The sequence below is a fragment of the Hemitrygon akajei genome, chromosome 2 (assembly GCF_048418815.1).
Source record: "Hemitrygon akajei chromosome 2, sHemAka1.3, whole genome shotgun sequence".
In the NCBI taxonomy this organism is placed as follows: domain Eukaryota; kingdom Metazoa; phylum Chordata; class Chondrichthyes; order Myliobatiformes; family Dasyatidae; genus Hemitrygon; species Hemitrygon akajei.
In genome coordinates this window covers 124,008,359-124,080,447 of record NC_133125.1, presented here as the reverse complement: position 1 = coordinate 124,080,447, position 72,089 = coordinate 124,008,359, and the positions used below count along the sequence as shown (strand labels likewise).

At 41.3% G+C, this 72,089-nt stretch overlaps 1 long non-coding RNA gene across 1 annotated transcript; it reads right to left on the bottom strand.

Moving 5' to 3' along the window:
* Positions 1-14,448: 14,448 nt before the first annotated feature.
* LOC140737659 (uncharacterized) lies at positions 14,449-38,445 on the bottom strand. The gene is made up of 3 exons (XR_012101219.1): positions 38,335-38,445; positions 38,147-38,232; positions 14,449-15,463 (listed from the first exon to the last, which is right to left on the bottom strand). It is a non-coding gene; the product is annotated as an uncharacterized lncRNA (long non-coding RNA).
* Positions 38,446-72,089: the final 33,644 nt, after the last annotated feature.

Below are 72,089 nucleotides of genomic sequence, written 5' to 3'. Positions count from 1 at the left end.
ATCAGTGTTTTTGTAGCCGTTATATGTTCAGGATAGACAAGAGTATAATGTGAACAATGAGGGAATCCGGTAGAATGATCATTTGAGATTTAGTAAGATATGAATATCAAATACTTCAATTTATGCATCTGCGCTGTTTAGTTTCTAGTGACTATTATTTTTGCAGTGTTCCACATTGTCACTAAACCGTGGCCTCCTAGTTTTTGACTCCATTTTGCCAGGAAGCATACTGTGTGCGTTCACCGTTATTTATGTTCATCATGATTTTATGGACAGATTTTGGTTGTTAATGCAAAAGACTCACTTCAGTGAATTTAGGGACTGGGCTTGTTTTACTGTTCTAACTTTGTTGTTGTTGTTCCTTCTGTCGCTGCTTGTGTTGATGTGCTGAACATTGTGAGCATGCTACGTTGGCCAAAATGTGTGGTGACACTTGTGGGCTGCCCCAGGTTAACGCAAATGACACAATTCACTGTGTGTTTTGATGTACATGTGATATATAAGTGAATCTGAATCTGAAGTCTGAATGTCAAGCTGTGATTGCACCTAAACAAAGTCATAGATGTCATACAGCATGGTAACAGACCCTTAAGCAGAATTGTTCCATGCTGACCACAGTATCCTCCCACTAATACATAGTTACCAGCATATGGTCCACAACACTGAATCATGTGGCTTTCTATAATCATTGGCAATATTGATAAAAGAGAGAGCCTTTGTTCAAAGTTCAAAGTACATTTATCATCAAAGTATGTACATATTATACAAGCTGGAGATTTGTCTCCTTACAGACGGCCATGAAACAAAGAAACCCCAAAAGAACCCATGAGAAAAAAGACTGTCAAACGCCCAATGTGCAGACTGAAAAGAAATTGTGCAAACATTAAAATTAACAACAGCATTCAAAACCAAAGATTTACAACAGGCATGAAGCCTGGGATCACTGCAGCTGGAGCAGGCCACAGACTCAGTTCATCACCGAGCCGAGTAAATATGGTGGGACTACAGACATGAAGTCAGGCAACACTGCAGCTGTGGAGGGCCACTGCAGAGCTGTGCAGTTCATTGCAGAGCTCAGTAAATGTCGCATGACAGCGGGCAGAACCGAACAAAACCTGCCTGTTTTTTGCGTCCAGTCCCGACACCCTGACCTTCTCAAACTGTTATTACATTTGGATGGACATTTGCAAAGTTATGAGAAAAGGGCTTGAGGTTTCCTTCTCAAACAAGAGAAAATATCTAGATGCTGGAAGTCCAAGCAACACACACAAAGTGCTGGAGGAGCTCAGCAGGCCAGGCAGCATCTATGGAAAAGAGTACAGCCGATGTTTCGGGCTGAGATCCTTCAGCAGGACCCTTCTCCCTTTCTTCTTCCACCTTCTGTTTACTTGCAAGAATCATAGCAAGATGCAGAAAAAAAATCTATTAGCTGCAAATCTATTTGTAGTTAATGTTCCCTTTAAGTAGTGCTAGACAGCAGCTCCTTTTGCTGCTGTTTAAGCCTACTGGGTGCCTTCATCAATGTGTTACCATTGTGACTCATCCCACAGATGTGCCATTTACCACAGGCAAGTGTTAGAGCTCCAGGACAATCATCACACATCACTTAAAATGAAGCAAAATTTCCACGGAACCAGCAATTAAAACACAGATGCAATACACAAGTCATTTTTTGTGCTGAAACTTTATTTTAAATTAAAGGAAGCAACAGATTTTAGATTACTTTAAAGAAACTTCTGCACAAAATGCTATGCAATAATTAATAGGTCAGATCACTCTTTTTAAGCTCTGCATCTCAGGAGGGATACCTTGGGACTGATTGGGGTAGGTACAACGGGTGATTGATAAGTTTGGGGCCTAAGGTAGAAGGGGTCACGTTCAGAAAACCTAGCACACTTATTTTTCAACATAGTCCCCTCCTGCATGTACACACTTAGTCCAGCAGTCATGGAGCATACGGATCCCTTCTTTGTAGAAGTGGTCCACAGCAGGGGTGATTGATAAGTTTGTGGCCTAAGGTAGAAGGAGATGAGTTATACAGCTCTTGTTACATGCACATGCAGTTCAACTCTGAGTGAAAATGCAGAAAGATTGTTAATAACTCATCTCCCTCTACCTTAGGCCACAAACTTATCAATCACCCCTGCTGCGGACCACTTGTGGAGGTCAGTGTTGCCTTTATGGCATTTGTTTAGTTTATTATATTTTCGCTTTAGTAATTCGTTTGTTATCGTTTTCTAGTTAAAGTTAAGATTGTTTAAAGTAAATTCATTGTCTGTGATATATCACGGCATGCGATGATGTCACACCCGGTTTCGCCGCGTCTTGTGGGAAAATACCGGTTTAGAGAAACGGGAAGGAGGGGGCTCACATGTGCAGGATCAGCGCGAGAAAAGTTTTCTTTCTACGCACTAGAAACATCAGTGAAGCAACGCCTTTTCACCATACGTTAATGTGGAAGAGTGAACAGTAAATGGTTCATCTTACTGGGACCGCCTCATTGATTGGTTTAAGCTTGGTGTTTAGTTCAGAGTTCTTTTACACCTGTGCGAGAACACTACAGTAAAAAGGCGGCATTATCAGGTGTTTCAAGTGCTGCAATGACAACTCGATCCAGCATCAAGTCGTTGCCATCCAGCGACACGGGCAGTAGGGCATCAACAAGTAAGGCTGCCCATGCAAGAGCTAAGGCAGAAGCCGCCAAGGTGCGAGTGCGCTACGCCAAACAAGAAGCAAAATTGAAAAAGGAAGCGGCTGCCAGAGAAGCCGAAAACCAAAAGGAAGCAGCTGCCAGAGAAGCCGAAAACCAGTTGGAAAGGGTAAGGATAGAGTCAGAGTTAGAAGTGCTGATGCTACAACGAGAAGCAGAAGCTGCCAGGGTGGAAGCAGAGATAATAGAAAATGCTGAAGAAATGCATGATCTGGTTGACATAAAAGCTACCTCAGAAAAGATCAGATTGGAACGCACAAGCGACTATGTCCGATCTCAAATGGACTTGAAGATTCGTTCTTCCTCTCCATACTTATATGCTAACGTCCCATTTCATGAGGAGTCTCAGAGAGGCCCAATTGCATCACATCCATCCGAGGAAGACAACTTACCCTCGCAACTCTGCGATGTATTCAAGAACGAAAGGGCTGATGACAAATACTTCTCGACACCAAACTTACCAGATTTGGCGAGAAGAGAGGCAAAGGCTGAGTTCAGAACAGCAAATTCCATAACAGATGTACGCCCTCAGTCACATACCCGCCGACATATTCCCCCAGCCAGCATGCCACTTGCAGTTGAACCCATGGCACAGTATTTAGCACGACGAGATCTCGTCACTTCAGGACTATACCAGTTCGACGATAAACCTGAAAATTACCATGCATCGTACTCCACATTCGCCAATGCTATCCACGGAGTCCAGCTCGGAGCAACCGAAGAGTTGGATCTTATGGCGAAATGGCTGGGAAAAGAATCATGCGAACAGGTGAGACGCATACGTTCAGTGTACATTAACAACCCCAAGCTAACCTTACGCAAAGCATGGGAGAGACTTCGGGAGTGCTATGCGGCCCCTGAAATTATTGAATCGGCACTATTCCGACGTCTGGAAAATTTTCCTAAGGTGCAGCCAAGGACCACACTAAGTTAAGAGAGCTCGGAGATTTACTCATGGTGATTCAAGGCGCCAAAGAAGATGGCTATTTAACTGGACTATTATACCTAGATTCTTCATACGGGATTAGACAAATCATGGACAAACTTCCATTTGGGCTGCAGGAAAGGTGGGTGTATGTTGGCTCAGAGTACAAGGAAGAGAACGATGGTCGATTTCCTCCCTTTGAGTATTTCATTAGGTTTGTGTGCAAGGAGGCAAAGAAGCGAAACGACCCTAGCTTCATGAGTCCAAGTAGCAGTACAATTTACACCAAGCCAGTTAAATCCACTTTGAATAATTTCAACATTAATAAACCTGTCTCAGTGCTTAAGACTGAAGCCTTTACAACTAACAATGACCCTAGCAAGAATTGTCCATTGCATAACAAACCCCACCCCCTCAAAAAATGCAGAACGTTTAGGAAAAAACCCCTTGAAGAGAGGATGGCCCTTCTCAAGGAGAAAAAAATATGTTTTAAATGCTGTTCCTCTACCTCTCACCTTGCTAGAGAGTGTACGATCTCCGTGAAGTGCCCGGAATGTAATAGCACTAATCACGATGGGGCCATGCATCCCAGCCCGTTACCGCAAACCGACAAAGCTCCTTCACCCTCACAACAGGACGGCGGGGAGGGAGAGGCTCACTCCAGGACAACTGTTGTCAGCTTGAGCTGTACAGAAGTTTGCAGTCAAGCTCAGTCAAGCCGTTCTTGTTCAAAGATCTGCCTCACTAAGGTATACCCTAAGGGAGCCAAAGACAAGGCCATCAAAGCCTATGTTATTCTGGACGATCAGAGCAATCGCTCACTAGTCAGACCAGAGTTCTGTGACTTGTTCAACATTGAGAGTAATCAGTTCCCATACTACCTTAGAACTTGCTCAGGCAGCGTGGAAACATATGGAAGGAAAGCAGAAGGCTTCCAGCTCGAGTCCCTGGATGGTAAAGTTGTTATCTGTCTCCCTCCACTCTTAGAGTGCAATGAAAGTTTGAATAACCGCACTGAGATCCCGACGCCAAGTGCAGTGCTACACCAGCCACATCTCCACCACATTGCCAAGCACATCCCAGAACTGGATCCAAAAGCAGAAATACTCCTGCTATTAGGAAGAGATGTTCTCCAGGTGCACAAGGTTAGGCAGCAGGTCAATGGACCACACGACGCTCCCTTTGCCCAACGCCTGGATCTGGGCTGGGTGGTGATAGGAGAGGTGTGCCTTGGCAATGTACACAAACCGACAGTTAACACACTCAAGACCAATGTGCTAGAGAGTGGCCGCCATTCAATTTTTCAACCCTGCACAAGTTTCATGTGTATCAAGGAAGCACAACAAGGCTTTAAAAAATGTAAAGTAACCGACAAGACGTTGGGTCAGTCAGTCTTCGCTCAAACTGAGCATGATGATAAACTTGCTCCATCAGCTCAAGACGCCATTTTCTTAAAAATAATGGACACCAAGGTCTTCAGAGATGAAGCAAATAATTGGGTCACCCCACTACCTTTCAGAGAACTACGCCAGTGCTTGCCAAACAACAAAGAGCAGGCAGTCAAGTGGTTCACGTCCTTGCAAAAAACCCTGAAAAGGAAACCTGAGATGCAGCAACAATACGTAGAATTTATGGAGAAGATCTTCGCTAATGGACATACTGAAGTAGCATCGCCACTGAGGGAAGGCAAGGAGTGCTGGTACCTCCCAACATTTGGGGTTTACCACCCACAAAAGCCCAATCAGATCAGGGTGGTCTTTGACTCCAGTGCTCAGTGCGCAGGTATCTGCCTTAATGACGTGCTCCTTACAGGCCCCGACTTTAACAATACCCTTCTCAGGATCCTGCTGCGCTTCCGGAAGGAGAAGGTCGCAATCTTAGCGGACATCCAGCAGATGTTCCATTGCTTCTTAGTACAGGAGGACTATCGCAATTTCCTCCATTTCTTATGGTACAAGGACAATGACATTAACAAGGAAGTCATTGAGTACCGGATGAAAGTCCACGTTTTCGGCAATAGTCCATCACCTGCCGTGTCCATCTATGGGCTGCGAAGAGCCATCAGAGAGGGTGCACAGGAGCACGGCGATGACACTGTTAAGTTTGTAGAAAGGCACTTCTATGTCGATTATGGCTTGATATCGCTACAGAAAGAAGACGAAGCAATCGATCTGCTCCGACGTACACAAGCCTCACTCGCTGAGTCAAACCTCCGCTTGCATAAGTTCGCATCAAACTGTCAGGCAGTAATGGAGGCCTTTCCACATGATGACTGTGCTCCGGCAATCAAAGACCTAGATTTAGATGGAGAAACCATACCCACACAAAGGAGTTTGGGTCTCCTCTGGGAGATTACGACTGACACATTCACGTTCTCCGTGCCGACCGTGATCAAGCCATTTACCTGCCGTGGAGTTCTCTCCACTATCAACAGTGTTTTCGATCCCTTGGGTCTACTGGCACCAGTTACGATCCAGGGAAGAGTCCTTCTCAGAGAACTTACCTCTGAGCTCTCTGACTGGGATACTCCCCTACCAGAAGACAAGCTAAGCAAGTGGGAGGCTTGGAGAGATTCACTTCAAGATCTAAAACAGCTTCATATCCGACGTAGGTACACTGCGACCTCACCCACCGAGGCAGCGCACACAGAATTGTGTGTTTTTTCGGATGCATCTACCAAGGCCATCGGTGCTGTGGCTTACTTGAAAGTAGTCGGAAAGGATGGTCAAGTTGAAGTAGGATTTGTAACTGGTAAGGCACAGCTCACTCCTCAGTCCGAGCCGACAATTCCAAGGCTTGAACTGTGCGCAGCTGTCCTGGCTGTGGAAACGGCGGATCTTATCCAGGACGAGCTAGACCTAGAGCTGGACGATATCAAGTTCTACACAGATAGCAAAGTAGTGCTTGGTTATATTTATAACGAATCAAAACGCTTCTACGTGTATGTTCATAATAGAGTTCAACGTATCCGCCTGTCATCAAAGCCCGAACAATGGCATTATGTACGTACCGAGGATAACCCTGCAGACCACGCATCGAGATCCTTACCTGCATCCCGCCTGGCTCAGACATCCTGGTTCACCGGACCCCCCTTTCTGTATCAGCCACCAACGGAAAAAACTCAAATGAGCGAGACATTTGAGCTGATCGAACCCGAAAGAGACTCGGAAATTTGGCCACAAATACAAACAGGAGTCACCTACCTCGAAGAATCGATACGTACTAACAAACGCTTTCAACGGTTCTCCACTTTGCATTTTTTAGTAAGAGGACTTGCATTCCTCATTCACATGGCCAGATCACACAAACATTCATCCCGAAACAGTAAATGTAGGGGATGGCACAAATGTAACTTACCTCGCACTGCGGACTAATTGGCCCAGGCAAAGGACGTCGTCTTTAAAGCAACTCAAAGAGCGGCTTTTGCAAGGGAGTTTTCAGCTCTCCAAGCTAATAAACCAATACCAAAGGACAGCCCTTTGAGGAAATTCAACCCGATCCTGAAGAACGATATCATCTGCATTGGAGGCCGGTTAATACACTCCCAACTTCCAGCTGCAGAAAAGAGTCCAGTAATCCTGCCCAAAGACAGCCATGTGTCCTTACTGCTCACTCGCCATCACCATGAACAGGTAAAGCATCAGGGCCGTCACCTGACGGAAGGAGCAATAAGGGCAGCAGGACTGTGGATCTTGGGAGATAAAACACTGATCAATTCAGTACTTCATAAATGTGTAACCTGCAGGAAACTGCGAGGCAAGTTGGAAGCTCAACGTATGGCGGAACTCCCACCAGAACGCCTCGAAGCCTGCTCTCCTTTTACATATGTGGGGCTCGACGTATTTGGTCCCTGGACTATCACTACGAGACGCACCAGAGGAGGACAAGCAGAGAGCAAGCAGTGGGCCATCATGTTTAGCTGCATGAGTTCAAGAGCGGTACACATTGAGGTCATCGAATCTTTGGATACATCCAGCTGCATTAACACTCTCAGGCACTTCTTTGCGCTAAGAGGCCCTGCAAAACAGTTAAGGTCTGATTGCGGCACGAACTTTGTTGGAGCATCAAAGGAGCTGGGGATGGACAAAACGGTGCAAAAGTACCTCAGTCAGCAGGGATGCAACTGGGAGTTTAACACACCACATGCCTCTCACATGGGAGGTGCATGGGAGCAGAGGATTGGTATTTTTTCGAAGTTTTATGTTTTATTTTGTTATTGCTGCAGAGGTTCCCATAGCAACAGTTCATATTTACTAATGATGAGAGGCATTAGACAGCTATTTGATGCATTTTAAAAATGTTTGAGGCTCATGGTGTTTTAACCTTAGTTGGATTCTTACTTCTTTCAAATGTAATATGCAGAATATCTTATATGAACCCAGTCTGTAATTTTGCAAAATACTGATTTTAATTGTTTACTAAACATGTGGCTAAGAGACTGGGATAATGATGTTACCAATAGTAATTGCTATAAAAATTAACCGTAGTTTGAAACATTGACAATTCACTCTCTTTTCCGTGACCCCATGCTGCAAATGTGGCAGCTCCCTCAATAGTGCATTTTATGAGAGTTTTAAAATGTTTGAAAGAATTTAAAAATTTGCTTTCATTCAGCCAAAGAGAATCTATAAGGCATTATCAAAAGGTGTTTGGTAGAGAAGTCCAGGTACACTTTTATCATACAGGCAATACCAAAAATTCTTCCGCTCATATTGGCTGTGGACATTGGACTAATATGAGATTTCTTGGAATAGTGAATTTACTTATGGATGAGATTAATTCTCTATTCAATTTTGGGCTATGATAGTTGGAAACATTGAAGAACCCATATAAAGATCCCATTTTATACTGCTGCTTTTCCACCAATTGACTGATAAAGATAGGGTATAAACTCCGAAAATGTAGACGGTGATACATATATAACTGTTCTGCTTTACGTGCCATTGCTTTATTGTGGATCAGTCATGTTACATTAGTAAGATCTCTTTTATTATGGCAATGAGATTCCCATGGCTGCAGGTAGTGAGAGGCAGCAAACCTGCTGTTTGAAAGGTTTTTGACATTTTTCATGTTCATGGGATATAAATTGAATTGCTTCTTCTTTCCTCTAAATGCAAAGTGCAGCATTCAGAAGGTTTGATTTTTTACCTGCTGCTTGGGGTTTTGCAGCATAATGACTATAGGAAGTAAGATTATGTGTAAAATCAACTCGAGTTAATTAGGTCACATCGGAAACCATACATCTTGGTACAATTAAGCGGCAGCCCCAATTAGCTGAAGTTTCACTGAAGTAGTTTAAAAGGCATATAAAGGATATACTGAGTAACAAATTATGTATTTAAATGAAATAAAGATCAAATTAGAACACTATTAATAGTATACAGTATTAGTTACTAATATTACTATCAGTTGAATATTAGTTCCTAATAGTTATTGACAGAGGAATTCATCCAGTTTACACAAGGAACAAAATCAATGCAGAAACATAGAGCAGATAATGGACTGCTTTCATACAATGCTATTGATGATTGTATCCTCCAAATCTTCATTTTCATTGTAGCATTCAGAATAGTCATCAACACCTTCAAATTATTTGTAGTTCCTAAATTGCTGAGGTAGTCAAATCACTTGATTTTCACACCCAACCATTTCTGGCTTCTCCAAGCTTGCTCGCTTGAAACTACAGTGAGCAATACAGTATGGAATTGTCTTTTTGCTTATTTCTCAGCAACCATCAGTGACAAAGGTCACTGCTTTTTGAACACAAACACATTCAGATGATACTATTTAAAAACTGTTCACCCTAAATATGGTGTAGCACCTAACAGCCACACAAGTGTACTTAACCAGCACTTATTAGAAACTGTTCGGCAACAGGTCCTACCCAAATTCAGTGGCATTGTGCTTCAAATAAACAAAGGGAATTCCAGCAATTTTCTAGATTAGTTTTTGTTCTATAAGAGTTGTCCCAAATAAGTGGCCACCCCAATTAACTAATGGCCCAATTAACTGGAATCCACTGTAGTTGAATAATATACTATATATATATATATATATCAAAAGGTTTTGAGCAACATCTTTCAACCTACTAAAGAAACAATTTTGTTAGGAATAATGACATCAAAGGTTATTTCCCTTTTGTTCCAATTTCTCAAAATACCCATTTCCAATTCCTAATTTCAGTATACAGTAATCATCAATATCCCTAAATGCCAATTTCCATCTCGAATATGGGAATCTTATATCCAGAATAAAGACCCCCATATTTCTAACATTAATTCCTTATGGCCAGTTTGTAAACTGGGCTTTGTTCTCTTTCCTGTAACAATTCCAAAGGAAATAAAATATAATCTTAAAACAGTAATATGAAGAAACAAAATCCATGCATGTAATTTTCTTCCTTCAGAACCTTTGTAAATGGCTGAAAAACATGGAACAAATGGTTTGATTTCTACAGGGGAAACCTTTAACACATTTTCCAAAGGAATAAAGAAAAGAACGCATTCTAGCATTCTCAGCCACAACAACTTCAAACACTACTTCTGATCACTTTTGCAAATATGAGAATTGGATAAGCAGCAGAGAAGTTGCCATATGTTTGAATTGTGGGCAATGCTTCAATATTTCTTATGGAAGCATCAAGGCTAGCTGTTCATTTGCAAGTTTAAAGGACTTTGTTAGGTCACCTCTGCTATTGGCTCTGAGATTCTTGTTCTTCCTTCCAACAACTTCAAATCTGACTTGGAAAAAAATGCGTGTAGAAATGATTATCTAAAAAAAGATTTGAAAACATGGATTTGGTAAGAGTACATAAAGTGCAAGTGAAGTAAGTGTTGTCATGTACTATGTAATTCTCCAAGTTGTTCAATCCTGGAGTCATAGAAAAATACCACACAGAAGCAGGCCTTCAGCCCATCTAGTCCATGCTGAACCATTTAATTGCCTACTACTATTGACCTGCACTGGGTCCATAGGCCTCCATACCACTACTATCCATGAACCTATCCAAACTTCTCTTAAGCATTGAAATTTGGCTTGTGGGCACCACTTGTGCTGGTAGCTCATTCCACAATCTTACAACCCTCTGAGTGAAGAAGCTTCTACTAATGCTCCACTTAAACTTTTCACCTTTCTCCTGTCAATCATGACCTCTGGTTGTAGTGCCACCCAGCCTCAGTGCATGCCTATTTGCATTTACCCTATCCATAACCCTCATCATTCTGTATACCTCGATCAATTCTCCTCTCAATCTTCCACATTCTAAGGAATAGTAACCTAACCTATTCAATCTTTCCTTATAACTCAGACCCTCCAGACCTGGCAACGTCATTGTAAATTTTCTCTGTACTCTTTCAATGGTTCAATGGTTCTATTTGATATCAGAGAATGTATACATATACTATCTGAAATTCTTATTCTTCACAGACATCCATGAAAACAGAAGACAACCCCAAAGAATGAATAACAGAAAAATGCTGAACCTCCAATGCCCGCTCTTCCACTTCTCGTTCACAAACAGCAGCAAAGCATCAAATCTCCTCCCTCCCTTCCCTCATTTATTTCAGCAGGAAGCATCAGCACCCACCTCCTACCAAGTAAGCAATAATGAAGCCCCCAAAGAGAGACTGTAATCTGTACCCAACAAACCTATTGTTCACCTTCCACAGTGTCCCCCGCTCTCACTAACGAGGGACAAGGAGATGTCTCCACTACAAGAGAGGAGACCAACAAAAACAATCGCTGCTACGATGTTACACTCTGCCACGCCACTTTTGTTCAGAGTTTCTCTGACTCGAGAATCAGCAGCAAGCTCACCCCCACCATCGAGAGAGAGAGAGAGAAAGAGCAATGGCTTGAGTACACAGCTATCTGATAGTTGATCCCCTTTTGGCTAAGTTCCATTTTTCTCGAGAGGCCTCAAGTCCACAGGCACTATCCTGATAGAAACAGAGCTAAAGACTGAATCTTTAGAACTGTGAAATTAGTTATGGACTTTCATTGTGAAAGCATGTTTATTTGGGATATAGATTTATGAAAGGAAATTGAATGTTTTGTACATATACAGCTTTATGTTGCGTTAATCTAAAGGGGGAGGAAGTGTAATATATGGATCTATTTCTTTTAGAGCAATGCCCCCCTCCCCAGCACTACGTATTGACCTGTTGTCTACATGTGTGGATTAAACTGTGTCTACACATGCGTACTGATCTGTTGTCTATGTTCTCTCTCCCTCTCCCTCTCTGTCCCTCTCTCTCTGCAATGGGAATACACCAGTTAAAGCCATCTCTCACATGTGTTCATTTATTTAGTTGATATGTTGCTGTGCACAGACATAACTGTGTGCAGAAGAGCATCTCTGAACCTCGAACTGGATAGGTAACAGCACCTGAAGATCGCAGACATACAGTCAGTGCCTGCGTTATTAGGTACTGTGCAAGCATGAGTTTCCTGCTTCCTCCCATCTGCCTCCTAAAGCCTGAATCTAATCGTGGCCATTGTGTGTACATCATTCCTTAGGGGCGGAGATAGGACTTGCACATAACATTCACAACTTTGTCTCACCACAACTCCATTTTACTCATAGCAAGCTATTTCTACTCTTGTTTTCAAATCTTCTTGTAATAAAAACCAACAGAGAAACTGGCTTCCTAATTACTTTTTCACCAGCGTATTATGTTACAATAATTCCTGTACAGAGGCATTCGCATCCTTCTGGTCATTAGCACCTTCAGTCTCTTGCCATTTAAAACAAAATATCCTGCTTTGCTATTCATTTTCAGCTATAGATTACTTCAGACTTTTCCCATACATTATAATTCATCTTTTATGTCCTTGCCAATTTACTTTAAATATCTATGAAGCCCTTCTGAATATTCCTTAGAGTCCACTTCCTAGCTTCCTTTTATCTGCAAAAGAAAGAACATATTACACAGAGTCTCTCATGAAAATTATTGATATGGATTGTGATAGATGAGGCCCCCAATATCAATTCCTGCGGCATTAGGATCATTACCACCCAGGCTTAAAATGACACATTTATTCCTTCTTCCAATCTTCCAATAACTAGCTCATAATCCACAACTGTATGTTACCTCCACTTGCGTTAATTTCGTGTGGTATTCGCCCATGTGGCATTTTATCTGTCATTAGACTATAAGACTAGATAACACAGCAGTTAAATTTTGCACAATGCCTCCATCCCCTCCCTTCTGTAGCCACTGTATGATATGACTAAATCACAAGGTTAGGTGACAGGAATTTAATTCAAGGCGGGTGTTACTTAACTCTTGTCATCGGCAAGGAGCCACATAACACAGAAGCAGTCCTTTCAGACTCTTAAGTCTGCACCAACAAACAATTTGACTGCTTTCAAATAGAGCTTTCAATGATTGCATCCTCCAACTCTTCATTTTCATTGTAACATTCAAGGTGATTATCAATACCTCAAATTTTTCGTAGTACCTAACTTGGTGAAGTAGTGAAATTGTTTCATTTTCACTCAGCCATTTCTGGCATCTCCAAGCCTGAATGCTTGAAACCACAGTGAGCAAAACAGTTCTGAATGATCTTACTGTTTATTACTTGCCATTTATCAGTGACAAAAATCACTGCTCTTTGAACACAAACACGTAAGTGATGCTATTTAAGCGCAGTTTGCTCTAAACATAGTTATCTCTAACAGGCACACAGCATGCATGTGACTGATGCTAGTTAGAAAATGTTCCACAACAGTCTCCTGCCCCAATTAAGTGACACAGTATTCCAAACAGTTTTTGCTCTTTAAGAGTTGTCCCAAATAAGTGGCTGCCCCAATTAACTGATGGCCCAATTAACAGGAATCCATTGAATTTCATTATATTCACTCCACAAATTCTACTACTAACCTCTACATGAGGAATGATGTAAGATGCCTAATTAATCCACCAACCAGCATTTGTTTGGGATGTGGGAGGAAACTGGAGCACCTAGAAGAAAGCCGATTTGTCACACAGTGAGGATTTGCAAATTCCATACACGCAACACTAGAGGTGTGCTGAAAGAATGAAGTAACATCTTTGTCAGCTGTGCCACTGTAACATATAGTTGCTTCTCATGAAGGTTGTGAGCTCATATCTGAATCTTATTTCTATTTTACATCAGGCAGACATGAGGCAATTGCCTCAAAATTATGTTCACCACTTCCGATGTTGTGAGGGGAGAAAGGTCATTAAGTAAGGTAATCATTCTGTCCTATGTGCAATTCGTCAAGGCACCTTCAGCAGAACAACAAATGTTGAGCCTCCATAAGTGAGAAGTTCCAGTCTCTCTCTCTCTCTCTCTCTCTCTCTCTCTCTCTCTCTCTCTCTCTCTCTCTCTCTCTCTCTCTCTCTCTCTCTCACACACACACACACACACACACACACACACACACACACACACACACACACACACACACACACACACACACACACACACACACAGAGTTTTGCCACTGAACAGTCAAATCCCTGGGACTCTCTTTCAAACTGTGGAAGCATATTCACAAAATTGTGAAAAATAAGACCCTTTCCCTTTCTTCTTGAGAGTGGCTGGGGTTGTAAAATATACACAAATCTTCCCAGCACATCCTACATTCAATATAAAAATCTTTATTTCCTCTGATATTGAAAACCTACATGATTGTTACTTTTCGATTTCCAATTTATTCAAAGCTTAAGTCCTTCAAAATTAATCTATTTTTTGCATTTATTTTTCTAAGAAGTAAATGCAATAATTTAAAATTTTCTCTTTAAGTCTGAAAGTCTAAGGTTCAAAGATTAATTTTATTGTCAGTGTATGCATGTACAATACAACTCTTATATTCATCTTCTCCAGATTACATTGAAATACAGAAAGACCATAGGTGTGGTTGAAAGAAAAGGCATCAAATTCCAACCCCCACACATAAAAAGAAAAAGTAACAAAACTTGCAAACCCCAAAATCCCCCACCACCTCCGCCACAGAAAAAAACCCAGCAGCAATTGCATCAAATCCTCAACCCCCTTCCCTGCAGGAAAAAAAACAGTGTCAATAACAACAATTCCCAAACACCCTCCCCTGCAGAAAAAAATTCAACATTCACAATCCCCAACCCTGTTGCTTGAAGTAAAGAACAGTGACAATAGCATCCTAACCTCCCACCTCCCCACCACACACAAAAAAATTAACCCACCAGCTAATCAGCCACAAGAAAGAAAACTCCAAAATACTGAAGGAGAACAATATAAAGTTCAGTCCAATAATCACATAAATCTCAGAATATCAAGAAGTCCTTTCCATCAGTATAGTGATCACATGAACTCAGGCCTTCTGTGAAGAGTGACTGTCACGTTGGGTCCAAATGCTGGTGACCCAGCTGCTGACTGTCATTGCCCTAGTGGCTTCCATTGGGAGTGATTGCTGACCACTTCCACAGTCACCTCAAAGCTTCAATCTTCCTCGTTGCCTTGAGGTGGAGTCTTTCAAGACCCCTCAGCCCGTCTCTGGTCCTTTTCACAAGTCAGCTCATGCTCTCTGTCCTTTGTGGGTCCCCATCTCTGATTATCTCTGCCAGGCAGCTCACCAGATACAGTAGAGTGCTAAATCACTTCATAGAGTGCCACACTGCACATCACAGGCTCCAAAGGTTTCTGTAACGTATCAAGACAAAAAAAAACAAACAAACAAGCAGAAGGCAAAGAAAAAGTGAAATGATTGAAGAGATTGGGAATCTGGAAGATATCAACCGATGAATTGTTCTCTCGCGCCATCTTGACCAGAAGTCTTTTGTTGTTTCTTAGTAGAACCATTCCAATGCATAGCTATTTATCTGAAAGAAAAAATGTTTACAATACAGTACTCTCAAGTTAGCTGTACAAAAAAGATATGAATGATTAAAATAACGTTTGGTCTTATTCCTGTAGGAATCTATTAATTAGCACTGCTTGTTATAGGGTTGCATGCACTGGAAACATAATGAACAAAAATTTAGATATTATTATGGATAAGTGTTCAACATCTAACCCTAACAATGACTAACTATGTGCTATCTCATAATTCATATCGATTTTCATCTGCCCTGACTGTTAGTACTGTCTCATTTATAGACATTGCTTACATTTTGAATGTAGCCAACTTGACAAGCTGCAGTGGTTTTAGACTGAATTATCACTGTACTGGCAATACAAATACTGCTATAATGTGACATGTCTCTACATAGATATAGAAAATTTCTCATTCAGAACAGGACTACTTCATGGGTTGTAAATTTGTTTTTATTTTGGTACACCAGTGCATCATCAGGGGATCTAATAGTTGGTGACTCATTAGTCCTCTTTGCTGCTGCTGCTTGTAGGTTGTCATTATTATTGTTATTAGAAGTCTGCAAACCAAACAGCCAGAGAAATTAAAACAAATCACTGCAGAAGCTGGAAGTCAGAAGTAACGGCAGAAAATGCTGGAAACACTCAATAGGTAAAGTGGAGTCTGTGCAGAGGTAAGACAAGTTAATGCTTTGGAGCACGGATTCTTCAGCAGAACTTATTTATTTATTGATTGATTGATTTATTAAGCAATGCAGTACAGAGTCTAGAATGCAAGTCTAACTTGCTATTTACTTTCAGCGAAGTACACATGTATGACGTGGTGGCGTGGTGATACATGCCATTTATGCACTTTTCAATGTAACCCAAAAAGAATAATGTGTAATCAAACAATATATTTCCAATATTCTTCAAATATTTCTGAAATATTAAATAGACAACATCCACGGATGCTGTTTGACCTGCTGAGTACTTCCAATATTTTCCATTTTTATTCCAAATAGCCAGAGGCTTATACCACAACATTTGATTGACATACAAGAGTTGCTGTATTAATATCCACACCAATGTCATGCTTTTTATGATAGAAGCAATGTTATTGCTCATTTTGTTTGTGCAAATTTAATACAAAAGAATATATTATATTAACAAGCAAACACGAGGAAATCTGCAGATGCTGGAAATTCAAACAACAACACACACAAAATGCTGGTGGAACACAGCAGGCCAGGCAGTATCTATCGGGAGAAGCGCTGCCGACATTTCAGGCCGAGACCCTTCGCCAGGACTAACTGAAAGGAAAGATAGTAAGAGATTTGAAAGTAGTGGGGGGAGGGGAAAATGCAAAATGATAGGAGAAGACCGGAGGGGGTGGGATGAAGCTAAGAGCTGGAAAGGTGATTGGCGAAAGTGATACAGAGCTGGAGAAGGGAAAGGATCATGGGACGGGAGGCCTCAGGAGAAAGAAAGGAGGTGGGGGGAGCACCAGAGGGAGATGGAGAACAGGCAAACAACTAAATATGTCAGGGATGGGGTAAGAAGCGGAGGATTACTTACTATCTTTTCTTTCCTTGATGAAGGGTCTCGGCCCGAAATGTCAACAGCGCTTCTCCCTATAGATGCTGCCTGGCCTGCTGTGTTCTACCAGCATTTTGTGTGTATTATATTAACAATTTAATATTGCAGGAATGAGTAGCGATTTACAATGCATTTGAAGCAAGTATACTACTTGCTCATTAAACCCCTTCACCAGATGAAGAAGCACCTATAAAAAGACAAAAGAAAGTTCATACTTTAGGTCCTGGACCCTTCATCAGAACTTCTGGCCTGCTAAGATTCTCCAACAGTATTGTTTTATCTTATGCTACAAAGTGTAAACAAAAAAACATGCTTGGGCAGAAACTGTCACAACCATAAGCTGGTAAGGAAGGCGGGCTCTGTCGTGGGCAAAGTACTGGAGAGTTTAACATCGGTAGCTGAGCGAAGGGCGCTGAGTAGGCTACGGTCAATTATGGATAACTCTGAACATCCTCTACATAGCACCATCCAGAGACAGAGAAGCAGTTTCAGCGACAGGTTACTATCGATGCAATGCTCCTCAGACAGGATGAAGAGGTCAATACTCCCCAATGCCATTAGGCTTTACAATTCTACCGCCAGGACTTAAGAACTTTTTAAAAGCTATTATTAATGCTTTTTGAGATAGTGATTTAGATGTATATCATATTTTTTTACTGAGTTAAGTATTGTATGTAATTAGTTTTGCTACAACAAGTGTATGGGACATTGGAAAAAAAGTTGAATTTCCCCATGGGGATGAATAAAGTATCTGTCTATCTATCTATCTATCAGATTCAGCAGCGCATCAGATTTGGCAATTGCGCTCGTGAATATGCACACGTCAGCTAATTATTACTTCATAGTGATAGTATTTCACTCCATTCATTCTGTCATAGTATTTATTGAGACTTAGACATGGAAATAGCCACGCTTTGTTATCTCCATTCCACCTTGCCTGAGAAATTGGACTGTCGAGTCAACTGACGGTGAAGACTAGTGGTAATCATTTTATTCTTAGTTGTTCTTTTCAGCTGCAGTGTAGGCTTTGTTTTCCATTTAAGTGTTTTAGTCAATGGCCCTGTTTGGCCTAGTGTTTATTGTTTTTGTTTTCCCTTTAACATTGTTCGCATTAAAGTCTGTGAAATATCTACTGGCTTCAGGGTCTCTCACTTTGCTCCTGGGCCATATCGGAACTAAGGTGACAGAAACATAGGTTAAGGTATTTCAGCGGAAGATCAGATCTTTTTTTGTAGAATTTATTTTATTCTCCTTGGGAATAAGCAGGAGAATGATGTACACACAGAGAAATTTATTCTGGAATACCTTGTAATTTAGCTTCAACATATTCCAGAAGGATGGAAAAAAGAAGCAACAATGGGAAAGAATTAGCATTGTCGGTTAAAGAGTATTAAATTTAGTGAAGAGGGATTATGTATTGGAAGGTCCAATGTTAGTTTTGTCACAAGTAAGGTGCAGAGGACAAACTATTATGTGGTTCAGTGCATTTTATATGCAGTAAGCAGAAGGAAGAAGATGGGAAAATAAACATACTGACAAAATACAAGAAGATATTAGAACTGCAGAGCAATGCAAATGTAGCAAATGTAATTGTGATAGAGATTAGGATTTTAATAATACAAAGGACTAATACACCTGGAAATAGAAAAGCTCTGTAAGAATCAATTAAGCAAGCAAAATGTTGAGATAATTAAATATAAATTATTCAATCATTTGAAAATACTTTAAAATCTAATAAAGAATTGAGAACTCAATTTCACAAAATAAAAATCTACAAAAAACCTTCCCCTTAAGCTATCTCTCTCCGTTCAAATGATTGGTTTCAATATTCTTGCACCAAGTCCAGTATCCTAACATTAGAAAGAACAGCAGGGAAATTGTAGCTTCAGTTCAGTCATCATGTTCAAGAGTACCATCATGGTCCATAAGTTCCTAGTTCTGAGAGGGATAGAGACTGTCTGATTGAGGTTGTATTTCCTGCATCAACATGATAAAGTGGAATTCTAGCAAAGGAATTGGGAAAAGAAGAACGATGAATCTCAGAATTTACTGGATAGGCACAGTTATATAAATTACATTTGAATAGAACATGTAAGCAAATATAAACAAGAGAAAAACTGCAGATGCTGGAAATCCGAAGCAACGCACACAAAATGCTGGAGGAAGTCAACAGGCCAGACAGCAACTGTGGAAAAGAATGAACAGTCGACATTTCAGGACTGGATAGGAAGGGGAGAAGTCAAAGTAAGACGGTAGGGTTTGGAGGAAGAATGCAAGGTGGGAGGTGAGAGGTGAAACTGGGAGAGGGGGAGCGGATGAAGTAAAGGGCTGGTAAGTTGATTGGTAAAGAGATAAAGGCCTGGAAGAGAGGATAGAAGACCAAGGAAGAAAGGGAAGGGGTAGGAGCACCAGAAGGAAGTGATGGGCAGGTAAAGAGACAAGGTGAAAGAGGGAAACAGGAATGGGGAATGGTGAAGGTTGGGGGGGGGGGAGGGGGTCAAGTATCGGAAGTTTGAGAAATCAATGTTCATGCCATCTGGTGGAGGCTACCCAGACGGAATATGAGGTGTTGTTCTTCCAACCCGAGTGTGGCTTCATCACAGTAGAAGAAAAGGCCATGGACTGATGTGTCAGAATGGGAATGGGAAGTAGAATTTAAATTGTTGCCACTGGGAGATCCTGCTTTTTCTGGCAGGTGGATCATTGGTGCTGGAAGAGGGTCACCGCTGAAGTGTCACATCACCAGGAAGGAATGTTTGGGGCCCTGAATGGTAGAGAGGGAGGAAGTATAGGGACAGGTGTGACACTTGTTCCACTTGCAAGGATAAGTGCCAGGAGAAAATTGGTAGTGAGTGACAAATGGACAAGTGAGCCATGTAGGAAAGTGGAAAATGGAAAGTGTGCTTGGTGGTGGGATCCTGTTGGTGATGGCAGAAGTTACGGAGAATTATATGCTGGACGCAAAGGCTAGTGGTGTGGTAGGTGATAAACATAAGATTCTTGATATATACCATAATATACTTCCTACAGTCAGTCTGATCTCATCTGAAAGTTTTTGTAGAAAAAAATAGTAAAGAAAATTAACAAAAGAATCAAAACTAAATGAGCAGGATAACGGAGAGCCAAATTGACTCTATGATACATGAATATTAGATAAAATGTTAAATGAAGAGAGTGAATTATTTTTCCAAGACTGGGACTTCAATGGAGAGGTCAACATTTATTCTTCATTTTATAGATCCTGAGAAGTTAGTAGTGATCTACATAATAGGATGTCTGCAGCTCTTTTGGTGAATGTACTCCAGAATACAGCAGTATTGGAAGTTTTAGACGTTAAACTCACTGAAGTTAAAAGATCAGAAGTATATTTCCAAGTGAGGTGGGTGTCCGATTGGGAGGGGTACATATTTTTGCTGCTTTTCTTGGGTATTTGGAAACATTGGGTTTTTGTGATGCCTTCCAACTAATCTAGGTGAATAACTGAAGTATCTTCTGTGGCGAGTATATGATAGCCAACGTTGGAAGAATGAATAATTAAGATGATGGATAAGGAACTACTGTTCATGAGCTAACTAATGTGCATCACTAATAACATCTCCTCCTTGCTGACATCAACATCTCAAGGATGTGTGCTTAACCCACCCCTCAACTTCCTCTATACTCAAGGTTGTGTGGTTGGGCACAGTTCAAACTCCATCCATAAATTTACCTATTAAACCGATGTTGTTGGCAGAATCTCAGATGGTGATGGTGAGGAGTGTAGGAGCGAGTTAAGTTGGCTGCTTTAGCGTTGTCACAAGAATGATCTTACACATGGTATCAGCTGAAGAAGGAATTGTCGTGGATTTCAGGATGAGGAAATTGGGAGAACACCCAGCATTTCTCCTTAAGGGGTCAGTAGTGGAAAGGGTGAGCAGCTTCAATTTGTTCGACGTCAACATCTCAGAGGATCTATCCTGGGCCAGGTATATTGATACAATAATGTAGAAGGCACACTAGTGGCGATAGTTCATATAGGAGTTTGAGGAGATTTGGTTTGTCACTAAAGACTGTAGGAAATTTCTATAGATAAACTATGGTGAGAATTCTGATAGGTCAGATCACCAGCTGATATGGAGGCTCCAATACACAGGACCGAAGAGTCTGCAGAGCATTATAGACTCACAGCTCCATTATGGTCACAGCTACCCACTATTGAGGACATCTTCAAAAGCTGGTGAAGAAGGTGGCATGCCTTCTTCTCACTACTACTATTGGAGAGGAGATACAGGAATCTGAAGATCCACACTCAATGTTTTAGAAACAGCTTCTTCCCCTCTGCCATCGGATTTATGAATTGTCCATGCACCCATGAACACTACCTTGCGACACTATACATTTATTTATTTATATTGTAACTTGCAGAAATTTTTGTTCTATGTCTTCACTGTCCTGCTGCTGCAAAACAGCAAATTCCACAACATATCCCAGTGACAATAAGCTTGATTCTGATTCTCCTTTGCCCTAGATTGTGTTGAACTTCTTGAGTGTGTATTTGCCAAATGGATGGTATTGCAGCACATTACTGACTTGGAACTTGGATGATAGAAAAAAATTAAGAGGTCAGGAAGTGATGGTTACTCATTGTAAGATACTTCCCCAATCACTGACCCTCTCGTTGCCACATAGAATATTTATGTGCCTGGCCATTTGAGAATTTAGTTGATGGTAACCCTCCTGGACATTGATGATAGGGAACAGAGTAATTATGGTCTTTGTGAAGAAATTACCTGTAGTTTTGTTGGTTATTGGTTTGCCTGTAGTACAATGACAGAACTTTAGAATTAAACTATTAATTGTAAATCATGAGGGATATTCTTAGGATTTAAAAGATTTAATTAAAATGGCATTTTTGCTTCTATGAAATATATGGTGAACCTATTAAGCATTGCCCCACCCAAATAAACCACACCCCGAAGTAACTATGAGGACTGAAGTTAAATGGACTGAAATATTATGAGCAAAACATTGTTTTATTGGAAGTCATCATTAAGTAAACATGATGGTTTTATTTTCTTGAATTGAAATATGGGATTGTAAATGTTTTCTTTTAATTATATTTTGGCATTTTGTTGCATTTTGCTATAATTCCCAAGAAATAGTTGTTATTGATTCAACATCCCAAGTGACAGCCCATAATTTAGCTTTTAATTTCCTATAACATAGGACTTACATTACATAGATGAATCTGTATTGGTTTTCCTTTATTGTGTAATGTAAATTGGTTCAATATTCAATCTTATAATGAAGAATCAGAGATAGCTTGTTTCTGTCTCCAGATTTTGATCACCAATCTGGTAAATGCAACATCCTTTTTTTTATAAGGAGAAAGAATTATCATTATCCCTGTAATGAAGGTAATACACTCTCTGCTGTTTAGTTCTAGAGGCAGATACCCTCCATTTGCTGATGATTATCTGGGTGGCTTTTGACAGGCTGTCTTGATATTCACTGTTAGTTACTTAGTCCTGCAACAGACTATTTCAACCTTATATTTAAAGTACCCGACCAAACAATTCTTTTATAGAGCTTTAAATTTGCACATACTTTCAGTCAGCAAATCTTAGAGCATCCTTGTGACCATCTACTTTGGATAAAGAGCAGATTAGTTTCTGCTACTGGGGGAGATCAGACAGACAGACAAGAACTAAATTTGCAGAAGCTGGATTTATGTATGTATCTTAACTTATTCTCCATAACTTTGATGGATAAACATTAAACAATATCAGATCAAATGAATAAAAAAGTTATTGATAATTTGTTGACTTCTGAGTGAAAGCATTCATTATGTCTTCTGAATGGATCCATTTAGAATCTGCCATTGGTGATGTTATGTGTTCATTAGGCCTTCTTCATAAATTTTCTTCAGGGGTTTTCCTTTCAAATAATCAAGGATGCAAAATATTATACTTTTAACAAATAAATTAAAAATCCAGATTTTAAATCTTAACTCTTCAGTAAAAGGCATCTAGTCTTAAGAAGAAGTAGATATTGTTATATTTGTTCTTAATAAAGTCAAACTTGGCCTGGATTGACAGTAAGAACATTTTACGATGTAACCCTGTCCAGGTCTGAACATGTGGAATCCATCACCAACAAAGCTTTCAGTTCCGGGAGAACTACCCATATTGCCCACTGGGAAATGAAGTTCTTTATTATGTACAGATATAATAATGCACCTTCCCCCTTTTAAAGAAGAAAACACAATACTAATCCTCATAATCCTGCAAGGAACAATAATCCTTTCCAACAAAGATATATATATTCTGTAGCAGTACCCTTTTTACTCATCAACTTTCAATCTGTCTCTGAAATGGTTTAATGATCCCTTTTAGTCTGTGGTATGTTCCATAGGTGTACCGCTTGCATTTGGTGCATTAATATCAGTGTCCTTCTGAGAATGCTAATCAACAAGTTAGTTTCTTACATCTGATAGCCCCTTTAGTGTACTGCCAGGTGATGTGTCACAGCTGTGGGTTGGAGCTTACGGTCATATAGCCACACGGTTTCTGCTCCATCTGGTAGGAATGTGGACTACCTTCCTCTCGCACAGTTCCTTGCATGGACCATGTGCCAGAATCGTGATCTCAGATTCACACTTGATCTCCAGACTTTGGGACCAGTAGGCTTTTCACAGTCTTGTCATGATATTGCTTCTGTTTTCCTTTCCCGTTCACTTTTGCCAATTTTACCTTGTGTGCTCCTTTAGGTGTTAACAGGTTTTCATGGAATGGTAAGTTAGTGTATATGCTTTTACCCATCAGCATTTGAGCTGCTGGAAAGCTATTTCTGCAATGGCACCCTTCTCTTAATCATCAGATAATTGTGGAAATCTTCTCGTACATCTTGTCCTTCTTCATGAGGCCCTTCACTACCTTAATTGAACTCTCTGTTAGGCCATTAGGTTTTGGGTGCTGTGGGCATGAAGTTATTTGTCAAAATCCCCAATCGTTGCAGAACACTCAAATTCACAGCATGAAAATTGTGGACCATTGATACCACTTCAATTGGATCTCCATGCCTCACAAACGCAGTTTTTCAGGAACGTAGTGACTGCTTTACTGAATGTTGATTGTAGTGTCACAACCTCTGGCTAATTGGAAAAGTAGTTTGTTCCAACAATATGACTCTTTACATTACAATCAAACATATCCACTTCAAATTTGAAGTACAGCCTGTCTGGTACAGGGTGCAGTGTAAACCATTCTCCTTGGTGCTTTGTTCAGTAGTTAAGATATATTTCACTCAAAGCAGTGGTCTGGATGATATCTTGGCTTATTCTTAACCAGTATATCACTTCATAAGTTCTACATTTACATATTCCCTCACCAAGATGTACTTCATGCATCTTCTGGAGCATCTTTTTGTATAGCGACAAGGGAATCACAAACCAGTTCCCTTTGAAGACTGTATCTTCCACTACTGACAGGTCAGCTCTGCCTGCCAATAACCCGAATGCACACTGGACGGTTACTCATTGCTGCTGGCTATCCTTCCAATTTTCTACCTTTTTACTTTGATTGTTTTATCAGTCTCTGCTGCTTTCCTAATCTTCTCTGCTCTATTAGGAGATATTGGAATGGAGGTGACAATCATGTCAATATAGGCCTGTATATTGGCATTAATCTGTTGGTCACATTTTTTTCTTGTTAACTGCTCTTGACAGTGCATCAGCTGAAAACATACATTTACCCAGTGTGTAGATCAGATTCACATCATATTTCTGCAGCCTTATCAACATGTACTGTATCCTCATGGGACAGTCATTCAGCAAGCCAGGCGGTATCTATGGAGGAGTACAGTTGACATTTTGGGCTGAAACCCTTCAGCAGGACTGGAGAAAAAAAGATGAGGAGTGGAGTTAAAAGGTGGAGGGAGGGGAGGGAGAAATGCAAAAGGTGATGGGTGAAACTGGGAGGGGGAGGAGTGAAGAAAAGAGCTGGGAAGTTGATTGGTGAAAGAGAAAGAGGGTTGGAGAAGTGGGTATCTAATAGGAGAGGACACAAAGCCATGGAAGAAAGAAAAGGGGGGAGGAGCACCAGAGGGAGGCGATGGGCAGGCAAGAAGTCAAGGTGAGAGAGGGGAAAGGGAATGGGAAATGGTGAAGGTGGGTGGGGGAGTGGAGCATTAAGCAAAGTTCAAGAAATCAATGGTCATGCCATCAGGTTGGTGGCGACCCATGTGTGGCCACTGGGTTTTAATTCCACATCCCTTTATCACCCAGTGTCCAACCATTTTAATACCACTTCCCATTCCCATTCCAATTTGTCAATCCGTGACCTCCTCTACTGCCACAATGAGGCCACACTCAGGCTGGAGGAACAACACCATACATTCCATCTGGCTAGCCTCCAATCTCATGGCATGAACGTCAATATCTTGAACTTACAGTAATGCCCCTCCCTTTACAATTCCCCATTCCCTTTTCCCTCGCTCACCTTATCTCTTTACCTGCCCATCGATCACCTCCCTCTTTCTTCCATGGCCTTCTATTAGGTTTCTCCTTCTCCAGCCCTGTGTCTCTGTCACCAAACAACTTCCCAGCTCTTTACTTTACCTCCCTCCCAGTTCACCTATCACTTTGTGTTTCTCCCTCCTTTGCCCCCACTTTTAACTCTGCTCCCCATCTATTTTTTTTTCTCCAGTCCTGCTGAAAGGTCTCTGCCTGAAACATCAATTGTACTCTTTTCCATAGGTGCTGCCTGGCCTGCTGAGTTCCTCCAGCATTTTGTGTGCATTGCTTCGATTTCCAGAATTTTCTCTTGTTTCTTTCTTGATCTGTGCATGGTTGTCTTCCACACTTGTTGAAGCCCTTGACACATAGGCCCCAGGTTGCCATGTGTCATCATGCTACTTCAGTAATACTGATCCACGGCCATATCAGCTGAGATTCTAGTACACCTTTCTGGATCATAGAATTCTAAATCTGGCTCTTCGTTTTGGACTCTTCAGCAACTGGAAACACTCTTCTTGCTCATGAGACCAAATTCACTCATTTTGTTGCTCAAGGAATGACCTACGTAGTGCTGACATAGTTAACATTCGAGGGATGACCTTAGCCGGGTGAGTCACCATCCCCCAAGAAACATGTCATCTCTTCTTTGTTTTATGACCTCTCCATGTTTTCAATGGCTGAAGTCTTTCTTGTGTCAGGTTTCACTACCTCTTTAAATATGTCATCTCCTATAAAAGTCAATGTCCTAACACTAAACTCGCATTTCTCTTTATTTAATTTCAAATGGGGATCGTGTCACATCAAACACCTGTCTCAGTTGTGCGTCATGTTCTTCCTTGGTGTTACCCAGATTATAAAATCATCCATCATTATCTCAACACCAGGTATGCCTTCAAAGATCAAGTGGATGGTTTTATGGTAGACTTCTGGTGTGGACAGAATCCATATGGCAGCTGAAGAAAGTGATATCTTCCCTGTCGTGTCTCTAAAGTACACAGTCTTGACCTTGCCTTGTCAAGCTTCATCTGCCAAAATCCAGAGGATGCATCGAGCTTGCTGAACTACTCGGCACTTACTTTCCTTCTTTTTATATCTTTTTATTAATTTTAAACAAACATAAGAGAAACATAGATACAGAGAGTTTGAGAATACATAATTAATAGGTTAAAGTATAAATCCAAATAGATGATAATCCATATATCATAACCTCCCAAACTCATAGTGATTACGAAAAAAGGAGTAAATAAGAAAATAAAAACCTAACCAACATGGGCCATTGCATTATGTCAAATATACACAGCAGCGTCAATTACTCCGTACCTCCATCCAAATAATTAAGGATAATAAAAGTAAGGTTTAGGAAAAGTCAGTTTAGCTCATATGAAAATGTTGAATACATGGTCTCCAAGTTTCTTCAAATTTAATTGAAGGGTCGAAAACAACACTTTTAATTTTTTCTAAACTCAAATAAGAAATAGTTTGAGAAAACCACTGAAAGGTGCTTACAAACGGGGACATGATCTCCTCTTGTGTTGGCAGTTCAAAATGCTCTTTCTTGATGGCTTAGACATAACTGTAATGCTCCATTTTTCTTTTGCACAATGGCCTGTGAGATCACCCAATCTGTTGGTTCTTTAATTATCTGTATGAGATTTATCCGTTCTAGTGTGCTAGTTCTTGATTAAGTTTATCTCTAAGTGCAAATGGAACTTTCTTGCTGCATGGACAACAGGAGCTACTGTCTCAGCTACATGAATTTTGTTTACATCTGTTAAGCATCTGAGCCCTTCAAAGACATCTGCATACTCTTCTATAAATAAACTGCAGTCACCTTTGGTCTCTGATGCCACTACAAAAACTCTTTTCACCAGGTTGAGCTCTTCACATACACACAGACCTAATTTTGCCTGTACTCTCTTTCCCACAATAAGTAACTGTGCCGTTAGGTGCTCCCGCTTGTGCTTGAATGTCATTGTACAGCCCCCTTTTACCAGAACGTTCACTCCAGAATATCATGTCACTTTTAACTTCACTGGGTGAATCTTGCTTTTTACTGGGGGTCTTGTAATCATCCATGGATAACAGATTTACCTGGGCTCTGGTGTCAAGCTTGAATAGAATTACTGTCTCATTCATAGTCAGTGAAACAAGCTATTCTGTTTTACCAGCACCAGCAGTCTGTAGAGAATCTACTTCCTTCATTTCCTCATCTACGTATACACCTTTCTATTGGGATCCCCAGCTTTGCAGTACCTTGCAAGATGAGTCTTCTTCCCACAATTATTGCAGGATTTTCCATAAGCATCTTTGCAACGTGAATCCCTCCACAAGTGCTGCATGTTTGAACCTACCTTCTTGCTTTGCTGTTGCTTTGGGAAATGCCTTGTGAACTGCTCCTCTTGTCCACAGCATGCACTGCTGTGTCTGCCCTGTGTAGCTCTTTAGCTTGTGCTTATGTGGTCTCTGCTGCCCTACACATATTCACAGCCTTTTCTAGTATCAAATCTTTTTCACAGAGCAGTTTTCTCTAAGTTTATTATCTGAAACTTTGCAAATTATTCTGTCTCTAAATACTGAAATCTGCAAATTCACAGGACTTACTCAGTGTGTGTAGCTTGGCTAAATTTTGGTGCTCTGTTAGCTGCTAAATATATTTGTATATATTGAGTCACTATTTGAAACATTTCCAGTTAAATCTGTAGAACAAGTTTGTCGAAGTTGGATATTAAAGTAAAATAAGTATCGACGTATTGGTAACCCATTCTATACATTGCCGGATATTTTCTTCAAAATTCAAAGTAAACTTTATTATCAAAGTACATATAGGTCACTACATACAACCCTGGAATTAATTTTCTTGCAGGCATACACAACAAATCGACAGAGTAATAACTATAACAGAATTAATGAAAGACCACCCAACTAGAGCATTCAACCAGAGTGCAGAAGACAACAAACTGTACAAATTCAAAAAGAACAAATGATACTAATTGATCAATAAGCAATAAATATGGAGAAAATGAGATGAGGAACCTTTGAAAGTGAGTCTATTGATAGTGGGAACATTTCAGTGATAGGCCAAGTAAATTTGAGTGAAGTTACCTCCTTTGGTTCAAGATGGTTGATGGGTAGTAACTTTTCCTGAAACTGGTGTGAGTCCAGGGGCTCCTGTACCTTCTTTTGCATCAACATTAAATGTTAAAACAGAGTGTTGATTAGCTTCTGCTCATTTTTTGTTGCCAAAGTAAAGTTTCGTCATAATTGTGAGAGAGTGAGAACAAAAATCCAACAGAATTACTGAATACTTTATTTTAAATATACTGCATCATGTGATTTTGAAATTCAGCCTGCATTCTTTGTGTATAGCTAGATCAGATGTTCAGCAACTTGTGTTCAATGCTGACCTCCAGTGCTGATGATGTGGAGTCTTCACACTCTCCCTGTAGTGCTTCCTTCAGGTTTCTGGATTTTGCCCCTATCTCAGAAACTTGCAGGTTTTAGGTTAATTGGCTATGGTAAATTGCTGCCAAGTTTGTTGGGAATGTGGGAATGTAGGATTAGTGTAGGTGGGTGTTTGATGGTTGGTACAGGTTCAGAGGACCAACTTCCATGCTGTATACATTTATAAATCTTCCTTGGTTGTTTCAGTGGGTTGAAGAGAAATAACCCATTTGGCTTTCTATTCCTGTCCATGTTTCAACCAATACTTCAACTAATATGTGAGATCGTACACTCCAAAATGAACAACGCCTTCAATAAGATGTAAGATCTGCATCAGAAGGAAGAACAAGGCTTGTTATTCCCCTTTTTCTTGCAGCTCCTTTGTGCCAATTTTTCCTGCACTAATGCTTGCTTAAAATCGGTTATAACTGTACCAGATTTTGATGAATGATCACAAACATTTAACAAATTGTTAGTGTTTTATTATGAGTCAGGAAGAAATCTGAAAGTGTCGGTGAAAATACTGGACAGCATCTAAGCTCCTACCAACATCAGTAACATATAAGCTCATCCTTTTTCATTGCAGGTCAAATAAAAATAAGGCATGGGCAAGCAGAACGAATATTTTTGGAGTGGGGAGACATTTGGCTTTGGCTCAGTAAGTTTGAGTGATTGTAGGCACGGGCAATGTAAGTATCTGTAAGCTTTTTCTTGTTCATTATTCATCTGTAAGAGTATAGCTAGGGCAGTAAGAATGGCTCCAGAGGTAGTGTTATGTTTTTTGTGTGAGATGTGGGAATTCTGAGAGAACTCCAGCCTCCCGGATAACCACATCTGCACCAGGTGCACCGAGCTGTAGCTCCTCAGAGAACATGTTAAAGAGCTGGAGCTGCAACTCAAAGACAATCAGCTCATTCGGGAAACTGAGGAAATGATAGATAGGAACTACAGGGAGGTAGTCACTCCTAGGTTGTAGGAGAAAGGTTAATGGAGAGGGAAGAGAAATAGGTAGCCTGTACCGAGCACCTCTGTGGCTGTTCCTCTCAATAACAGGTATACAATTTTGGATACTGCTGTGGACTGTATGACCTACTGGGGGGGAACCACAGTGACAGGGTCTCAGACACTGTTTGACTCTGTGGCTCAGAAGGGAAGTACACAGAAGAGGAATGCAGTGGTGACAGGAGATTCCATAGCCTGAGAAGTAGATAGAAGAGTCTTTGGAGGTGATAGAGCCACCCAGATGAGACATTGCCTCCTAGGTGCCAGGGTCAGAGATGCCTCAGGTCATGTACACAACACTCTAAAGGGGGAGGGGGAGCAGCTAACAGTCTTGGTGCATATTGTTAGCATTGACATAAGAAAGAGAAGAGAGGAGATCCTAAAGAGAGAATTTAGAGTGCCAGGTGGAAAGCTGAAAACCACGACCTTTAGGGATACAATCCCTAGTTTGCTGTCTGTGCCATGGGCCAGTAAGGGCAAAAATAGGATAATTCGGCAGATGCATGTGTGGCTGAGGATCTGGTGCAAGGGGTAGTGTTTTGGATTTATGGATCACTAGAATCTTTTCTGGGGAAGGCATGACCTGTACCAAAGGGACGGGCTACATCTGAACCCAAGGGAGACCAATACCTTTGTGAGCAGATTTGTGAGAGCTGTTGGGGAGGGTTTGAAGTAATTTGGTAAGGGGATTGGAACCTGAGTGATAGGGCTGAGGATAGGGATGATGGTTTACAAGAAGAGGTAGTGTATAGTGAAACTGTCAGGAAGGATGATAGGGAAAAGTTGCAGTCAGTGGGATGGGTTGCAGTGTAAAAGGGGGACAAATTTGAGAAGGGTGACAACTATAGGACTAAAGGTGTTCTATATGAATGAATGGAGATTGGCAGCTATGATGCTGTGGGTGTCACATAGTCAAAGCTAAAAGACAACTGTAGTTGGGAGTATAATATCCAAGGAAACACAAAATAGCAAAACAACGGCCAGGTAGTCAGAAGAGGAGGAGTGGTTCTGATGCTAAAAATGAAAACAAATCTATAGAAAGAGGTGACATATGATCAGAAGATGTAGAACTCTTGTGAGTAGAGTTAAGAAACTCAAAGGGTAAAAAGACTATGATGAAAGTTATTTACAGACCTAAGAGAGAATTTATGGTATGCCTCTGTGATCGCATTTTGGAGCAGCTTGTGCCCTGAACCAGATATGATTCAAGAGCTTAAGGTAAAGGAACCCTTAGGAAACAGTGATTAGAATATGAGTGAATTCACCCTGCAATTTGAGAGGGGGAAACTAGAGTTGGATGTATTAGTATTACAGTGGAGTAAAGGAGATTACAGAGGCATGAGAGAGAAGCTGGTCAAAGTTGATTAAATGGGGACACCAGCTGGAATGATGGCAGAGCTACAGTGGATGGAGTTTCCTGGAGCAAATCTGAAGGCACAGAACAGATACATCCCAAAGAAAAGGAAGCATTCTGAAGGCAGAATGACACAAATATGGCCGACAAGGGAAGTCAAAGCTCAGATAAATGCAAATGAGATGGCATATAATTGAGCAAAAATTAGTGGGAAGTTAGAGAAAAAGAAATTTTAAAAAAACAACAGAAGACAACAACAGAAAACTATAAGACCAAAAAGATGAAATATGAAGGTAGGCTAGCTAATAATATAACAATTTTTATTAACATTTTCAGATATACAGTATAAAGAGTAAAAGAGAGGCAAAAGTAGGAACTGGACCACCGGAAAATGATGCTGGGGAGATAGTAATGTGAGACAAGGAAATGACAAAGGAAATAAATAAGTACTTTGCATCAGTCTTCACTGTGGAAGACACTAGTAGAATGTCAGAGCTTTGAGAGGGTCAAGGGGCAGAAGTGAGTGCAGTTGCTATTACTAAAGAGAAGGTGCTTGGAAAACTGAAAAGTCTGAAGGTAGATAAGTCACCTAGACTAGATGGACTACACCCCAGGGTTCTAAAAGAGGTAGCAGAAGAGACTGTAGAGGCATTAGTAATAATTTTCCAAGAACCACTAGATTCTGGAATAGTTCCAGAAGGCTAGAAAATTGAAAATGTCAATCCAATCTTCAAGAAAGAAGGATGGCAGAAGAAAAGAAATTATATGCCAGTAAGCCTGACATCGGTGGATTGGAAGATGTTGGAGTCGATTGTTAAGGATGTGGTTTGGGGGTACTTGGAGGCACATGATACATTAAGCCAAAGTCAGCATGGTTTCCTTAAGGGAAAATCATAGCTGGCAAATTTGGAATTCTTTGAAGAAATAACAAGCAGGATAGACAAAGGAGAATCCGTAGAATCCGTACTTGGATTTTCGGAAGTCATTGAACAAGACAATGCACATAAGGCTACTAAAGAAGGTAAGTGACCATGGTATTACAGGAAAGATACTAGCATGGATGGAACATTGACTGAATGGCAGGAGGCAAAAGAGTGGAAATAACGGGACCCTTTTCAGATTGGCTGCCAGTGACTAGTGGGATCTATGTTGGGACTGTTTTTTTTTACAAACTATGTCAATGATTTGTATGATGACTCTGATGACACAGATGATACAAAGATAGGTGGAGGGGCAGGTAGTGTTAAGCAAACAGACAGACTGAAGAAGGACTTAGACAGATTAGGAGAATGGGCAAATAGGCGGCAGATGAAATACAGTATCAGAAATGTATGCTCATGATTTTGGTTGAAGGAATAAAGGTACAGACTATTTTCTAAACAAATTACATTTTCTAAAGAAAATTCAAAAAAGCTGAGATGTATGGGAATTTAAAGTCCCCGTGCAGGATTCCCTAAAAATTAATTTGCAGGCTGAATCAGTGGTGAGGAAGGCACTGGCAATGTTAACATTCATTTCAAGAGGACTAGAATATAAAAGCAAGGATGTAATGGTAAGGCTTTATATCGCACCGTTGAGGCCTCACTTTGAGTCTTGGGCATCTTCTTTAAGAAAGCACATACTGATATTAGAGATGTTTCAAAGGGACATCTGTTTAAAACAGATATGAGAAGGAATTTCTTTAGCCAGAGGGTGGTGAATCTGTGGAATTTGTTGCAACAGGTGGTGATGGAGGTCACTGAGTGCATTTAACAGAGAGATTGATAGGTTATTTATTAGTCAGGACATGAAAGTATATGGAGGGACAGCAGGAGAATGAGATTGAGAGGGAAAATAAATCTGCCATGATGAAATGGCGGAGCACACTTCATAGGTTGAATGGCTTAATTCTGCTCCTCTGTCTTATGGTCTTATGGCCTTTTATATGGAAATTAGCTACTGGTTGCCTGCAGAACAGTGATTGAACTTTAAAATTAAACTACTTTTGTAAGCGGCAAGAGGATGTTCTTAAGATTTAAAGCTGTCTAATTCAATGTTGGATTTTTCACACAATAGAATATATTGTGGCACTCTGGTGGTGCGGGACATGGTTGACTGCCCACCTCAGCATTCCTAGTTGTCAGTGCTGTTTATTGTTCTTGTTTTAAAATACTTTCATGGAATTATGGTGGGATGTTCAAGTTCATTAATTGTTACATTTTAGCTTGGGTTATACAGTTACTCACATGTGTGTTTGTGGATCACCCAGGGTGTGTGATAATCGCCTCCCATTCTGTATGTGACTGAGCAGTTTTCTCCCCCGGTCACAGAACCCAGTCTGCATTTGTGCATGTTGCAATAAAACCAGCAGTTTATTTAAAAGAGCTACTTTTGTCTGTCATCATGGACCAAATGTTCGCCACATTAATGTCTGGAGTGGGATTAGAAATTGACAGCAGGACTAGAAAGCTACGATGTTGGATGGAGCACCTTAAGACCTGGGGAATAAGTCAAGGGACTGAGTAGTCCCTCTCCCGCACTCCAGGATTAGGCTCCTGAAGATGGGACGCCGACCCGGAGGGAGGACCTGGGAACCAAGCATTGTGCCTTCCCAGGCAACCCAGAAAGGATGAGCATACCCTGGCTCCAGAGCCTGGGGGGACACGGCAGAGCACACCATCCATTTCCCTTGTGGTCCGCACCAGGGAACCCAGGATTCTGCAGCCAGTTCCCTCCCATGGCCCAGGAAGCGTTTACCCTCCTCACCTTTGTAAAGGCGCTGATGCCAGAGCACCTTTGGCAGCACGTTGGCCTGACATTGCCATCATCATTAGCTGAGCCGCTGGCAGGGAAGGAGAGGGCAGAAGCAATTTTAGTCCCCCAAGGCGTTCCTGCGTCACCTCACATGCTGCGAGCCTGGGCTTGTGTCAATGAGGCAGAGGAGCAGCCCGTGAGACCGGTCCAACCAGCGCGGTGCTGGCCCCGCCCTTTGCCATGGAATAATCTCTGCTCTGGTGTTCAATTTCATTTATTGTTACATTTTAGCTGTGGTTATACTGTTATTTGCTTCAGTATTTGTGAATCACTCTGTCACCGGGGTGTGTGATATTCATCTGTCTTGTATGTGTGAGACTGAGTTGGTTCTCTCCCCAGGTCATAGCGCCCAGTCTGTTTTTGTGCTTGTCAGCAGTTGAGCTAAACGTGTTTCTGTCGTCATGGACTGAATATTCATTCCAATATCTTCAACCTTTTGGCACTTCCTTCCCCCAAAAAATCTGAAGACTAAAATTTACTGGACTGAATACTGGTTTACTTGAGCTTTTCATTAAATAAGAACATATGTTTAGTTTTCTGCAATTAAATAATAGCATTGCAAAAGATTTTTGAATTAATATGTTGGAATTAAATACAGTAAAATCAATCTAATATCAAAAGCTTTGAGTTATCATTGATTGCAATTTCATCTTTCATTTGTGAAGGATATATTGAACACTGTAAATACTGAACAGATTGGGAATGGTGATTGTTGTCTCCTGTGTATGTAGTAAAGTATGAGGTGATGGGTTGGCATAGGGACTATTTTTCACTTTACCTTACTGACACACTAAGTCACCTTCAAGGTCAGACATGCAAAATTAAGTAGCTACAGTGAAAGGCTGTGTCAACTTGCATGTGATGCAGGTTGAGATTTTTTTCTTGGTTTACAGTTGAACCAAATGTAATCCACACATGGAGTTGTTAAATATATTATACTGCAGTTGCAGTTACAATTAGCTGCTAATGAATCTAACCCTTTGCAGATGGTAGACTACTCCAGTCAGCACAGATATATGTGGAGAAAGGCATGGATCATCACAAGCTTATATTAATGATGCCTCAGTTGCTTTCTCCAAGGTTAGTCAAGGAAATCAAAGTCTGACCTTTACTACAAACTGAGAAATAAGGTACTGGTAATGACATTCAATTAATTCAAGCTAATCACCTTATTTTACAAGGAAATTCTTAGCCTTGCCTGATTTGGAATAATATAAGCTAAAGGAAATGCAGGATTCCAGAAGCTTTGAGATCAACTGAGTAATAATTCTTATAATTTCCAAGATCCAAGGATTCAAAGTACATTTATTATCAAAGTATGTATGCAGTATACAACCCTGACATTTATCTTCCCCACAGGCAGCCACAAAACAAAGAGAACCATGGAAACAATTCAAAGAAAAATATCAAATCACTCTCCCATGTGCAAAATAATGAACAATTCCTGTAAATGACAATAAAAAATATAATGACTGATAAACACAGAATATAAAACACAAAATCTAAAAAGCCCAGGCATACTCAGGTCAGCTCAGCTCATTATCTGCAGGCTACCCCCATCAAAATCACCCAAAACAGCAACAAAAGAATGGCTGACCAGGAACCAGATACACATCATAGCGTGAGATGCATTAAGGAAATGAATGGTTTTAAATTCCAGTGCAATCATTTTGTATGTGATTGTAGTAATCATGAGCAAATCACTGTTAACGTGCAATTTTTATTGCAACATTCTGCATTATCTTTATTTTATTATGAATTTATTTGTCAGCCCTTACTTTACATTATAAGAGCATAAGGCCATAAGACATAGGAGCAGAATTAGGCCTTTTGTCCTGTCGAGTCTGCTCCACCATTTCATCATGGCTGATCCATTTTTCCTCTTATCCCTACTCTCATACCTTCTCCCTGTATCCCATCAAGCCCTGACCAGTCAAGACTCTATCAAACTCTGCCTTAAATATACATACAGCCTTGCACTCTACAGGCAAAGAATTCCACAGATTCATCACTCTCTATCGATAGAAATTCCTTTTCATCTCCGTACTAAAAGGACAGCCCTCTATTCTGAGGCTGTGTCCTCTGGTCATAGACTCTCCCACCAAAGAAAACATCCTCTCCACCGCCACTCTATTAAAACCTTTCACCAATCAATAGGTTTCAATGAGGTCACCCCTCATTCTTCTGAATTGTAATGAATACAGATACAATGCCTTCTAAAACTCTTCATATGACAAGCTGTTCAAAACTGGAATCATTTTTGTGAACCTCCTTTGAACCCTCTCCCATTTCAGCATATCCTTTTTTACATAAGTGGCACAACACTGCTCACAATACTCCAAGTGAGGTCTCACCAGTACTTTGCATTGTCTCAACACTACCATACTAACATATATTCTAGACCTCTTGAAATGAATGTGAACATCTTATTTGCCTTCCTCAGCACAGACTCAACCTGCCAATTAACTTTTAGGGGATCCCGCACAAGCAATTCCAAGTCCCTTTGTGCCTCAGTTTTTTGTATTTTCACTCAATTTAGAAAATAGTCAACCCTTTCATTTCTTCTACCAATGTGCATTCCCTGACACTGTATTCCATCCAGCTTTTTTTTGCCCATACTCTTAATCTGCCTGAGTCCTTCTGCAGCCTCTGTAGTTTCTCAAAACTACCTGCCTCTCCAACTATCTTCATATCATCTGCAAACTTGGCAACAAGGCCAACAATTCCTCATCTAAATCATTAATATATAACGTAACAAGAATCAGTCCAAACACAGACCTCTATAGAATATTACTAGTCACTAATGGTCAAATAGAAAAGAATCCCTTTATTCTTACTCTTTGTTTTCCGTCAGTCATGCATGCTAGAATCTTTCCTGTAATATCATGGTCTTGAAGCTTGTTAAGCAGCCTCATGTGTGGCTTTCTGAAAATACAAATTCACAACACCAACTGATTCTCCTTTATCTATCCTGTTTGTTACTTCTTCAAAGAATTCCAACAGATTTGTCAGCCAAGAATTTTCCTGACAAAACCATACTGACTACTGCCTACTGTATGTTATGATGTGCCTCCAAGTGCCCCAAAACCACATCCTTAACAATCGACTCCAACGTCTTCCCAACCACTGATCTCAGAAAAACTAGCCTATAAGTTACTTTCTTCTCCCTTTCTCCCTTCTTGAAAACTGGAGTGACATTTGTAATTTTCCAGTCTTCTGGATACATTCCAGAATCTAGTGATTTTTGAAAGATCATTACTAATGCCTCCATGATCTCTTCAGCCACATCTTTCAGAACACTGGGAAGTACACTATCTGATCTAGGTGACTTACCTACCTCAGATCTTTCAATTGTCCAAGAATCTTCTCCATAGTAATGGTAACTTCTCACACTTCATGATCCCTGACACCTGGAACTTCCACCATACTGCTAGTGTCTTCTACAGTGAAGACTGATGCACAATACTGCCATTTCCTTGTCCTCCATTATGACCTCTGCAGCATCATTTTCTCAGTAGTCTGATATCCACTCTCATCTGTCCTTTACACTTTATGTACCAAAAGAAACTTTTGGTATCCTCTTTTATATTATTAGCTAGCTTACTTTCATATTCCATCTTTAGCTTCTTAAAGACTATATTAGTTGTCTTCAGTTTGTATTTGAAAGATTCCCAATCCTTCCAAGTCATTTTTTCTATTATATGCCCTCTCATTGGCTTTTATGTTGGTGTTGACTTTTCTTGCTAGCCACAGTTGTGTCATCTTGCTTTTAGAATATGTTTTCCTCTTTGGGAAGTATATATCCTCTGTCTACCAAATTGCTTCCAGTATTTCCACCCATTGCTTCTCTGCCATCATCCCTGCCAGTGTTCTTTTTCAATCAATTCTGGTCAGCTCCTTTCTCATCCCTCTGTAATTCCCTTTACTCTACTGTAATGCTGATATATTTGACTTTACATAAAAACATAGAAAACATACAGCACAAATCAGGCCCTTCAGCTCACAAAGATATGCCGAACATGTCCCTACCTTAGAACTACCTAGGCTAGTGGTCGCCAACCAGCCGATCGCGATCAACTGGTCGATCTTTGAGACTTTCCCAGTCCGAGACTTTTCTGAGAAAAAAAAGAAAAATAAATACACAAATACTGTTGTAATGTGAGCATTATAAAAATGAGCATTACTAATTAGAGTAATGGTAATATAGCAATACTCACGCTACGGAAAGCTGTTTGTAAAGAGAGGTTGTTTCCGGGGTTGCGGAGTTTTACCTCCATTCTTTCTGCCCGGTGCACGTATGTGTATGGCCCCTCCGTTCAGTGGATGAGTTGTGGCAGAGTGCTGAAACGATTTGTTGACTTACTGCCAGAGATAAAGACTTTTCTGTCAACAAGAAACGAGGAGCAGGAGAAATTGTCAAATGATGCGTGGCTACTGGATTTAGGGTTTCTGACAGACTTATTGGCTAAATTAAGCACACTTAACAATGAGCTCATGGGAAAAGACTGCCATTTGCCTCACATGATAAGCACAGCAAATGCGTTTAAGGCCAAGCTTGGTGTTTGGATATCAAATTTAAAGAACGGGAGACTGACACACTTTTCCAACTTGGAGAAAATGTTACAGGCCAACAAGGAAAAAAATGTTTATCGTCTTGAGCAGCACTGTGCTTACCTTGACAAACTGGCAAGAGAGTTTGATAGGGGTTTTGGGGAGTTAAACGTCATGAAAGATATTGCTGCATTTATTTCAAACCCATTTCTGCCGAATGGTATAGAACAGATAGCAGCCAAATTCCAGCAAGTATTTGGTGTGCCAAGTGATATTGAAATGGAAATAATTGATTTGTAAAATGACATTGAGCTTAAAGCAAGATCAAGGGACGGTGACTTTTGGGGTCTTGTCAGCAGGGAGAAGTCTCCTCATCTCACCACATGTGCACTAAGAGTTAGTGCCTATTTCCGGTCAACTTATCTGTGTGAAGCTGCATTTTCACAAATGAAAATTATTAAATCTCAGTACAGGAGCCATCTTACTGACAGACACCTTGCAGACTGTCTCAGACTGGCTGTCTGTAGTTATGAGCCAAATTTCAGGGAACTAGCAGAAAGTATTCTGCCCCAGTCATCACACTGAGTGCAACAGTCAATTTTCATTCATTTATTTTTCATGTTGAAATAAAATTGAATAATTTAACTTAGAATTAAAGGTATGAAGTATTGTAATATTCTTAACGAAAGACAGCTATGGCCTGTTTGATATGTTAGTTACAGTGTTTTCTTGGTTAAATTAATTTGAAAGTTTGACAAAAGCATTTTATGTAATTCAAATACAATTAGCCCAAATAAAAGGCCTAAAGTTGTAAGTATAATCTGAGCTGTTTTCTCTCTAAACGATTTAGGAGGTAGATCTTGCCTTTCACTAAGGCTGAGGTAGGGGATCCTGGGCTTAAAAAGGTTGGCGACCACTAAACTAGGCTTTACCCATAGCCCTCTATTTTTCCAAGCTCCATGTAGCCATCCAGGAGTCTCTTAAAAGACCCTATCGTTTCCATCTCCACCACCGCCACCGGCAGCCCATTCCATGCACTCACCATTCTCTGCGTAGAAGAATTACCCCTGACATCTCCTCTGTACCTACTTCCAAGCACCTTAAAACTATGCAATCTCATGAAATCTATTTCAACCCTGGGGAAAAGCTTCTGACTATTGACTTTGAGTATTGACTTTGAAAATTCAAACATCAGAGGTGCAAAGGGACTTAGAATCCTCCTGCAAGACTTCCAGAAGGTTGAGTTTGTGGTAAAGAAGGCAATTACTATGTTGGCATTCATTTCAAGGAGAATAGAATATAAAAACTAAGATTAAAAAATGTAATAACCGACATGTCACTGGCGTATGATACCTGCCAGCTACCCTCAGCTGGTTTAGGTTGCCTTTTGAAGCAATGTTTCGGGGTGTGGCCACTATTGCATGTGAACAACTGCTTTGAGCCGCAGGTGAGAGCTGAGTGTCTGGTGGGGACCAAAGTTAGCATTCAAGATGATTGTCAATACCTTCAAATTCTTTGTAGTTCCCAACCTGTTGAAGTTGTGAAATCGTTTCATTTTCACTCCAGCCATTTCTAGCATCTCTGAGCCTCAATGCTGGAAACCCCAGCGAGCAAAGCAGTTCGGAGTTATCTTACTGCTTATTCTTCACCAGCTATCAGTGACATAAATCACTGTCTTTGAACTGAAATACACACAACTGAAATTATTTAAAACTATTTGCTCCAAGCACGGTGTAGCATCTAACAGCCACAGAAGTGCACACGACTGGCGTTAGTTAGAAACTGTTCAAAAAATCTCCTGCCCCAATTAAATGGCATATTGTCCCAAATAAGCATAGAGAATCCTGGCAATTTTCTTAATTTGTTTTTGTTCTTTAAGAGGTTTTCCAAAAAGTGGCTGCCCTGATTAACTAGTGGCCCAATTAATCAGAATCCACTGTATCTTCTCTTTCCGCTTAAACATTTGTCCTCTAGATTTAATCTTCCCTACCTGGGGAAATTGTACTGGCACTGAAATTCACCCACAGAGTTTCTGTGTGTCCCTGTTGCAACAATCACTTTAGGGTTGCAAAGATCACTTAGGGTCAAAGTACTTAGTCAAATTTCACAATTGGAAGTTTAGACCACAAAAAGAACACAAATGCACTTCACTCCAGATTACATCCATTTTAAAGATGTGTAGCATTAAATTTGAAAGGTCTACAGAAGGAGGAGAGAAATTTGAAAGTGACCCAAGGAGCATTTTATTCCACACAGAGAGTACTGAGTATATGGAAAGAGATTGAAATGGAAATATCCATTTAAAAGACAATTGAACAGTTACATGGCAAGGATAGATGTAGAAGAATATAGGATAAAGACAGATAAATGGGACTAGCTCTGCTAGGAGACATTAGTCATAAATGTATTGGGCCAAAAGGCTTGCTTCTGTGCTCTATAGCTCCCCAAGTTGAGACAATATGCTAAATTACTCAATATTTTGTGTTTAACTATTAGAAAAGTGATTATTTCACTTCAAGTGTTGACATGAAATTTTGGGCCATAAAATAATGAGACATATCTGTAGGAGCAGAATTATGCCATTCAGTCCATCGAATCTGCTCACCATCCCAACAGGGCTGATTTATTATCCCTCTCAACAGCATTCTGCTGCCTTCTCCTCATAACCTCTGATACCCTGATTAATCAAGAACCTGTCAACCTCCATCTTAAATATACTGAATGACTTGGCCTGCAGAGCCAACAGCGGCAATAATTTCAACAGATTCACAATCCACTGGCTGAGGAAATCTTTCCTTATCACTGTTCTAAATGGATGTCCCTTAATTCTGAGGCTGTGCCATATGGTCCTAGACTCCCACACAAAAGGAAACATCCTCTCCACATTCACTTTATCCAGATATTTCAGTAAGCAGTAGCTTGCAATGAGATTCACTTTCCCCCATTCTTCTAAACTCCAGAGAGTACAGGCCCAGTGCTTTCAAACACTCCTCACATGTTCACCTTTTCCTTCCTGGGATCATTCTTGCGAACCTCTCTGGACCTTCCCCAATGCCAGCATGTCTTTTCTTAGATCAAGGGTCCTAAATTGCTCACAATATTCCAAGTGCTGTCTGACTGATGCTTTATAAAACCACAGATTATATCTTGTTTTTGTACTCTGGTCCTCTCAAAATGAATGCTAGCATTGTATTTGCCTTCCTTACCACCAACTCCATTTGCAAGCTAACTTTTAGGGAATCCTGCACGAGGAGTCCTAAGTCCCTCTGCACCTCTGATTTTTGAATTTTGTCCCCATTTATAAAATAGTCTGTGCCTTTATTCCTTCTGCCAAAGAGTGTGACCATGCACTCCCCTACACTATATTCCATCAGCCACCTCTTTGCCCATTCCCCCTATCTGTCCAAGTTCTTCTGCAGATGTCCTGCCTCTTCAACACTGCCTTCTCCCCTACATATCTTCATATTCTCTGCCACAAAACCATCAGTTCCTTCACTTAAATCATTGACACACAATGTGAAAAGAAATGGAGCCAACACTGACTCCTGTGGCACATCCTTGACACCTGCTGCCAACCAGAAGATTCCCCCTTTATTCCCATGCTTTGCCTCCTATCAGTCAGCCAATCTTCTATCCGTGTTAGTACCTTTCCTGTAATACTATGGGCTGTTATCTTGTTAAGCAGCCTCAGTTATAGAACTTTGTCAAAGTCCTTCTAAAAAATCCAAATATACAATAGCCATTGGCTCTTCTTTGCCTATCCTGCCTGTTATTTCCTCAAATAATTCAACAGATTTATCAGGCAAGGTTTCCCCTTTAGAAAACCTTGCTGTCTTTGGCCTATGTTTGTTATATGCCTCCAAGTACCCTGAAACCTTACCCTTAGTAATAGACTCCAACATCTGAAGTCAGGCTAAATGGTCTAATATGTCCTTTCTTCTGCCTCCTCTTTTCTCTAAGACAGAGTAATGTGTAATTTTCCAGTCCTCAGAAACTATTCCAAAATCTAGTGATTGATGAAAGATCATTGCAAATGCCTCTGCAATCTCTTCAACTCAATTTTTAAGAACCCTGGGGTGCAGTCCATCTTGTCCAGGTGACTTATCGACTGTACCTTTGAATTCTTCAGTTTCTCAAACACCTTCTCCTTGGTGATAGCAATGACACTCATCTCTGTGCTGACACACCAAAATTTCCAGCATACTGCTTATGTCTTTCACAGTGAAGGCTAACACAAAATACATATTCAGTTTCTAAGGCATTTCTTTGTTCCCCATTTCTACCTCTCCATTGTCATTTTCCGGTGGTCCAATATCCACTCTCATCTTTCTTTCTCTTTATATATCTGGAAAATCTTTTGTATCCTCTTTTATATTATTGGCTAGCTTACCTTTATATTTAACTTTTTCTCTCTTTATGGCTTTTTTAAATGTTTTCTGTTGGTTTTTAAAAGCTTCCCACTCTTCTACCTTCCCACTAATTTTTGATATATTGTATGCCCTCTGTTTAGCTTTAATGCTGTCTTTGACTTCCCTTGTAAGCCAGAGTCACTTCATCTTCCCTTCATCGTAGAGGTGTATTGTTCCTGTGCCTTCTGAGTGTTCCCCACAAACACCAGCCTTTGCTGTTCTGCTGTCATCCCTGCTAGTGTCTTCTTCCCATCAACTTTGGCCAGCTGCTCTCTCATACTGCTGTAATTCCCTTTATTCAGCTGTCATCTTCATATATTTGATTTTATCTTCTTCTCAAACTGCAGGATGGATTCTATCATATTATGATTACTGCTCCTCAAGGTACATTTACCTTAAGCTTCCTAATCAGATCTCTGTCATTACATAACACCTAATTCAGAATTGCTGTTCGCCTAGTGGGCTGATGCACCATCAATTACTCCAAAAGACTGGAAGTAGAGTATATACTGAAGGGCTTTTATTAGCAGTAAAATGGATCCACGTCCATGCTGTATGTCTGTCCTGGACAGTGGGAGGAGCAGTGACACAATCGCCTTTAGTCAGGGGTCTGTGGGAGGAGCCACAGGAGCAGTCAGCAGAGGGGCGTGTCCAGACATGTCCAGACAGATAACCCAGCTACAATCTATATACATGGTTTACCATATGGGCTCAACCATAAACTGCTCTAAAAAGCTATCCTGTAGGCATTCTACAAATTCCTTCTCTTGGGATCCAGCACCGACCTGATTTTCCCGATCTACCTGCATGTTTGAATCTCCCATGTTTTTAGTGCAACATTGCACTTTTGACATTCCTTTTCTATCTCCCATTGTAATTTGTAACCCAGATCCTGACTAAGTTTGGAGTCCTGTATATAACTCTCATCAAGGTATTTTTACCCTTGCAGTTCCTTAACTCTATGCAGAAGGATGCTACATCTTCTGATCCTGTGTCACCTCTTTCTAAGGATTTTATTTTATTTTTACCATCAGAACCACCCCAGCCCCTCTGCCTACCTTCCTGTCCTTTTGACACAATGTGTATCCCTGGATGTTAAGCTCCCAACTATGATCATTTTTCAGCCATGACTCAGAGATACCCTCAATGTCATATCTGTCAAAGTCTATTTCTATCTCATGCCATTGTCTGCAAGTTTGCCCGATCTCCTGCCTGTCCTTCCTGACAGCCTCACTACACACTGCATCTAGTTATACTTAACTGCCCCCTTCTCAGCCCTATCACTTCGGTTCCCAACCCCCTACCAAAATAGTTTAAACCCTTCTCGATGACTCCTGCAAATCTGCCTGTAAGGATATTGGTCTACCTCAGGTTCATGTGCAACCTGTCCATTTTGTGCATGTCATACCTTCCCCAGAAGAGATTCCTATAATCCAGAAATATGAAACCCTGCCCCTGCACTGACCCTCAGTCACACATTCATCTGCCTAATCGTCATCTTCTTACCCAGACTGGCATATGGCACAAACAGCATCCGGACATTACTACCCTGGAAGTCCTGCTTTTCACCTTTCTGCCAAACGCCTTACATTCTCTCTTCAAGACCTCCTTTCTTTTCCTACCTACGTCCTTGGTACCAATATGTACCATAACTTCCAGGTGTTCACCCTCCCCTTTTAGAATGCCAGGAACTCAATCCAAGACAGCTTTGACCCTGGCACCTGGGAGGCAATATACCATCCAGGGGTCTCCTTCATGACCACAGAACTGGCTTTCTACTTCTCTAATTATGGAATCATTTCTGCACTCTTTTCCCCCCTCCCCCACTTCCCCTCTGAGTAACAGAACCGGGTACTGCACCAAAGTCCTACTCACTGTGACATTCCCAGTAGGTCATCACCCCACCCCCCCAACAATATCCGAAGCGGTATACTTAATATTGAGCAGGATAGCCACAGGTGTATTCTGCACTGGCTGCCTACTTTCACTTTTCCTCTTCCTGACAGTCACACAGTAACCTGCCTCCCTCAATTTAGCGATGACTAATTCCCTATAGCTCCTATCCATCAACTGCTCATTTTCCCAGATGAGCAGAAGGTCATTGGGCTGCTGCTCCAGTTCCTTAGTGTGGTCTCCAAGGAGCGACAACTTGGTGTACTTTGTAAGGATGTATTTATCATGGATACTGGAGGTCTCTCAAATTTTCTACATCTCACACAAGAAATATACCAATACCTCCATCTTCAGCACACTAACTGTGTACTAATAGAAATAAAAAGATTACTACAAACTTTCTTACTTACTTAGAAATCCACCTGTACTTGCTCAAGCCTGTTGTTGCCCAATTGTGTTGAGCCAAAGACAGACTACTCTAACACTGGCCCACTCCAAAATGGCCGCTCCCCTTATATTTGCTCTCTTTTTATAGGTGCTGCACTGATTTCAGCCTGTTAAAAGAATGCTGAAAGCTCCCATGCTCTTTTTAAACTTCATGCTGCATCTCCAACAAATGATCTCTTGAATTTAGCCTGCCAAACTTTCTACTGATTGAATGTTATCTGATGTCCTTTTTATACTGTACAATTTTATATATGCTATGTATAATTTATAAGCTCTGTGTTCTGTATCTACTGCCTTTGATACTGTTGTAAGCAAGTTTTCTTTGTACTATTCTTTATGCAACACTTACCCAACAGGCTGGTATATGTCTAGGGGAAAAGGAGATCCAGCCACTCACCAACCCCACCTCCTGTACACGCAGGGGCTGTGGGAATCAAGGTTATGCCGCGCGTACACACACAATATCAAACTCACACTAGATACCGTTACGGAATACACTTTAAAGAGTTTACTAAAACTAAAAGAGTACTAGACAATACAATATATATGAAAGAAAAAGCAAAAGGCGCCAAACTTATCAAAGTCCAAACCACTTCGTGCACAACAGTTGGAGCTCAATTATTGAAGTCTTCTGGCTACCATTCAACCCCCTCCGAACTCCTCGACTCGCAGCTCAGGACCATCCGAAGTGGTCAACCAAACACATCTATCTTCGTCTCTTCTCCTCGGGGTACCTCCTAGCCTCGGACCCCCGCTTGAGGTCCGTTCCTCGCCCAGTTTACAGTCTCACGTCCTCTCTCTCCCACCCCCTCGCGCCGATCTCCCAAAAGCCCACCAACAATAGTTTACAGACTCAGAAGAAAGAACAACATTAATCCCAATTGGTTAACAAAGGAATACAATTCTCCTTATCACTAAATTTTAACCCAAACAAGCTTCCAGCACTCTCTCGCATCAAAAAAACATTCCTACTTTTAACAAAACAAAGAAGCCATTCTGAGTAACATACACAGTAACAATGAAAAAGAAGATACCCCCTTTACACTCTCCCCCCACCAAACAAAAGTCATGTCCTCATGGCATTACCAGAGCTCCCCAAAGCTTCTTGCAACACACAAAACCCAACCCAGGTGCAGAAAGCAGCAACATAACTACCCAGAGCAGGAGAAATCACACTCGGTTCTCCTGGCACCACATATGTCAACCGCTCTGGGGGGCGCCTACTTCTCTGAGATCTCTGTATCCCTTCTGCCGACCCCTCTTCACTGGGCTCCCTCTTCACCTGTGAACCTACTGTCTCGGACACCCCAGGTCTACCTGACAGACCCTCACCAACACCCCCGCTGGAAATCGTGTCTCCCCTTCAAGATCGTCTGGGGCGTCTACTAACAGGGCTTCGCCCGTTGGCACTCCTGGGAATCTGGGGGTCCCCATCACTAGTGCTACCTCCCCTGATCGGATCACCTTGGGCCTCGCCTGCGTACACCACACCGTCCCTCGTTTACACTCCGGGTCCAGCCCTTGGGAGGCAACCCCTTCTTCGAACACCGCTCGAAACACTGGATGCACCGAGAGGGTCTCCAGACAGTGTTCCCCCCATTTCTCCTTACAAGCTCCCAGGAGCCGTCGCACAACGGGGGAGTTAGTCCCCACCAGGACGGCAGCACCACCGGTTTCCACCAGGTCAGGACACACCAACACCAACGTCTCAATAGCTTCAGACACTCCCACATCGCCCTCCGAGAACTCCAATCTCACCAATAGGTACCCATCGTATGGGTAGTCACCCTCGCTCACACCCCAAATCTGCAGGGCATCAAATGGGGTTACGGGCAAATGCTTTAGATATTGGTTGTAGAACGACCGGTACAATAAGGTCACCTGCGATCAGGTATCAAGAAAGGCTTTTGCGTAAACTCCCTCTATCCGTAGACATATACTGGCACAGGGTCCTACCAGCCCATCCGGAGTAGAGGCGTGGGCACCCGGTGGTCCCCTGGCTGATCTCTGGGAACGTGCTCCTCCACAGGCTCCAGTCCGTTCCCTCACTGAGCCTCTCCTAAGTTTCCCGACACCTCTCCCTTCTTAGTCGCAGGGGGGCTTGCCCTCCACGGGACTCTTTGTCTCTCACAATCCCACCTAAAGTGTCCCTCATCTCCACAGCTACAGCACACCCTTGGCTGCCCACAGTCCCGCCGGAAATGCCCCTCTTTCCCACAGTTAAAGCACACGCTGCCTGAGCAATTCCACAGCCCCTGACAACCCAAACGCTCCCTCCAAAACTTCTATGCATTCCTCCACTGAGGCCCCAGGCTTCTCAGCTTTCAACTCCTGGACTGTTCTGGCTGCCGAACCCCTCAAACTTCCCACCAATCGCCGCCTCTTCTCCTCCTCCAAGCCTGGCCACTCCTCTAACATCAAGGACATATGCTCGATCCAGGTCTCATAGTCCATCTCCCCGTCCGGAGTAGGCTTGGCTCCGGAGAACACCCCCAGCTTCAGCCGTGGCCTCTCAGCCGCTCCCACCAGGGAGTTAAGTGCGGCTGCCAGCTCCAAGGCCTCCACCGTCCCTGGGGGGCGGGGCCTAGTCACGCCTCCCTCCTCCGACCTCCCTTTACTAGTGACGGGCACCTCTCTGGGAGCCACCTCTAACTCTAGCTCCTCCTCCAGTGTCTCGTCTTCCTCATCCTCAGAGAGGGTGTGGAGCCTCCACGGCCCCGCCTCCCCCGGAACACTGACCGTCGCTGGCAGTTCCAACGTCAAGACGTCAGCACTTGTATGAACCAACACCCAGCTAGACTCTACCTCTTTACCACACCGTCTAGCTACCAATTCTACCTGCCCAATACCTTTTACCAAACTTAACCCCCGCACTAACGTGTCTCCGGAAACTCGAAAATCCACTCCGTTCACTACACAGGCATACTGCACTGGTACATCTTCCAACTTGCACCAGTTAACAAACTTATCCCTGTCCATCTCCGCTCTGCTCTACCGCTCTCCACACAGTACCAAGACCCGGGTCATCATGCTGAGCAGCTGCCACTTCCCCCGGACTCAGTTCTGGCAACTGTTTAGTCCGCAGTGCTGTCAGGTCACAGTAAGCTAGGGGTATGTCGTAGTCAAAAACCCCCAAATGGTCCACGGCTCACTCCAGCCTTCCTCTTCCCTCGGCCTTCACGATGATAGCAAACTGACACATCGCCTTCACCCCAGGGGCAGAGACACTCTCCCACTCCTCGTCCTTCTCCTGTTCCCCCGTCTCCTGATGTGACAAAGCATCCGCATCGACATTCCTGCTTCCTGGGCGATACTTCAGGCTGAAATCATATACCAACAAGGCCGCCAGCCACCGATGTCCTGTGGCATCCAGCTTAGCCGAAGTCAGGATATAAGTGAGAGGATTATTATCCGTTCTCACCTCAAACTTGGCTCCGTACAGGTAATCGCTCAGCTTGTCCACCACCGCCCACTTCAGTGCCAGGAACTCCAACTTGTGAGTGGGATAGTTTCTCTCAGAGGGCGACAAGCTTCGGCTGACAAATGCTACCGGTCTCAATGCTTTGCCATGCTCCTGGTACAGAACAGCCCCTAGACTCTCTTGGCTGGCATCCGTGTACAGCACATATGGCTTCTGGGGATCGGCAAAAGCCAACACCGGGGCCTGGGTCAGTGCCCTTTTCAAAGATCTGAATGCCTCTTCACATCGATCATCCCATCTCGAGCCAAAAAGTTCAGCTGGGTTCCAGTATCCTCCAACATCTTGCCTCCGGTCCCCCTTCCTTTTCTTTCCCATCGGGGGATAGCCACACAACAGCTGAGTCAACGGGTGACACATTTTGGCGTATCCTTTCACGAATCAGCGGTAATACCCACAGAACCCCAAAAATGAGCGCAGAGCGCTCACTTTCTGGGGTCTCGGCCAGGTGGTCACGGCCTCTATCTTGGTTGGATCAGTAGCCACTCCCTCTTGCAAAATGATATGGCCAATGTAGCTGACCGACGACTTGCAGAACTGGCATTTGTCCAGGGAAAGCTTCAGCCCTTCTTCATTAAGCCGGCCCAACACCTTCAACAGCCTCTCTTCATGTTCCTCCAAAGTCGATCCAAACACTATCAAATCGTCCAGGTACACCAGCACCTCCAACAGATTCATATCCCCCACAGTTCTCTCCATGAGCCTCTGGAAGGTGGCTGGAGCCCCCGATATGCCTTGAGGCATCCGTTCGAACTGAAAGAACCCCAGCGGGCAGATGAAGGCTTATCTAGACAACGGTTGTTGGTCAGTGAAAATGGAGTTCTTAGAGGCAAATGTGGAGGTGACTGAGGTTCGTGAATCGTTAATTAATGCTGATGTGTCCAGACACTGTTAAGATGGGCAGCGTTTCGGTTCTGGAGAGAACCAATATCCTGCTGGTGCGCTTGGAGCCTGCCCGGAGGAGGTGGGTGAGCGCTGTTTGGATGCATTGTCGATGCACCCAGAGTTTCAAGCTGCTTGTGCGGACGTGTGTAGCAGCATTGGGCCGGTACCGAATTCAAACAAGAGCCGGTGGTGGTACGGCCTAGGGGAAGTATCTGAGGATGAGACCTTCTTAGTGGATGCTGCGAAATACCATGAGGGAGGGGAGCTGACCGCTGAAGACACCTCGGAGAGAGAGAGGTTGCGGCGACTGGCCCCTGAAGCCATGGAAGACATAGGCAGCGTGTGTGTGGATTATATTGCGCTGAAGAGGCGCACTGTCAGTGACCAGAATATGGCCCCGAGGGCCAAAGAGGCGATGGCCTATCTGAGTGGTGCGAAGTGGTTTAAGGTGCTGGATCTGAGGAGTGGATGTTGCCAGATCCCGATGAGTGGGGCCGACAAGGAGAAGACGGCCGTTATAAATTCCCTAGGAGTCTTCCGGTCCAAAAAGATGCCACAGGGCATATCCGGAGCCCTTACAACCTTCCCGTGGGGCATGTGGAAGACCACGGGGGATGTGGAGGCGTTTGGAGTTTTGGCAGATGTGGGTGACCTCCTGGTATTTGGATTTGCCTCGGGAGAATATGAAGTGGGGTCGTTGCAGGAGCGGCTGAGAACTACAGAGTTAAAGTGTTTTCTGGCCATGTGCCAGGGCTGGCGAAGGTTGCAGCTCGTGAGTGACTGTCTCTACGGAATCAAGTTTGAAATGATGACTGAGAGACTGGAGAAAGTGATCTGGAACCATTTGGAAGACTTACAAGTTGGAGAGAACGAAGAAAGTTGTCTGACTGAGGGCAACAGCAAACTGAGAGCCTGGAGAGGGGAGTTTGCGGAGGTGAAGAAATTACAGTCAAATCTCGGAAGAGGGAAGCGGAAGCTTGAAGGGAACCTGAAGATGACCATCGACAGTTCAAATGAAGTGCAAAACCTGAAAGTTGATCTGGAAGAAGTCATGAGGAAGAAAAAGCTGGAGAGAAGTGCAGTGAATACTGAACTGGAGGCTGACCAATCTTTAACTGCTGCTTTTCAAGTTGAGGTGGAAGAAGCTGTTGGAGTAACTGCGTCCCAGTTTGAGATGGCCGGGATGCGTGAATCAGAACTGCTGAGCCTGTGGCGAGAGTTGCAGGGGCAGAGAAGAAGCTGATATCTCAATTGCAGGAGGTTGAAGAGATTACAGGAGCAGTGCAGGCCACGTGTTTCCATTTGGAGAAGATCAAACAGCAGCTACCAATCGCAGAAATGAGGAAGAATACAGATTCGATGGATAATGTGCTGGATGTGTGGTACATGCTGCCTTTTGCTGACTTTCCCTCAATTGAGGAAGAGACCATTGGCCCTTCTCCCACTGAGTCAGGTGTAGTGGGGTGGGTTAGCTGTGGGCAGCAGGGGGCTCAGAGTTGCAGTGGGGGCATGAGTGAAAGGCTGAGAGAGGAGTTGGTAGCGGGCCCAAGGTATCCCCAGTTGTGTCCGAGCCTGAAGGGTCTCGGTGAGGGGTTACGGAGGTTTCAGAAGGGTTAGGGAACTCCCAGATAGTTGGCCTATGTAGTGCCTGAGGAACAGGGCGTGACGTTTACTGTGTGGGGAGGAGATGTCACTGTTTGTGCTTGGGTTAGGGTGTGTTGGCAGGAAAGGTGGCGAGTTATTTAATAGTCATGAGGACGTGACTTTTATTTGGTGGGGGGAGAGTGTAAAGGGGGTTTCTTCTTTTTCTTTGTTACTGTGTATGTAATCAAAATGGCGTCTTTGTTTTGTTAAAAGTAGGAATGCTTCTTTGTTATGATAAGTGCTGGAAGTTTGTTTGGGTTAAAATTACTGATATGGTGAATTGTATTTGTTTGTTAACCAATTGGGATTAATGTTATTCTTTCTTGTGGGTCTGTAAACTGATTGTTGGCGGGCATTTTGGGCAGTCGGCACGAGGGGCTGAGAGAGAGAGGACGCAATGCTGGAAGCTGGGCGATGGAACGGACCCCGAGTAGGGGTCCGAGGCCCAAGGTTTTCAGTGAGGAGAGGAGACGAAGACAGATTCGTGTGGAGCGTCTGGTCGACCACCGTGGTTGGTCCCAGGCGGTGGGTCGAGGAGTTCGGAGGGGATCGAATGGTGGCCAGAAGACTTCAGTAATTGAGCTCCAATGGTTGTGCACGAAGTGGTTTGGACTTTGATAAGTTTGACGCCTTTTCTTTATTTTTTTTCCTTCATATACACTGTATCGTTATTAATCACTTAGTTATAGTAACCTTTATAAATTGTATTCATTTAATCGCATATGGTGTACAGTTTGTTTTTGGGCGAGGCGGGGACATCACACAGCATCCACACCAGCTGATTACTCAGTTTGGCGGGGCCGAAGGCTGCTCCCCCTAGACGAGAACGAGCTGAGCGAGCCTGAGGCGACCCAGGGGGTTACATTTACAACAGTTGTGCATGTGACAATAAAATTGACTTGACTAGATTCTATTGGCCTTATGAGGCACATTATTGAATTGTGGAACACTATTTGTCTGTAGAAGAGTCAATCACCTCTTATTAAATGGTCACACCACACAAACTCTCAATTTCAGTAGATAATGAAGCAAAGGAACAAGAAAAAGAAGTCCCAGCAGAATAGCTCAAATGATTTTATTCTGGAAAGGTCTACCGAATATAAGGGATCAAAAATACTAGCCACCTTCAGTAGTTTCATAGAATGTAATGCATTGGTCAGTCCATTTCCTTCAATGCTGAACACAGTAATGAATCCAGAAGCAGAACATCAACATCCTGAACTGAAGGTCAGGACACGCTTGGCATACGGTCTCTCAAATTTCATCAACAAAGTTAAGCACCTAGTTACCTGGGTGGAGTTATCAAACATGACTGAGAATATAAATGCAGTTAAGTGCATTTAATAATCATTATTTCAATAAAGCTTTCAGGTCAATTTTTTAAAAAATGCTTTACTTTTTAAAATTTTTGAATTAACTTCCATTCCATTATTTAGATTTATTTCAATAGTTTATACATGTCTGTGAATTTAATAGATATTTTGAAAAAATATATGCTGGTTAAGACCTTTGACAGTAGCATGCTGTGAGGCTTGAGGTCCTATCACCTGCTCAAAGGATGATCATGGCAGCCGGGTCTTCAGCATGTTGAGGACCTAAACGCTGCAAAGTTAATGGAGTGGTGGTGAGCGGTGACGGAGGACAGTGAACGTATCAAGTATGATTTAAAAAAAACATTGAGGACTTGTCCAAGGGTCAGAAATAGCACAGAAATATCCACAGATTGAAATGCGCACAATCAGAGTGAGGGGGGGGGGGGGGGATAAATGAAGGAAAATTTGTGACTATAATTTTCTGTTTAAAAACAAAAAACTTCTGATTTAATTCATTGGCATTGATATTCACTCTCAGTTGCAAGCAGTAAACATGAAAAATGATAGCATGTGTGTGCTGTACTTAAAGCTATTGAAATTTAGTTCCATTGATGTCAGTATTGAGCATATGCAACTGAAGATTAATAGCCGTTTACTGAACTATCTGGCTCAATGTATGCCATTCAGACGATAATACTATTTTGCTCATGTCAGTGCTTTCCTTTCAGATATGGGTCCAAATTCAAGAGCACTTTCAAAAGAGAAGGGAAGGGGAGCAACAGAGCTCTGGAGAATGGGAACTTGGACTAATTGGATGGGCTTTTCAGAGTCTAGAGAGTGGAATGAGCCAAATGGCTTCTTGTGTTCTATGATTTGGAAATGTGTTTAACGTGATAAAAAGCTCTAAGGTGTGAGTGAATTCTAACTAAACCCCATTATTGCATTTACACAGTGCTACAGAAATCTGATCTGGGTCTTCCATGACATAAAAACATGATAAGTTTTGGCCACTTCGCTGACATGAGTTTGTGGACAATGTGCAAAATTCAAACATACAAGTAGTGCAGGTTTTGTACATTGTAACACTTATTAAGCAGACACTTGAAGCCTGTTTTGGCATTGGTTAAAATGCTCTCCTGCACCCAGGGCTGAAGTGCTAAAATCTGAATCCTCAGATTCTCAAAACAGACTCTCTTCCCATCTTTCTACCACCAACACCTAATGGTCATTCAGAAATAACAAAATGATTTCTTATCATGTAAGGACGTTCTGAGATATCTCTTTAAATTCAATGAGTCTATTTTTACAATGTTGAAGCAGGCATTGATTGTTCATGCTGAGACAGATGGCAATGCTAATAGCTATATAAATAAATCCTGCTTCTGGTGGGTAAGTTGCTAAAGTCAACAGTGACATTTGATTCAAAGGAGAAAGTTGGAAGGTTTCATCAGGACAACAACATGCAAAGAACAATAATAATAATGAGAACCAAAACATCGGATCTGCATTTCATTCCAAAAGTGAGAATGATGTCCTATATAATAAATAAATATCACACAAGTAAACCAGATGTTTGTAAAACAGATGAGGGAAAATACATCCTCAGTAAACATAGAAATCAAAGTTCTGTCCAGAATCCAATTGGGACCAGCTATACTTCTCAGTGATGGCTTCTTCATCTCAAAGAGTTTTGGATCTGGTATGCATACTGCTAAACATCATTCACCAGGTTCACTTCGTGAATCCAGGGTGTTAAAAATTGGGTATTTTCAGTTTCTTATGATCAAGTATGCCAATTTCTACCTGTGATTATTGACCACTCTGCAAATATGTGGCTCAGGTAGAAACATGCAGCCGTTCAATGGTAGTTTAAAGTTTGCTGATGTTTTACCTTACACTGACAATAATACCCAGAGCTATACAGAATGTAGGCACTTTGGCCCACTACGTCTGTGTTGATCATTGCATACATCTACATTCATCCCATTTACCTGTAACTGGGTAAATTCCTTTTTATTTCATTTCTACCATCTCTCTCTCACTAATCCTCCCCCTCTTCCATCTTTCCCAACTGATCCCATTAGCCTTCATCATTCTGTCTCTTTTCCCTACCCCACCCTTTCCATCTGCCCACCATCCACACATTCCTCCCACTGATTCTCCACCCCACCTCCTTCCCTTTATCACAGATTCATTGTCCTCTCCTATCAGATTCCATCTTCATCAGCTCTTTGTCACTTCCACTGTCATCTCCCTGCATCCTACATCATTCACGGTCTCCTCCTTCCATCCCTCATCTGCCTATCACACCTTCACCTGGATCCACATATCAACTGTCAGCTCTTGTGCCAACTCTCCCCCTACCTTTTATTTTGGCAATATGCCCTATATATTTCCTGTACTGATGAAGGGTCTTGGCACTAAACATTGACAGTTAATTCCCTCAATAAAAGCTATCTAACTCGTTAAGTTTGTTCATTTGCTTTGTGTGTTGGTCCAGATTTCCTGCATCTGCCATCTCCTGTGTCTCCTTTTCTTTATTGTCAGATTGCTTGCTGATGCATCTTTCTTAAGCAGGATTGTGTAGGAAACAATACATTCAGCAACATTCAGAGATTTTGTAGGTTTTAAGATAATATAAATAATGCATAAAAGTAAAAAACGAACAGCTACCACAAAGTATCCAAAGGTTGTTTAAAATGAGAGAAAGTCAACATGATTTGAGAGGAACATGTATATTTCAAAAACAAAGGATAAGAACTAATGTAAAAAATCATTGTATTTCAGTCAAAGGGGTAAATCTATGGAATAGTTGTAGTAAGAATTTAAAAACATGCACCACACTTAACAAGTTTAAAAATTTGTTCAAAAATTATTTAATGAACAAATATAAATTACATGAGATAAAATGAATGGGAGTAATGTAAATAAATAATATTTGGAATTCAATTTTGGGTTAAAAGATTATGAAGTTTTTTGTTTTTAATGTGATGATTGACGCCAAATATGTTATTGTATGAGTAAGAGGGGTAGGTGTAATAAGCTGTAGCTTCAGCCTACACCCTTTCGGTCTGTTTTAAAGAATATTTATGATTTTTGTTGTAATTTTGTCCTATGAAATCATCGTTGTAAATGATGCTTTTTGTTATGCTTGTACTGATCGAGTGGCCAAGTGGTTAAGGTGTTCATCTAGTGATCAGTTGGTCGTTAGTTCGAGCTTTGGCTGAGGTTGTGCTGCTCTGCACCGACACTGGTGCCAAGCTGTATGGATCCTAATGCCCTTCCCTTGGACAACATCGGTGGCGGGGAGAGGGGAGACTTGCAGCTTGGGCAACTGCCGGTCTTCCATTAAAAAAAACCTTGCCCAGGCTTGCACCGTGGAAACTTTCCAAGGCGCGAATCCATGGTCTATTGAGACTAACGGAGGCCTACTACTGACTGAAATAAATTAATTTCATTCATTCATTCAAATCAACAGTCTTTGAGGGACAACTGCAAAACTATGGAGAGCTGAGTAAAGTTCCTGAACCATGGGTTAAGCTTACAATTTTGATGCTGGCCCCAGAACAGGCTTAATTACAACAGATCAGAACTTTGAACTATAATATTATGTAACAATTATCCCCTTTTCCTGGTATTCTGCAATCGAGCTTCTACACTTTAGACCAGGGGTTCCCAACCTTTTTTGTGCCATGGACCCCTACCATTAACCAAAGGATTGGAAGACTCTAGGTTGGGAACCCCTGCTTTAGACAAAATTGGTAATGTTGGATTGGCAAAGTATGAATCATTTTTTTGGTTAAAAAAATCTTCTGGAGGAACTGAGAGTAAAACAGTATCAAAGGAATAGTCAATGCCTCTGCAGATGCCGGCTGAACTGCTAAGCTTCTCCTGCTCCAGATCATTGCATCTGCAGTCTCTTGTGTGTCCATCACAATTTGGTGCACTCTCAAGATTTTATTTTATCCCTTTTTAACTTATGCACATTAGGTCCATTAATTGGTAAGGAAAATTCAGTAGTATCACATTCTTATGCACAAAAAATGCATCTAAAAGTGAATGCATTTAACAATAAATATAACAATCACTGTTTGAAGTACAGATAATAATTATCTCTAACTTATCCTCTCTTAGGGGGGATTATGGTGCTAACGGCGACTCCTTTGCTTGCATCTTCGGAAACAGCTCTATTTCCACTAATATCCTCTAATATTCCTCTAATATCTTTATTTTTCCCTTTCAGGGTTCTTTTGAAGACCCTGACCTGGAGTTACACGCTGACTTTGGTTCTTTGCGGGAATGGGACCCATTCTCGGGGTTCCACAACTGGCCGTTATTTGACACGCCAAGGGTTTGGCCTGAGAGTCTCGATTGTGTCCGGAAGCCTAAGATCTCGGGGCTCTGGAGACGGGTGGATCGAGGGTCAGTGTCACAGCAGGAGATTAATGTGTCGTCAGGGAGGCCAGAAAATCTTTTGCTGTGGGCCCGAAGACCCGAGGTCTTTGCAATCTTCGGAGCTTGAAAAAAAGCAACAAAACGGACTTTTAACATCGTAAACCAACGAGTTGATGTTATGTCTCCAGCTCGCTGTGAAAATGGTGGACAGAGAGAGAACCTGTGATTTGTTGAATGTCGGATGACATGTGAAGCCTTTGGGTAACTTTGCTCTGTGTCTTTGCTATTGATTAGCACATGCTTGAGCTCAGTGATGGTACTGATGTGTTTTTTTTGCCGGTGGGGTAGGGAGGATCATTGCCTGCTGCTGCTTATGTGTGGGAGGGGGGTGCTGGAGGGGACTTTGGGGTTCTCACGTTTAACTGTCATTCATTCTTTGGGGCACTCCTCTGTTTTGTGGATATTTGCGAAGAAAAAACATTTCAGGATGTATATTTTTATTGTTTCTCTGACATTAAATTTGACCTTTGAACCTTTGAACCTTATCCTTTTTTTTAAAAGCACAATAAATTCACTGATAAAAATTAAACTGCAACAATTCAACAGTAAATGATTTAAAGTTCAATGTTCAATGTAAATGTATTATCAAAATAGATATACGTCACCATATACAAACCTGAGATTCATTTCTTGCAGGCATACTCAATAAATGCAATAACCATAATAGAATCAATGATAAACCTCACCCAATAGGGCAGACAGCCAGTGTAGAAAAGACAACATACTGTGCAAAACACAAAAAAAATAGAAATAAATATTGAGAACATGAGATGAAGATTCCTTGAAAGTAAGTCTGTATGTTGCAGCAAACGTTCAGTGATAGGACAAGTGAAGTCAAGTAAAGTTATTCCCTTCTAGTAACACAGCCTTATGGTGAGGAACAACAGCTGTTCCGGAACCTGATTTTATTAGTCCTAAGACTCCTGTACTTTCTTCCTGATGCTAGCAACAAGAAGAGAGCATGACGTGGGTAATGGGGTTCCTGATGAAGGATGCTACTTTGCTGCGACAATGCATCCTGTAGATGTGCTCAATGGCGGGGAGAGCTTTACCTGTGATGGACTGGGCTGCATCCACTGCTTCCTGGGGAATTGTCCATTCAAAGGCATTGGTGTGATGCAGCCAGTCAATATACTCTCCACCACACACCTACAGAAGTTTGTCACAGTTTCAGACGTCATGCCAAATTGTAGCTTACATTCTAAGTATGTAGCGGCGCTGCCTCTATACTTATATGCTGGGCCCGGGACAGATGCTCTGAAATGACAACACTGATGAAGTTGCTGACCCTTCTCTACTTCTGATGAGGACTGGCTCATGGACGTCCGGTTTATTTCTCCAGAAATCATTAGTTAGCTCTTTGGTCTCACTGACAATAAGTAAGGGGTTGTTATTGTGGCACTACTTAGCCAGGTTTTCAATCACTTTCCCATAAGCTGATTCATCACCACCTTGGATTCAGCCAATGACAATGGCTCCTCAGCGAAGTTACTGTACATATGGTATTGAAGCTGTGCTGAGCCACACAGTCATAAGTATGCAGCCCCCTCACTGGGCTTGTGTAGAAGCTCATAGCTAGCTCTGCTAACAGCCACAGGACTCAGTGGTGAGAAAGCCACCATTCTCAAACAAGGTACATTTAGGGTAGGTATGATTTGGGTCCCTACCAAACGGAAATTTGGGATGTTTTACCTATTGGTAAAACATTGATTTGAGTGAATGATATAGGCATGTATATACTGCCTATATGTAATTATCCATCAGCAAGAAATAACAGATTGTACATCACTTGCAATTATAGAGGAAGTGCAATTACTAATTTCAGCTTCATTAAACAGTTATTAAGACGAAAAGGAAAAAAAAGACTCAAATGTCCCATTATAATTAATCCAGTCTAAATGTGCACAAGTTGGAGCTCATATCTTCCAAAAGCTGGATGTGTCCCTTACTCATCATAGACCACCAGTAGAACTTCCCATCCTGGACTCGTTCGAATCGTGCCTTCCTATTGGATCGAATCCTACAGCCTTCTTTCCTGATCCTCTCCTCTCGCCATCTCCTGCCAAAAGACCACAAATCCCACCAGTGTCTGTGACAAATTCTCTCCATCCAGCTTTCTCTAGAACCTTCTCCCATTCCATCATGCTGATTGGCTGACGCAGCGTTCCTAAGTTGAACATCACTAAAACCCAAGCACTATCAGCAGCCGCCTAGCAATAGAGTCTTTGATTATTGCAAATACACACAGGACATTTTTGCTATACATAAAATAGTTTGGGAGATTACTGGGAAAAGATTCAGTGGCTATTAGTACTAATTTGCATTTTTAATTATCAGTGATCATTTGCGAAATGTACCGTGATCATGAGGTCCTCTGGGTTTACCTGCAGTGGCAATTTAGCAGTAATTAAATCCATTAAATGAGGAGTTGTGTCCAAGTAATATACAGAGTAGACTTGCAGAATGTATCAAAAGTTACAGCAGTTGCAAAAGACATCAACATGCACTTGGTGCCTGTTACTTTTTATGTTATATGCACCATAGCTTCTTGATAAATTTTCTGTCAGCTTTAAAGCAAACAAACTTTCTCGGAGGGTACAAAATTTCCCATCAGGCCACATTCCATAGCTGTGGAAACAGTATGGTCACCCTCGAAACTCAAGTTGAAAATAGAATAAGAGCTGAATAAGTAAATACTGCCTGGTTGGTTTACTTTTCATCCTCAAGAAAACCAGCACTGAAATCTCTAGACTATGGAAGGGAAATGTTTTGGTTCTAGTATTCTGTTTGATTATATAATCAAAGATTTATTAAGGGAGATTACTCAGCCCATTGAGTCTTTGTTAGATTGTGGTAAAGCAATCCTTTCAGTTTCACCCTCCCGCTTTTACCCCAGATAACTCCCTCACCAGTGCAGTTCAGTTTCACTTTGAAGGCAATGATTGATTTTGCTTCAATCACCCTTACAGACAGTGTTTTTCAGATTGGACTTACTCTGATTCTCTATGTACCTTTTGCTCAAAATTTCAAATTGTCTGCAAACAGCTGCTCTTTATCTCAGAATCAGAATCAGGTTTTATATCACCGGAATATGTCATGAAAGTTGTTGTATGGTGGCAGCAGTACATTGCAATCCATGGTAATAAAAACTATAAATTACAGTAAGACATATAAAAAATTAAATTAAACATGTAGTGTCTCTTCTGGCTCCTGTACCTCCTTGAGAGTAGCAATGAGAAGAGGGAATTTCCTAGGTGATAGTTATGCTTAATGATGGAAGCTGCCTTTTCAAGGCATCACCTTTTGAAGGTGTCCTAGATGCTAGGGAGGCTAGTGCCAATGATGGGCTGACTAAGTTCACAACTTTCTTCAGTTTTTTCTGATCCATACCAGACAATGATGCAACCAGATAGTATGCTCTTCACAGTACAACTGGAAAGTAATGCGAGCATCTTTCGTGTCATACCAATTCTGAAACCCTTAATGAAATTTAACCATTGTTGAGCCTCCTTTGTAATTACATCTATATGTTGGGCCCAGGATAGATCCTCAGAGATGCTGACACCCAGGAACTTGAAACTGCTCACCTTTATCCCTTCTTAATCCCTCAATGAGGACTGGTGTGTGTCTCCTTGAGTTATTCTTCATGAAGTTCACAATTGTTTCCTTGGTCTCACTGATGTTGAGTGCAAGGTTGTTGCTGTGACAGCACTCAACCAGTTGATCTACCTTGCTCCCGTATGCTTTCCTGTTTATCTGCTGTATCTAAACCAGTTACAATCTTATATAATTGTGCTGTAAAAGAAAGACTGCACATATTGAATCTGCCTATTTTGCCTAATTCCAGAGCAGAAAGATTGAATAGGTGCTAATCTTAATTAAAAATGCAACAAGATGAAGCATATTTGACACACAAGATAACTGAAGAAGCCCTTGCAACACACAGAAAATACTGTAGAAGCTCAGCAGGCAGGCACGATTTATGGAAAAGAGTACAGTCAACACTTCGGGTCGAGACGTTGACTGTACTATTTTTTCATTAATGCTGTCTGACCTGCTGAATTCCTCCAGCTTTTTAAGTGTATTGCTCAGATTTCCAGCATCTGCAGATTTTCTCTTGCTTGTGAAGAAATCCTTGTTATTTTTACATTCCATGCTTAAATTCTATTTTATTAATACCTTACTTCTGGAATTTTGATTTAAAATACACTTTTTCACATTGTATCAGAAATGTGAACACTAATACAGCCATATTTTGCTAATTGTGTGGTGTCAAATGATATCTGCTGTTTCTTCCATCCCTTGTGTTGATCTCCATGGAATTCAAGTTCCATTCTTCATTTTTAAGTGAGTTACATAGCGGACTGACAAAACAATTTCCAATTTGTACATTTTCATTGACTTTCATGAGATTAATTCTAATCATTTACTTATTAGATCACAAATTATTCAAAATAATAATATTTATCCTGTATGCTACAAAGCAATTATAAAGGATCCGAATACGATTTGGCAAAGAAGTGAGGCATAGCATTTTATTGTGTTAATTAAAGAGTAAAAGAAAATTAAAGAAATAAGTGTTGTCACTGAAAGTAGAGTCAGGTGAGAGTGTGAATACTGATGTTAAACAATGTTGATTTTTTTAATTACCAATGAGATGGACAGATTATTGATTTGGTTTAGACAGATAGATAGATACTTTATTGATCCCAAAGGGAATTACAATGTCACAGCAGCATTACAAGTGCATAGATAAAAATATTGGAAGAGAAGTAGAGAGACTAAAAAATAAGTTATCACAAACAGTCTAACAAGAGGGGGTCAGCACTTCCCTGGCTATATGTTGACTCATTATAGAGCCCAATTGCTGAGGATAAGAATTACTTCATATAGAGCTCTTTCGAGCAGTACAATTGTCTTAGTCTACTACTAAAAGTGCTCCTCTGTTCAGCCAAGGGTGAGAAATATTGTCCAGAATTGCAACAATTTTCTGTAGCATCCTTTGTTCTACCACAGCCTCCCCAGTGTGTCCATTGTATCCAGTTTTACTCCAGACAACTTGTGACAACATAAGATTTTTGTAAATTTGTCAAAAACAATTGAAACATACAATGAAATGGGTCATTTTGTGTCAAATCAAATCAATGAGGATTGTGTAAGAGTTTCCATTCTTCCAACACCAAAGTAGTTTGCCCACAGCACACTAGCCTAACCATCCATCTTTGGAATGTGGGAGGAAATCAGAGAAGCTGGAAGTAACTCATGTAATTACTGTGAGAATGTACAAACTCCTTACAGATATGATATGAACCCCTATCTTACAGCTGGTGCTATGAAACATTGTGCTAACAGCTACACTATCGTGTCACCCAGTTCTGTTGGCCTTTTAGCTGTGGATACTTAAGACAATTAAAATTCAAAACAAGCATAAGATGCATCTGCAAATACTTAAGAAAGTGCAAGAGGAAGTTTCAAAGACTTTTTTAACAGATCCTGCAGCATCACAGAAACAGAGGTGGTGGGCAAATACAGAAGGGCAGATCCTAATTTTTGGTTTAAATTTATGTTCATTTTGATGTCAAAACAATTATTGCATGCATAAGTGTGAAATGATTCTATAGAAGTGAAATAATGGATTTGAGATGGAAAGTCCTATCAATCTAATTATTTAATGCATTCTGGTTAGCAATACTATTGGAAAAGAAAAAGAAAAATTCTTTGAGACAGTGTAGAAAAGATCTAATGGAAATATCTCACAGATGAGGGATTGTAATTACAGCAATGCAGTTGTTCTCCTTATTGAAGGGAAGAGCAAGAGACTTTTTGATGCAAGTGTTATCCAGAGTCTAGGCAAAGCGAACAAAGGAAACCAATAAATGAGAACCAGATGACATACATTTAAGCTGATTGGCAAAAGAATCAGTGATATGAGAATGCATCATGTTGTCAAGATTATAATTATACCAGTGCACAAGAAGAGCAGGGCAAACTGCTTTACATCCGCAATGATGAAATGCCTTGAGAGGTTGGTAATGGCTAGAATTAACTCCTGCCTCAACAAGGACATATACCCATTCCAATTTGCCTATTGCCCCAATAAGTCCATGGCAGACATGATCTCACTGGGTCTCCATGTGGCCTTGGATCATCTGGACTGTACAAATGCTTTTGTCATGATGCTGTTTATTGATGGTAGCTCAATGTTCTGATCAAAAAGCTCCAGAACTTGGGCTTCTGTACCTCCCTCTGCAGATGGATCCTCAACTTCATAACCAGAAATCCATAGTCCGTGTGGATTGCAAATAGCATCGTCACCTTGCTGACGATCAACACTGGTGCTGCATCTTAGGGATGTGTGCTTAGCTCACTGCTTTACCCTCTCTACACCCATGGCTGTGTCGCTAGGCACAACTCAAAAGCCATCTATAAATTTGATAATGATACAAACATTGTTGGTAGAATCTCAGATAGTGATGGAGGGCATACAGGAGTGAAGTAAACCAGCTAGTTGAGTTGTCTCGCAGCAACAACATTTCACAGCAGCAATAAGACCACAGAACTGACTGTGGACTTCAGAAAGGTTAAGACAAAGGAACACATACCTCATAGAGGCAGCAGCAAAGCAGAGAGTGAGCAAGTTCAAGTTCCTGGGTATCAACATCTCGGAGGATGTAACCTAGATCCAACATATTGATGCAGCTATAAAGAAGACGAGACAGCGGCCATATTTCAATAGGGGTTTGAGGAAATTTGGTATGTTAGGAAAAACACTGACAAATCTCTATAGATGTAGCGTGGAGAGCATTCTAACTGGCTGCATCACTGTCTGGTGTGTGGGAGGGAGGGGGCTACTATACAGCATCAAAGTAAGCTGCAGAAAGTTGTAAGGTTAGTCAGACCTATCACTGGCACTAGCCTCAGCAGTAACCAGGACATCTTCAAAGAGTGATGCCTCAGAAAGATGGTGTCCATCATTAAAGACACCATCAACCAGGGCATGCCTCTTCTCATTGTTAATATTAAGAAGGAGGTACAGAAGCCGGAAGACACACACTCAATGATTCAGGAACAGCTTCTTCTCTTCTGTCATCGGATTTCTGAATGGACATTGAACCTATGAGCACTACCTCACTACTTTTTTATTTCCTATATTTTGCACTACTTATTTATCTATTTTACAACATATGCCAGTGATATTAAACCTGATTCTGATTCCATCCAACACCCAGGACATGCCCTTTACTAAGCACAAAGTATACTGCAGATGCTGTGGTCAAATCAAGACGTACAAACAAGCTGGATGAACTCAGCAGGTCAGGCAGCATCCGTTGAAATGAGCGGTCAACGTTTCGGGCCAAGACCCTTCGTCAGGACTGAAGAAAGATGGGGGCAGGGGCCCTATAAAGAAGGTGGGGGGAGGGTGGAATGTGCCAGGTGAAAAACCAATCAGAGGAAAGATCAAGGGGTGGGGGAGGGGACGCAGGGAGGGGATAGGCCAGAGAGGTGAAGAAGGAATCTAAGGGGAAAGCACTATGGGTAGTAGAAGAAGGCAGAGTCATGAGAGAGGTGATAGGCAGCTAGAAGAGGAGACAGAGTGAAGGTGGGATGGGGGAAGGGAGAGGGAGGGAATTACTGGAAGTTGGAGAATCCAATGTTCATACCAAGGGGCTGGAGACTACCCAGACAGTATATGAGATGTTGTTCCTCCAACCGAAGTTTGGCCTCATCATGGCAGTAGAGGAGGCCATGTATGGACATATCCGAATGGGAATGTGAAGGAGAGTTGAAGTGAGTGGCAACCGGGAGATCCTGTCTGTTGTGGCGGACGGAGCGGAGGTGCTCGAGGAAGCAGTCCCCCAATCTGCATCGGGTCTCGCCGACGTAGAGGAGGCCGCATCGGGAGCACCGGATGTAATAGATTACCCCAACAGACTCACAAGTGAAGTGTTGCCTCAACTGGAAGGATTTTTACTTATTTACTTATTGCTACGATCAAGGAGGAGGTACAGGAAACTGAAGACACACACTCAGCATTTCAGGAATTGCTCTCTCCTGCTGCGATCAGATTTCTGAATGGACAATGAACCCATGAATACTACCTCAGTGTTTTTCCCCCTCTCTTTTTGCACTACTCATGTCATTTAATATTGTTTTTTATATATACTTCTTATTGTAATGTATAGTTTTCGTTATTATGTATGTATTGGAATGTACTGCTGCCACAAAACAACAAAAGTTACGATGTATACCAATGGTATTAAACCTAATTCTCATAAGTTTGGCCTTGCTGAGAGCCAGCACTGCTTCAGTGACCTGGATGGTGTGAGTTTACCTCGTGTGAGTGCTTCTGAAGTTATAACATAGGAAGATGATCTGAATAAATGGGTGTTTGCAAGGCATTTGATTTTCTATAAGATTCTTGGTTTAGCTGCTTTAGAAGAACTGCTACTGAAAGAAAATCTATGAGATCTTTCACAATGGATACCTAATTAATTAACACTAGAAACTTAAGATGGTAAAGGAATTCTAATGATTCTCAGAAGATATTCCCAGTCAGCCCCTCAAAAGCATCCACACAAGTGGGATATCCCGATGGTCAAACATTTTGATTCTGACTCTCTTTCCCATTCCAATGTGTTGGTCTATGGCCTCCTCTTATGCCTCCTCAGGGTGGAGGAGCATCACATTATATTCTGACTGGGTAGCCTCCAACCTGATGGGATAAATATTGATTTCTCCATCCACTAAACTAATTCCCCCACCTTCCTCTATTGCCCACTCTGACCTTTTACCTATTCTCACTTGTTCATTACTTTCCCCTGGTTCCTTACCTCTGTCCATTTCTCCTATGGTCCACTCTCCTCTCCTATCAGATTCCCTCTTCTTCAGCCCTTGACCTTTCCCAGCCATCTGGCTTCACCTATCAACTTCCAGCTAGCCTCCTTCCCCTCCTTCTTATTCTGGTATCTTCCCCCTTCCTTTCAAAGGGCTGAAACTTCATCCATCTATTCATTTCCATCAATGCTGCCTGACCTGAGGAGTTCCTCCATCACTTTGTGTGTGCTGCTTTGGATTTCCAGTTTCTGCAGGCTTCTTAGTTGATATCTTCATAAATGCTTTTGAACTTGCTAATTGTACAGGTGCTAATAAATGTGGCAAGTTGGAACATTGAAAGGGAAAAGATCCAGGCAAATTTGAATAATCCTAGGCATTTGAGAGGCTGAGGCCAGATGAAATTCAATGAAAAATGATGTTTCACATGGGGAAAAGAATCACAGAAATAAATGATTACTCAATTTGTAAGAAAATAACATGTATCAATAATGAAAAAGATCCAGGGGTACTAACAGACGTTAAACTGAAATTGTCAAAACAATGTATGGTGAAACAAATAGAGCAAATTGAAAATAAAACAGAAAATAATGATTCAAACATATGAGATTCTGAGCAATTTGACAGGGTTAATATGAAGAAGTTATTTATTCCTGTGGAGTATCTGGAGCCATGAGTTTGTGTTTAAAATGAGGAGTTGACTATTTAAGAGATTTTTCTGCCTCAGAGAGCCGTAAGTTTTCCATTTCCTCAAAGGGTGGAGAAAGCCTCATTATTTTAAGACAGTGTGGTGAACTACATATACCTGTCTGGACTGCTCCTGTGGCTCCTCCCACAGACCCCTGTATAAAGGCAATTGAGGCCTGAGCCCGGCCTCATTCTCCAGGATGTAGTGTTGTTCATTCTTCCAGTCAATAAAAGCCAATAGCTCGCTTCTTACGTCTCAGAGTGAGTTATTGATGGTGCATCAGACAGTGGTAGATAAAATTTTGATAAGTAAAGACATAAAGCATTACAGGTATGGGCCAGTAAGGCTGAAGGGCCAATTTCAGTGCTGTATATCTTTATCACTCTATAAATCTACTCAACAGATCAGATGGGATCAGTTAGGAGAGAAACAGGGTTAAGATATGAAGTTCAGCTTTCATCATTATTGGAAAAAAAGTTAATAAAGAAGACAGTGATAGAAAAACTAAAAGGGGCATTTGTGATAGAACCGACATAAGGAGATATTGAAGAAAAAAATAATGAGAAGTGTCAGAAGGAGGATGATAAAGGCAATGAATGATAAAAAGAATGTCTTTGGGTGGGCAAGAATGGATGAAGAGTGAGGGGTGAAAATCATATCTGTATTTAGGAGAAGATGGCAGATGTATAAGACTCAAGGTTAGACTGAGGATTATCTGAAAGTGTTGAATATTTTGCTACATCTGAAAGACTTAATATTCTTGTTAGACATTGAGGTACTGTTCCTTTACGTTGTGGTTCACTGGAACAGTGCAGCAGATTAACATTCGAGAGGACAGGTCAAGAGTGGGTGAACAGCTGAAGTGACAGGCAACCAAAGACACTCTCAAATTTCTACAGATGTATTGTGGAGAGCCTTCTAACTGGCTGCATCACCATCTGGTATGGGGTGAGGGTGGCGACTGCACAGGATCGAAGTAAGCTGCAGAGAGTTGTGAACTTAGTCAGCTCCATCATGGGCACTAGAAACATAGAAAACCTACAGCACAATACAGGCCCTTCAGCCCACAATACTGTGCTGAATGTACTTACTTTAGAAATTACCTCAGGTTACCCATAGCCCTCTATTTTTCTAAGCTCCATGTACCTATCCAGGAGTCTCTTAAAAGATGCTATCATATTCGCCTTTACCATCATCGCTGGCAGTTATTTCCACGCACTCACCACTCTCTACGTAAAAATTTACCCCTGACATCTCCTCTGTACCTTCTTCCAAGCACCTTAAAACTGTGCCCTCTCGTGCTAGCCATTACATCATACTAGCCTTCATATTATCCAGGATATCTTCAGGGAGTGATGCCTTGCAAAGTTGGTGTCCATCATTAGGGATCCTCATCACCTTAAGTCTTGTCTTGTTCTCATTGCCTTTGTCAAGAAGGAGATACAGGAGTCTGAAGGCATACCCTCTGACATCAGATTTCTGAATGGATTTAGAACCCATGAACACTACTTCAATATTTAAAAAAATATATATTTTTATGCAACTTAATTAATTTAACTTTTTTGTATGTAATTACTGTAATTCATAGCCTTTTTTCTATTATTATGTATCGTAATGTACTGTTGCCACAAATACAACAAATTTCACAACATATGCCAGTGATGTTAAACCTCATTCTGAAGCACCCTCCACTATCACCCATTTACAGAACAATTATAGCACAGAAGAGACCATTTAGATCATTGAATGCATATTGGTTCTACATGATAGCAATCCAGTGAATCTCGGGAGTGTTCCAGTGGCCAACATGACAAAAATCTAATGAGGCATAATTGAATGGCCCTTCCTGGTTGTGGTAACTCTGTGGCTCAAAAGTCTTTTAAAGTAAAACACTTGTGATCAATATTAGAAATTGTAGCTTCTGCCTTGGTCTATCACAAAGTTTTACACTTCCCCTTCTTTCCATTCTAACCAAAGAACACTTCACTTCTCTTCCCCCCTCCTATCCAATATCTTTGTCAGTTGTTTGGTACAATTTTTAATGACACATAATGATAATCTGAACAAATGTCATATGATTTATCACCATTGCACATGTCACAGTGGGGCACGGTTTCCTTCAATAAGATTTCTGTTGAGAAGCAAACTCAAGGGAATGGTGCATTCACAATTGAACACACTTTAGCTGTGGAAAAGAAAAAAAATAGAATCTCCCCCACACCTAATTTCTGCTTTTGAAACAAATTAAATCCATGCTACATGGAAACAGACAGCTCTGGAATGTCAAAACTTCTAAAAGCTTCCACAAGAAACTTTAATTAAATGGCAGGATTGTGAATATTCAGACTGTGGAAGTTCAAAACCTCTCTCCTCTCTGTCTTTCCTTCTCTCTGCCTCTGTCCTTATTTGTCTCTGTCTCTGACTTCTCCCCTTATCCTTCTCTCTCTCTCCTTAACCATCTCTCCATGTACCTCTCCATCTATTTAAAAGTTCAAAGTTCAACATTCAACTTAAATTTAACCACCATGGATTACTTCAATCACCACTACTCTAAACTGATTCTATGATCTGCATACTCACTTTCAAGAACTTGTCATAAATCTTGTTCTCAGTATATTTCTATATTGCACCATGTGTCTTCTGCTCATTGCTTGTTAGTCATATAGATTTCTTTGTGAAATTCTTTTTATTCTCTTTTTCTTGTAAATGCCTGCAAGAAAATGAATCTCCAGATAGTATATGGTAACATAGCCTGATGGTTGTAGAACCTGCTGGAGTGAGACTTTAGGCTGCTGTACCTCCCATCTGATTATAGTAGGAAGAACAGTACATGACCTGGTCCTATCTATCTATCTATCTATTTAGCTGTCTGACCATCCATCTGTTTGCTTATTAATCTACGTAGCTCCCTCCCTATTTGTTTGCCAATGTATTTGTCTGTCTAGATTCTTGTCTCCCTGACTATTTCTTCTTGCTGTTTTATTGTTACTACTGTCACTGGTCTCTCAGCATTTACATTCACAAGACTGAACAATGATTCATCCTGGTTAACAATAGCAGTACCAAATTCAGACTGAATTGTATTTGATGGGGGGAAAATGTAAAACAAATCTATAACAATATTAGCTTCAGTTTTAACTGTTTCTGCATGATGAAGGCTGAGCTGAAGTAGTGAAGAGCAGGAAACATTATCTGCATGGTATACTGAAGCTGGTGGTGCAGTCTAGGGAAGGAAGTGAACTAGGAAATTTGTTAGAGCATCTTGGCGTGTCATCGACAAAGGGATTGGAGGATTGTGGGATGTGGTTTTGGGGAATCATGGGAGAGAAGGGCCTTGGGATGGAATTGTTCAGGGTTGAGCATCATTATTGAGGGGAAAACTGGCCAAATTGACTGAAAGGCAGTAGTACCATTGTTTGCTTCTGTATAAATGGTTCTTGGATAACACACAACACACATGCAAGATTCAAATTCCCAGCAGTGGGATCCAGAGAGTCACTGCACACCAATAAATATGATTTTGCACAACTAGATATGTTCCTGTGGACTTTGTGAGCTGCATACAAATCAAGTGATGTCAAGTTTTGAAGACTATAAACCCTCCATTCCTCCCCACACCACCCTTGCCACCCTCAGTTCTGAGAAAGGATCCCAGAAACTGAAACATGAGCTAGTCTCTCTCTCTCTCCACAGATCCTGCTGAGTGGCTGAGTTCCTCTAGTATTTCTGTTTTTCTTTATATATATATAAATCACTCGACACTCCTGGTTTTCATTTGCAGTTCATCTCTATCATTGTATTGTTGAAATAACCCACAGCATTCACAAATAGAACATGAAAAGTTCAACACCAGAGGTCAGGGTTGAACCCACGTTACTGGAATATGAAGCAATATTTCTGTTGCAGGTCCCACTGAGATGCCACATTTTTATCACCCATTTACATTCATTACAGCAGATGGAAAGTTCACTTAAGCAAATAGAGATGCTTGTTTCAACTTCAAAATTTAGCTCCTTTACTTGACTCAGACCTTAATATATCCATTATTAAAGTCCATCAGTCCAATTAAATGGATTCACTTTATACCAATTAATTTGGTTGTGAGCAACAAGAAAATCCTAAAAGGCCAAGAAACAGAAGTTTATTTTTAATGTTTATGAAAAGAAAATATTCCATTTTCAAAGACATCTTTATTGAAAATTGATTAATTTATTATCTCAGGTTTTAGCACTGTTGTCTGTAGAGATTTTGTTTTCTCAAAATATTGCTGTCAAAACTGAAACCAATAATTAGTTGTTGCACCTTGCTTTGTGTTGTGCTACCAATTATCCTGAACTGGATGGGGGAACCAAATAACTGGAACTTGCTTAAAACCATTTCATTGGCACACTCAATTAAATTTAAAACATGAGGAGATTGATTTACTTTTTAAATGATGAATTTGCTGCACTATAAATTTAAACTTACTATCAGTAGAGAGGAAGTATAAACACTAGCCTAATGGTTGTCGAGATGCCATTACATCTAGGGAAGTTGTAGAGTTCAGAGTTCAGTTCCAGCACTGCTCTGTCAGGAGTCTTTGTATGTCCTCCCCATGGAATGAGTGTATTTTCCCAGTGTGCTCCACTTTCCTCCCACAGCCCAAAGATTCACTGGGTAGGTTAATTGGTGATTGTAAATTGTCCCATGATTAGGATAAGGTTAATCAGGGCTGTGGGTTGCTGAGGTGGCATGATTCAAATGCCAGGAAAAGCCTAATCTATGCAGTGACGCTAAATTAAAAAAATTAAAATATATAAAAGATAACAACTGTCTTCATATCTAAGGGAGAACTACCAAATTTACTTACGTACCAACATGTTGTCAGATAAATTACTGTAACTATTTCATTGCATCTGTAAAAATAACACTTGCTCTGGTAAAAACATTTTATTAAAATTCAAGAGGAAATCCTACGTTAAAGAAACTTCATGCAAAAAATTCAATCATTCATTTTGTTCTTTAAGATGTTATGGATCCTATTGGATGAATTTTTCTGCTTCCGTATTTAGATTTTCCAATAATTTGCACGTTATTTCTTTTCATCTCATGATAGCACAAATTATTACATTTATAAAATGTGATTAGATATGCTCCATAATTTTCCTCACATGAATATCTGCAACAATAAGAATAGGTGCCACTCCCTCTGTGAAACTTCGACTTAAGTACAGAACTTGAGAAATTGTTTAGGGACTGAGTGTCAATTTTAATCAGGGAGTATATGGATTGTAGTAATTAATGCAAATGAGAAGCTAACTTGTTCATATGTAATATTCATACATATTTTATGGACATCTTGAAAGAGGTTGGAAAGACTTCTGAGCCAGCTCGACCA